The sequence below is a fragment of the Bos indicus x Bos taurus genome, unplaced genomic scaffold (genome assembly GCF_003369695.1).
Source record: "Bos indicus x Bos taurus breed Angus x Brahman F1 hybrid unplaced genomic scaffold, Bos_hybrid_MaternalHap_v2.0 tig00000782_arrow_arrow_obj, whole genome shotgun sequence".
Classification (NCBI taxonomy): domain Eukaryota; kingdom Metazoa; phylum Chordata; class Mammalia; order Artiodactyla; family Bovidae; genus Bos; species Bos indicus x Bos taurus.
Genome location: NW_020867283.1, coordinates 51 through 72,139, shown reverse-complemented (window position 1 = coordinate 72,139; position 72,089 = coordinate 51). Strand labels below are relative to the sequence as shown.

Here is a 72,089-nt window from a genome sequence, read left to right as displayed (position 1 = left end):
TCTGCTGCTGCTGCTAAGTCGCTTCAGTCATGTCCGACCCGTGCAACCCCATAGACGGCAGCCCACCAGGCTCCACAGTCCCTGGGATTCTCCAGGCAAGAACACTGGAGTGGGTTGCCAGTTTCCTTCTCCAATGCATGAAAGTGAAAGTCAAGTGAAGTCACTCAGTCGTTCCTGACGCTTAGCAACCCATGGACTGGAGCCTCCAGGCTCCTCCGTCCATGGGATTTTTCCAGGCAAGAGTACTGGAGTGGGGTGCCATGCTTGGATTAATCTGATATTGAATGATGGGGTCTTGAACAACAAGATCATTCTGTCATTTTTGAGTTTGCAACGCAAGTATTTCAGACTCTTTTGTTGACTGTGAGGGCTCCTAAAAGATGATGCTGTTAAAGTGCTGCACTCAATATGCCAGAAAATTTGGAAAACTCAGCAGTGGCCACAGGACTGGAAAAGGTCAGTTTTCATGCCAATCCCAAAGAAAGGCAATGCAAAGAATGTTTCAAACGAATGCACAATTGCACTCATCTCCATGCTAGCAAAGTAATGCTCAAAATTCTCCAAGCCAGGCTTCACAGTACATGAACCATGAACTTCTAGATGTTCAAGCTGGATTTATAAAAGGCAGAGAAAGCCAGAGATCAAATTGCCAACATTCACTGGATCATCAAAAAACCAAGAAAGTTCCAGAAAAACATATACTTCTTGCTTTATTGACTATGCCAAAGCCTTTGACTGGATGGATCACAACAACTGTGGAAAATTCTGAAAGAGATGGGAATTCCAGACCACCTTACCTGCCTCCTGAGAAATCTGTATGCAGGTCAAGAAATAATATTAGAACTGGACATGAAACAGACTGGTTCAAATCAGGAAAGGAGTATGTCAAGGCTGTATATTGTCACCCTGCTTATTTAACTTATACGCAGAGTACATCATGAGAACGCTGGTCTGGATGAAGCACAAGCTGGAATCAAGATTGCCAAGAGAATATCAATAACCTCAGATATGCAGATGGCACCACCCTTATGGCAGAAAAACGAAGAAGAACTAAAGGGCCTCTTGATGAAAATGAAAGAGGAGAGTAAAAACGTTGGCTTAAAATCCAACATTCCAGGAAACTAAGATCACGGCATCCACTCCAATCACTTCATAGTGGATAGATGGGGGAACAATGGAACCAGTGAGAGACTTTATTTTTATGAGCTCCAAAATCACTGCAGATGGTGACTGTAGCCATGAAATTAAAAGACGATTGCTCCTTGGAAGAAAAGCTATGATCAATCTAGATAGCATATTAAAAATCACAGAGATTACTTTGCCAACAAAGGTCTGTCTAGTCAAAGCTATGGTTTTTCCAGTAGTCATACGTGAATGTGAGAGTTGGACTATAAAGAAAACTGAACACCAAAAAACTGATGCTTTTGAACTGTGGTGTTGGAGAAAGACTCTTGAGAGTCCCTTGGACTGCAAGGAGATCCTTCAGTCCATCCTAAAGGAAATCAGTCCTGAATATTCATTGGAAGGACAGATGCTGCAGCTGAAGCTCCAATATTTTGCCCACCTGATGAGAAAAACTGAATCACTAGAAAAGACCCTATTGCTGGGAATGATTGAAGGTGGAAGGAGAAGTGGATGATGGAGGATGAGATGGTGGATGGCATCACCAACTCGATGGACATGAGTTTGGGTAAACTCCGGAGTTGGTGATGGACAGGGAAGCCTGGCATGCTGCAGTCCATGGGGTCACAAAGAGTTGGACACAACTGATGAGGGCTTCCTCCATTTCTTCTAGGGGATTCTTGCCCACAGCAGTGGATATAATAGTCATATGAATGAAATTTCCCATTCCCATCCATTTTAGTTCATTGATTCGTAAGGTGTCATTCAATCTTGCTATCTCTTGCTTGACCATATCCAATTACTTTGATTCATAGATCTAACATTCCAGATTCCTATGCAATATTTTTCTTTTGTGTGTGTGTGTGTGTAATAAAGTTTATTAAAGTATAAAGGAGATAGAGAAAGCTTCTGACATAGGCATCAGAAGGGGGCCAGAAAGAGTACCTGCTTGCTAGTGTAACAATGAGGTTATATAATCCAAAGAATGTCTGGAGGTTTGTAAAGACCTCCTCCGACCTACTCCCATAATTTACATTTTAAGATAACACTGTCCTCAGGCAAGATACATCCTTGTAAAGACCAGGTATACTCCCATAATTAACATTTTAAAATAACAGAAGGTTGAATCCAAAGACTGTCCTTAGGCAAGATACATTATTGGTATATAATGCTAAGGAATGTGGAGAAAGAAAAAAGTTGTCCTTTTTTCCTCCTTGAGAAGTCCAGACCCCTCTCTCCTTGGGGACCCCTAGACTCCCTATCAACCTGCCTAGGAAATGACTCTATCATTCCCCCCTTTTCTTTTAGGAGAATTATGTTGCCTAGGGAAAAGGGGCGTCGTTCTCATTCCATAACTACGTCCGAGCTGACAAGGGCGTTGTCCCTAAATTGGTGAGGCAACATATTCTCCTAATCCTCATATTGAGGATATCTGATCCAGGGGCCCCAAATAGTAGCTGGAGGAAGCTACAGCAGTAGCAGGAGTTTGAGCAACCATCTGTAACTTAAAAGCTTTCATGGGGCTAGAAACAAATCCAGTTATACAATTACAGATGTAGGGAGCAAACAGCAAGACAAAACAACCAGAATTATTGTAATTAAGATAGTTGTCCACCATGGGGAACTAGTTAACGTTTCCCAAAGTGAAGCAATTGAGGAATCAATTTCTTTAAACCATCAGACTTCACTCTCACCACCAGACAGATCCTCAACTGACCATCATTTCTGCTTTGGCCAAGCCACTTCACTCTCTTCTTACTGGAGCTCCATTCTTTCTGGAGCTATTAGTAATTGCTCTCCACTCTCTCTAGTAGCATATTGGACACCTTCTGACCTGGGAGGCTCATCTTCAGGTGTCATATCTTTTTGCTTTCTCATCCTGGGGGTCCTCCAAGTAAGAATACTGGAGTGGGTTGTCATTTCCTCCTCCAGTGGACTATGTTTTGTCAGAACTCTCCACTGTGACCTGTCCATCTTGGGTGGCCCTGCATGACATGGCTCATAGCTTCATTGAGTTATGCAAGCCCCTTCTCCACGACAAGGCTGTGATTCATTAAGGTGCCTGTGGTAGCCAGGTGAAAGATGTGTTTTAAATTTAAGATAAAATATTAGTAAAGTGAATTTAATTTTATTATTCCAGGAATAAAAGGATTTTATTGACTAATAAAAGCTCCACAATATAAAAGAATACATCAATACGTCCAAAAGAAACTCAATATATATCACATATATGCAGAATATAAAATATAACTGACAAAAAATCAAGGAGAAGGAGATATTTTCTGAACATAATGTAGAACACCTATCTTACATCAATTGTCCAAAACTATCCTTATGATGAAAACCAAGAGGCATTCTGAATAATATGAGAAAAAAGGGCCAGAGTATGTGCTTATTTTTCCTCTTGGTCAAGTTCCTACCAGGAGACAGATGACACACTCAGGCTGGATAACAGGTCTAGAGAAACACCAAAGGATTCTGCAGCATCCTAAATGAGCAGCAGCAGTGAGCCTGAGGCCACTGGCAAGGCTGAAGGGGCTAGTGGAGGGACGCTTTTTCAGACTGGGACAGGGTAACAATGTGGAGAGGACTCCTGGCAGGACCTGCTGCCTTTGGCAGGACATGAGTCAGACAGCAACTAAGCAGAGAGGGAGTGTGGGAATAAGTACCTTCTCACTTTCCTGCCACTCTCATTTCCTGCCAGTGCCCTCGCTGGCTGAATCTACCCGGAAGCCAGGAAGCAAGGGAGCCCTAGTCAGAGCAGGCTTCCCCTCTCCCTAGACATGGAGCAGGGTGCAGAGCTGGGAGAAGTCTCTGAGGGTCGGGAAGAGATTTAAGAGACATATTCAGCACACCAGCTTGCCAAGTTATATTCTAAGATGTGTGTTTAGACACAGATGAGAAATCTAGATACAGAACATGAGCTTTCAGTGACCACATTTACTGCTTCTCCCTAATCTCCAGACTGCCCTTTAGATGATCCAAGGCGAAAAAAGGATTCCAATTTCAGTGGCAGCAAAAATCATAAAATACTAAAGTAATGAAATTTAAAATATATAGAATAAATAAAAATCATTCCTTGAATAAAAGGGAAAGGATAGCATATTCCTCAATTGGAATACTGTGAGGATATCATTTTGACCCAAATCAGTTTTAGACTTGACCTAATCCCGATTAAGTTCATAAAATTTTTTAAATTAAAATTTATTTTTAAATTGTTTGAAAGAAAACTGGCAAAAAAAAAAAAAAAAGCCCTAGGATTTTTCTAAAGATTATTGAAGAATGTACTCACCCACTCAATTGGGATATTTGATAAAATAAAATAGTATTCTAACTATGAAATACACATTTTACTAAATAAATTAACAGGGTTTCCACCTCTCTCTGTTTTAAACATCTGGTGCAAAGTCAGCTGTAAAGAAAAGATCATTCTTATAGCTGCTGAAAGCGTAAATTTGTATAAACTTTGTGAGGTGTAATCTAGTAATATGGAATAGAACCTTAAATATGTCCATACCCTTTGACCCAGTAATTCAGTTTTTAGTATTTTATCCTCAGAAGGTAATTAGACCACATAGGGATCTATAGACAAATATTCATAGCATTAATAGCTTTGTAAAGTAAACAAAATAAATATTCAATAATATGGAATTCAGTAAATTATGGAACTATTATGTACTAAAATGCTACATAAACTCTAAAAGCATTTATTGAAAAATATTGGATAAAATAAATTTGCTTCAAAACATTGTCTCTTTTAACTAAGCATTCACAGGAAAATTGTGGGGCAAAGGCAGAGAGATGTATCAAAATATTAACATCCAGTTTTCCCTGGTGGTTAGTTTTGAATAATGTTACATTTTCTTCATTTTTGTCTTTGTGTTGCTTAGATTTTCTGTCTTCACAAATTGGTATATAATCAGGAGGGGTGTGTGTGTGTGTGTGTTGTGTGTGTGTATGACTTAGAAAACATTTAATTTTTACTGATTAAACTGCTAAAATTAAAACTCATTAAGGCTAAAGTATAGTGTTACTGTACACTGCTGATGTCCAATGCACATATTTTTATAAAAGTAGGGATAAAGTAGATCCTAAAGTGAAGAAAGAATTTAAATTAAAGGGAGAAAAATTATGCAGATGACAAAATTTCAGTAGTTTTAAAATAAGGTCAATTCTGTTAACTATCCCCTAGATAACAGCAGGACAGAATTATTTTACCTAACAAAATTTCACAAATATAGGAACACAATTTCCTTCAACTCTTTTTCATAGGAAAATAGGAAGTAATTAATAAGGGAGCTATTTAATAAGCAATACTACTCTCCTGGTGCAAGGTCACTGGCATAAATTATAAAAACCTATTTTCACAAAGCATACATTTAAAAATATCTGCAACTAGCATAAATTTTACAAATGGAATGATGTAAGAAAATGTATGTGTATAAGGGGATATTGCAAGCCAATCAGAAAATGCTAGATTATTAAGCAAATAATTACGGTTAACTTACTTTGAAAAAACACAATGTTATATGATCACCAAACTTGACTTCAGGTGCTTTAAATATCAAATAGATAAAATCAAAAACCAAGAGAAACTGTAAATATGTAAAAAAAAAATCTTTAGAAAATGGAAGTAGTTTCTTTCTTGTCATGAAAAAATGAGAAAAATCATCAAGGAAAATATATAGGAATTATAAAATTTAAGTTTGGCTTTTTAAAAGAACATAAGAAATCTCAAGTATAAAATTAAAAAAAGAAACCCATTTATTACAAATCTAATAGATAATGACTATTATCCTTTATGCATAAAGAATTCTTCAAAACTATAAGAACTCTAATAATCCAATTAAATATGGACACATATATGGTATAAAATGACAAATGTCAAACTTCATTAATAGACTAGAAACTTAAACAAACATAAGATACTTTTTCTCTTATCATAGAGTCAAAGTTAAAAAATATAGAATATAAAATGTATGTTGGCAGAAACTAATTTCAAGAGAAAGTATAAAAATGAATTATATTTCTGCAAAGAAAGTTGGCAACATACATAAAGTAAGATTCATTTCGATATTTGGAAAAACTAATACAATATTGTAAAGTTTAAAAACAAAATAAAATTTAAAAAAATAAATAAACCTGAACTCTCAAAAAACCAAACAAAACAAAAATCTAAAAAAAAAAAAAAAAAAAGAATATCCATTCTTTGAGTTCTATCTTGGGGAATTAACTATAGCAATTATCTAATATACCTTAAAACATGACCATTCACCTAGCTTTACCTATCAGCCTGAAAATTAGAATGTCCACACTATGCACAATAATAAAATAACTAAATATATTATGACATCTCAACATGATGGATAATTAAATAGACATGAAATTGAGATTCCAAGAAATGTTAATGAAAATAGCTATAGAAGATGCTAAATGAAAATTCAGGATTCAAAATATGTGTCCAGTAGATGTGATCCCATATTTTCACACATGCATGCATACGTGACTAAAAAAAGTAAAACTAATAGTTCTTGAGCACTTACAATATTCTAGTCATTGTTCTGTTTCTCAGTCTGCCAGTTATCAATATATTGCCTCTCGGCTCCAAATTTACCCTTTTTGTCTGCCCTGTGAAAAAGGGACTAGGCCCTTTAACATTTTTTCCTTTACCATCTGTCACAGTGTTAAGCTTTGGCAGTAGAGGGTGCTAGAGAGAGGTTGCTGGAGAAAAGGGTTTTACCTCCTGTTTCATAGGTTTCTCTAGCACCTAGGTCCTGCAATACCTTTGACCAGTGGCATCCCTTGGTACCTGCCCTTTCCCCAGTCAGTTTTGTAGCTAAGCTTCCTGTGAGACACTTTCCTATGAAAATCTTACATGATCACAGGGGACCCTAGAGGGCAGATTCCTGGCAACTTCTGCTAATGCTTCAATGTGTCACCACAGAGCATTCTCTTCCATTCAGTGAGCCACAACCTGGCCCTCTTTAATAAGGTTGGGCTAAGAGAAGGGTATGAACTTTCTCTTGAGAGCTCTAATGAGGATTATGTCATTTAATGCCTATACAATAAAAACTCTAGGTAATAATTATCTCTGCTGCTTCTGCTGCTAAGTCGCTTCAGTCGTGTCCGACTCTGTGCGACCCCATAGACTATTTTCTTAAAAATGAGACAACTGAGGCATCATATAAGATCATGCAGATAAAAAGCTAATGAGAATGTAAGCCAGAAAGAAAAACACCGATACAGTATACTAATGCATATATATGGAATTTAGAAAGATGGTAACAATAACCCTGTGTACGAGACTGCAAAAGAGACACCGATGTATAGATCAGTCTTATGGACTCTGTGGGAGAGGGAGAGGGTGGGGAGATTTGGGAGAATAGCACTGAAACATGTATAATATCATGTATGAAACGAGTCGCCAGTCCAGGTTCGATGCACGGTACTGGATGCTTGGGGCTGGTGCACTGGGACGACCCAGAGGGAGGGGAGGGGAGGGAGGAGGGAGGAGGGTTCAGGATGGGGAACGCAGGTATACCTGTGGTGGATTCATTTCGATATTTGGCAAAACTAATACAATATTGTAAAGTTTAAAAACAAAATAAAATTTAAAAAAGAAAAAAAAAAGAGAGAAAAAAAAAAAAAAAAGCTAATGAGACTAGAATGTAATCCAAGTACTTTGGCTCCACTATACTATACTAACTTCTTGTACCTGCAACCACTGTGCTATTCTAACTTCTGAAATAGTGAGAGTATTCACACAGACATATAAAAAGAGACATTGAAAGGAAAAGCAGATACATGTAAATGATAGCTATCCTGAGGTGGTAAATATTGCGTGTCTTATTTTACTCTTGGAAAATTTCCAAGTTTCTTTCATTATGAAAATACTAATTTTAGAATCAAAAGCATAGACATATTTAGGTTAAGAACAAAATTCTGAGCAATCGTCCCTGGGTAAAAAATATTTCAGTCTTTCTAAGAAGTCATGCTCGGAGAAGGCAATGCACCCCACTCCAGTACTCTTGCCTGGAAAATCCCAGGGACAGAGGAGCCTGGTAGGCTGCAGACCATGGGGTCGCTAAGAGTCAGAAATGACTGAGCGACCTCACTTTCACTTTTCACTTTCATGCATTGAGGAAGGAACTGGCAACCCACTCCAGTGTTCTTGCATAGAGAATCCCAGGGACATCGGAGCTTGGTGGGCTGCTGTCTATGGGGTTGCAGAGAGTCGGACACGACTGAAGCGGCTTAGCAACAGCAGCAGCAGCAAGAAGTCATGCTACCAATACATAAAAGTGCAGAGTCTGAAACTACTCTGATAACCAAAGTGAAAGTGAAAGTCGCTCAGTCATATCCAACTCTTTGTGACCCCATGGACTATTCAATCCAGGGAATTCTCCAGGCCAGAATACTGGAGTGGGTAGCCTTTCCCTTCTCCAGGAGATCTTCCCAACCCAGGAATCAAACTGGGGTCTCCTGCATTGCAGGCAGATTCTTTACCAACTGAGCTGTCTGACAACCAAAGCCACTCTTATTTCTACATTTTCATTTCAAGCCCTTTCCTGGTATACAGGTGCTATGCTGCTGCTGCTGCTGCTGTCACTTCAGTCGTGTCCGACTCTGTGCAACCCCATAGACGGCAGCCTACCAGGCTCCCATGTCCCTGGGATTCTCCAGGCAAGAACAATGGAGTGGGTTGCCATTTCCTTCTCCAATGCATGAAAGTGAAAAGTGAAAGTGAAGCTGCTCGGTCGTGCCAACTCTTAACAACCCCATGGACTGCAGCCTACCAGGCTCCTCCACCCATGGGATTTTCCAGGCAAGAGTACTGGAGTGGGTTGCCATTGCCTTCTCCCATACAGGTGCTATATACATAATTCCAATCTTCCCTAAGTTCTGTGCTTGTAGTCCATTAAACAACAAGGCAAGAGTAACTATACCTAAGTGTTAATTTGCATAATTATAATTCTATATAAATAAAAACCATTCATTTGGTTATTTCTAGCCTGCCTCCAGTATGTATCATCCCCTACCATACTATACAGCTAGTATTATTAGCAATACAGAGCAAATTTATCATAGTTCTCAGGAAGCTAAACTATGACCATTGTTTCCCAGTTCTAAGTTATGTAAAGTTATCCATCACTACCCAGGAAAGTTTCTTTTTTTAAAAAAATCCATTTGTCCTGATTTATAATCATGTTTGACAACTTGCTCTCTCCTTTTCCATTTACTGTATTACAAACTGTGACATTTCCCCTTTTTATTCCTGAAATACAGTTCCTTCCTGGGACACCTGCTAGTCTGAGAGACTCAATCTCCTAACATGTCTGATATTCTTACACCCCAGAACATTCAGGGTCAACACCAATATCATTTATATTTCATAAGAAAAAGAGCAATATGCACTTTTCCTATATACTTCAACACATATTCTGTCAACATCATTGGAATAACTGTCTCTCAGATATTAGCAAAATGCAAGCAAGTCTCTTGGTACAAGCCCTCTTGGGAGCCCTGGGTAGTCAGGTAAAATGCCTGACTATCCCGAGACCACCATTCTGGAGGTTCCATGTGTAGATGCTCGGGCAGCAGGGCCCGGGGAGCTCTGCCTTCCAGTCATCTCTGCCAAGGTGACAGACGTGCAAATGAAGCCACCTTAAACCCTGCAGACCATCCTACTCATTGAGGACTACTGAGTACTCAGTATTCATGAATGTGGAACAGAATAATCACAGGCCAGCTGGAGTTCCTAACCTACAAAATCATGAGATAGTAAAAAATGGTTAAGCCACTGTTTGGAGATAGTTTGTTATACAGCATTTGATAACCAGAACTTGCCTCTCTCACTGAAGAAGTTTGGTAGTTTTAATATTTAAGCACTTCATGAGCATTTTAATGTCTGCAACTCTAATATGGTAGGTCTCATGAAAATTCTACCTTCAACAGAGCAAATTGGGGTGCAGAGACATTGCTTCATCAGTTGAAGTAGAATTTTAAAAAGTCCAGCTTGCCATTTTATTAAGTGAATTTAGAGTCATTTCAACTGGAAAAATATCTCCTGACAGAAGAAATAGATTCTTCATAGAATGAAGGGTGAAAGTTCATAATAAAGTTCATAAATAAAGGGTGGACCTTTATTTATACAGAATAAAACATGAAGACATTTCTCCAGGGTGAAGGCAGGGGAGGTGAAAGAGTATTAGGAAAACAGAAAAGTTCAAAGAACATTAGGCAATTTATAAGTTTATCAGATAACAAAATTCCTAATTTCTTCAAGTTCTTTGTTTTTTGTGTTTTCCCCTAAGAAAGCAATGTGTTTCTTGCTACTGCCATCATCACTATTTCATACTTGAATATGTAAGATAAAATCTTACCTCTGAATTGAAGATAAGAAGAAATGTCAAGAGCTGTACTGGAACATGAGCTATCATTTCCATCTGAATTTGAAAGATGAGCTCACTAGAATCCTTATTTAAGAATACAGATCATTGCTAAGAGTATTGTTCTTCAGAGGGCTGATGCCCAAACAGGCTGTGCATCAGAATTGCCCGGAAAGTTTTTCAAAATACCTTTTCCCAAAAATTCTGATGTGGAATCTGAGAATATATATATATGTATTGAACAGGACTCTTTCAGTGTAAAAAATAAAACAGAAACAAAAAGCAAAGTTTAAACAACAACAACAAAAAAAGAAACTGCAACTCAAACTGACAAGAAAAAAAGAGGGAGATTTATTAATTTACGTAACTAAATAGTCTACTCTTTTAGATGTTTCTACTGGGCTATGCATTCAAATGGGTGTATCTTTCCTTTTCTCCTTTGCTTTTGGCTTCTCTTCTTTTCACAGCTATTTGTAAGGCCTCCTCAGACAGCCATTTTGCTTTTTTGCATTTCTTTTCCTTGGGGATGGTCTTGTTCCCTGTCTCCTGTACAATGTCACAAACCTCCATCCATAGTTCATCAGGCACTCTGTCTATCAGATCTAGACCCTTAAATCTATTTCTTCACTTCCACTGTATAATCATTGCTTCTGCCAAGTCACTTCAGTCGTGTCCGACTCTGTGCGATCCCATAGACGGCAGCCCACCAGGCTCCCCTGTCCCTGGGATTCTCCAGGCAAGAATACTGGAGTGGGTTGCCATTTCCTTCTCCAATGCAGGAAAGTGAAAAGTGAAAGTGAAGTCGCTCAGTCGTGTCCAACTCTTAGTGACCCCATGGACTGCAGCCCACCAGGCTCCTCCATCCGTGGGATTTTCCAGGCAAGAGTACTGGAGTGGGGTGTCATTGCCTTTTCCGTATAATCATTAGGGATTTGATTTAGGTCATACCTGAATGGTCTAGTAGTTTTCTAAAAGCAAAGAGAAAAGGAATGATATACCCATTTGAATGTAGAGTTCCAAAGAATAGCAAGGCGAGATAAGAAAGCCTTCCTTAGTGACCAATGCAAAGAAAAAGAGGAAAACAATGGGCAAGACTAGAGATCTCTTCAAGAAAATTAGAGATACCAACGGAACATTTCATGTAAAAATGGGCACAATAAAGGACAGAAATGGTATGGACCTAACAGAAGCAGAAGATATTAAGAAGAAGTGGCAATAATACACAGAAGAACTATCAAAAATATCTCCACAACCCAGATAATCACAATGGTGTGATCACTCACCTAGAGCCAGACATCCTGGAATGTGAAGTCAAATGGGCCTTAAGAAGCACCACTATGAACAAAGCTAGTGGAGGTGATGGAATTCCAATTGAGCTATTTCAAATCCTAAAAGATGATGCGGTGAAAGTGCTGCATTCAATATGCCAGCAAATTTGGAACACTCAGCAGTGGCCACAGAACTGGAAAAGGTCATTTTTCATTCCAATCCCAAAGAAAGGCAATGCCAAAGAATGTTCAAACTACCGCACAATTGCACTCATCTCACATGCTAGCAAAGTAATGCTCAAAATTCTCCAAGCCAGCCTTCAACAATATGTGAACGGTGAACTTCCAGATGTTCACCATTTTTAGAAAAAAGCTGGTTTTTAGAAAAGGCAGAGGAACCAGAGATCAAATTGCCAACATCTACTGAATCATCGAAAAAGCAAGAGAGTTCCAGAAAAACATCTATTTCTGCTTTATTGACTATGCCAAAGCCTTTGACTGTGTGGATCACAATAAACAGTGGAAAATTCTGAAAGAGATGGCCTGCCTCCTGAGAAACCTGTATGCAGGTCAGGAAGCCAGTTAGAACTGGACATGGAACAACAGACTGGTTCCAAATACAAAGAGGATTACGTCAAGGCTGTATATTGTCACCCTGCTTATTTAAATTATATGCAGAGTACATCATGAGAAATGCTGGGCTGGATGAAGCACAAGCTGAAATCAAGATTGCTGAGAGAGAAATCAATAACCTCATGACACCACCCTTATTTCAGAAAGTGAAGAACTAAAGAGCCTCTTATGAAAGTGAAAGAGGAGAGTGAAAAAATTGACTTATAGTTCAACATTCAGAAAACAAAGATTATGGCATCCATCACTTCATGGTCCCATCACTTCATGGTCCCATCACTCCATGGTCCCATCACTTCATGGCAAATAGATGGAGAAACAGTGGAAACACTGGCAGACTTTATTTATTTGGGCTCCAAAATCACTGCAGATAGTGACTGGAGCCATGAAATTAAAAGATGCTTACTCCTTGGAAGAAAAGTTATGATCAACATAGACAGCATATTAAAAAGCAGAGACATTACTTTGCCAACAAATGTCCCACTAGTCAAGTCTATGGTTTTTCCAGTAGTCATGTATGGATGTGAGAGTTGGACTATAAAGAAAGCTGAGTGCTGAAGAATTGATGCTTTTGAACTGTGGTGTTGGAGAAGACTCTTGAGAATCCCTTGGACTGCAAGGAGATCCAACCAGTCCACCCTAAAGGAGATCAGTCCTTAATGTTCATTGGAAGGACTGATGCTGAAGCTGAAACTCCATAACTGTGGCCACCTGATGCAAAGAGCTGACTCATTTGAAAAGACATGCTGCTGGGAAAGATTGGAGGTGGGAGGAGAAGGGGACGACAGAGGATGAGATGGTTGGATGGCATCACTGACTCAATGGACATGAGTTTGAGTAAACTCTGGTAGTTGGTGATGGTCAGGGAGGCCTGGCATGCTGCAGTCCATGGGGTCACAAGAGTCGAACACAACTGAATGACTGAACTGAACTGACTGGGCTACGCTTCCTACTTCTAAATAACACGAGTAGTTTTAATTCTTCATGTCTTGACTTATCTATTGACTTTCTACTGTGGAAGATGAGAACTTAGTTTATCACCAAATTCTTTCCCTTCCAGGCCTCCTTGAACTCCTCTGTCATGCTTCCTCTCTCATACTTTGCAGTATAGTTTAATATTCAAGGTTTCTGCAAGCTACGTAGCTGCCATTCAGACGTGAGCAATATAAGTACTCATTTTTAATTCACACACAAACTCTCTGAGAAGTCTTTATCTTCTCTGTTTGTTCAAATATATTGTCTTCAATGAGTCGTCTTTTTTTTTCCTTCTTCTGAATTGTTTGTCTTTGTTAAGTCAGACGTTATCTTGGATCTCCTTTTGCCTCTGAATCAGTCTTTTACTTTCTGGCTCCCATTTCTTTCTCTTTTCTGATTTATTCCCTTAAATATAAGATCAATGGAGGATAATATTTTGAGACACTGCACACATGAAAACTATTGTTAAATACCCTTCTAAACATTCCTTGGATCAGTTAGATAGCTAATTGAGTTTAGACTGGAAATCTCTTTCTCTTAGAATTTGAAGGCTAATCGCCTCTGTCTTCTCCCACACAGAATCACTAATGCATAAGTTCCGTGCCATTGTGATCCTTGATCTTTTATATGAAACATCTTTTCCTCTTTAGAACTTGTAGACTCTTATCTTCTAAATTTCTGAAATTACATAATGTGTGTTTTAGTTTAAGTCTGTTTTGATCCATTTTGCTGTCAGGGGACTTTAGAGTCTGAAAACTCATGAACTTTAGTTCTGGGAAATTTTCTTGGATTATTTATTTAGTGATTTTCCTCCCCCTATTTCTTTTGTTCGCTATCTTTGCATCTGTGATTACTGTAAATTTGGACTTCCCAGACTGATGCTCTTGTTTTCTTATCTTTTTCCAATTATTTTCCACTTTTTATATGTGCCTTATCTCCTGGCAGATATCTTAATAATCAAAATGTCTAATGCAATTTTTTAATTTCTACCATTGTTTTAAAATTCCAAAACCCTCTTTGCCTTCTCTTTTTTAAAAAATCATGTTATCTTTTTACGGATGAAATCTTTTTTTTTCTTTGAACTTTAAGTGGGTTTTTCTGTTTTTGTATTTACAATTTCCTCTTTCTATGTGGCTTCTTCCAAGCTGTTTTTCTCATTCAGTGTGTTTAGGTTTCTGTCTCATGTTTGAGGTTTCCTCAGACACTTGATTTCTGTATCTCTCTAGTGAAAAATATTATGATCAGTCACCAAGTAATTCTGTCTTCCTACCTGTTAAGAGTAAGTAGAATAAATGGCCTGCAATGGCAGCTGCCAGCAATTACTCTCATAGCTTTCCACATCTCCTCCCTCGAAAAAGATTGACCTACATCATGCAGCAGATGTGATGGCAATTTCATACGTAGGCCTTAAGACATCGAAGCAACCTGAGGTCCATCAACATGGATAAAGAAGATGTGAGATATATTCCTCACGCCAGGCCTCCCTGTCCATCACCAAGTCCCAGAGTTCACTGAGACTCATGTCCATGGAGTCAATGATGCCATCTAGCCATCTCATCCTCTGTCGTCCCCTTCTCCTCCTGCCCCCAATCCCTCCCAGCATCAGAGTCTTTTCCAATGAGTCAACTCTTCGCATGAGGTGGCCAAAATATATAAAAGATGTTATATATATATATATATTTAAGGTAGCCTTAGGCCTTCACATATATATAAAACATCATATATATGTGTATATATATATATATATATATACAACATCTTATATATATATTATATATGTATACAAAACATCTTCTTTATCCACTTGGTGGAACTCAGGTTGCTTAAATGTCTTGGTTATTGTAAAAAATGCTGCTGTGAACATTGGGTTGCATGTATCTTTTTTGAATTAGAATTTTCCTCTTTTCCAGATATATGCCTAAGAGTGAGATTACTGGAACATATGGTAGCTCTATTTATAGTTTTTTAAAGAAACTCCATACTTGTCTCTATAGGGTTGTACTAATTTGCATTTCCATCAACAGTGTAAGAGGGCTCTCTTTTCTCCATACCTTCTCCAGCATTTGTTATTTGTGGGCTTTTTGATGATAATCATTCTGACTGGTGTGAGGTGATACCTCACTGGAGTTTTGATTTGAATTTCTCTAACAGTTGGTGATGTTAAACATATACAATAGGTTGTCTTAATTTTTGTTATTAAAAATTTAGAGAGTACATAATATCAATATCTTTAGGAATTTACTTTGGATTGATTGGCATTCTCAATAAAGAATTTTCTAACATTGCACTTAAGAAATATTAGTACTCTAATAGGTCAGGCTATTAGCAATCTGGAAGCTGAATTGAGTGAGAAGACTGTTGTGTATTAACAGTTACTTTCTAAGCCTTCACTTTAATATCCCTATTTTCAGTACAGTGTCTTGTCTCTCAGCTCTACCCCACATTCCCCAGGCCAGAGCCCTTTGGTTCTACTCTCCACAAAGAATAAACTGCCTGTCTTCTGCCATGATGGGAAAGAGGCAACAATCCCAGCTTTGTGGAGTGGGGCAGATGATGGGAGCTTGCTTCTGCTGCAAGATACTTTGCTACTATTTTTATGCTGTTTTCCTCTCCACAATTCCCAGGTACCCGTTTGCAAGAAAAATAAAGCATTTTTATAGCTTGCCATCTCTTTTCAACTTACAGAATTTTGTTATTGTTGTCTTGTCTCCCAATTACCCGCAATATATTTACTTCCATTATATTAAAAGAAGTATTTATGACTACTTTTAATGTGGTCATATCTGTTTACTCCCACTTTTGTGTGGTTCAAAAATGGAGTGGAATATGCATGTTCTTATCAACTGTCTTAAATTAGAAATTCCATATATTTATCCTTTTGTATATTCATTAGCATAATCAACTTTGCTCTTAAAGATATGGAAATATTTATTAGAATCCATTTAAATTCTAAATTAATGTAAGGCACAGACATGATGTTGAGTCTTCTTATTTAACAACAAAGCATAACTCTCCATTTATTCAAGTCTTTTAATGTATATCAGTCAAGTAATATAGTGTTAAATATATATCCTATGTTTATAAAACCATATTCCTAGTTTTTTAATACTTTTGATTGATTTTATAAACAATATCTTCCATAATATTTACTAAGAGATTGAGTTTGGGATATTAATTTTGTATTTGATCATGTTATTTATGAAGCTTTGTTCAGTAACAGGAATGAGGCAGGAGAAACCCCCATCTTAGAGACAACATAGATGACATCTGAGAAATGGTAGACAAGTCATAGGGATCACATTATAAGTTTTCCTGTCTACCACACTTTATAATGCTAAGCCAAAGATAGTAGAATTCAGTCTCAGAATTCCACTGTGGTTTCTTGGTTCTTACTTGCTGGGGGGACTATGGCTTGTGTTTTCTTGGATCTTTCCAGGCATTTTACCATACCTCATGTGGAACCTTAAGAATATCTCTTATTTCCACAAGAGAATAATATGCTTCTTCTCCTAGCCCATCTGTGAGAGCCTTTTTATGTGCAGATATACACCAATTGGAGCAACAAAAGCTGAGGAAATTACAACAGTCCCTCTCATATCATGTCACATTATGCATGAATGAATACATGACTCTTCCCATAAAGAGGTGCAGTCTCTTTTCACTGTCTCCCTAGTGTCCAGGTCATACCAATTGTTAAACAGTTAGAATAGACCCCTTCTCAATCTACTGTTCATTCTCAATCAGTTGCTGATTCTGGATCATTCTGCTACATAATCTGCCTTTGGTGGAAGGAAATGGAGCCATTTTGAATGTTTCATGATAGCATATTTTCTGGTGGCCATCTAGATGACAAATGGTCTTATTGCTATTTTACTAGGCCAACTGTTAGAAACACCATTGTAATTTTTTGAAAAATGCTTACTATCCAGGAGACATCATGGTGCATTATTGAGACTAGCCAGTTTATTACGTAGCTGCTTCCCCCATCTCATTATTGCATATTAGATCTGAATTCAAAAGAAATAAATACATGACTATTTAAAAATAAAATAGAATAAAATCATATTCTACTCCAGAAGTTAGCACCTTAAAAAAAGCTTTTGTGCTTATTTAACATGCTATGTATTTTATCAGAAGTGTTGCTGTGTTTACTATGATAAATGCTGAAGCAGTTATTATAAGATTATTTTTGTGCAATAGTAAAACTATTTTAATGTGTTGTAATTGCAGAGTCCTCTTAGTTGTTAAAAATCTCAAAAATGATAGCATTATAATTCCTGGTCCTACATTAAGGGCCATAGTCTTCCCAAGATACTAATGAATAAAGTGGAATAGTACTTGAAAATGTGTACTCAGGGAAGAATATAACCTTTTAAAATTGCTTACAAATGGAAATCCATGCACTAGAATTGCCAAAACACATTTCGTTACAACTAAAACTAATTTTCTATTCTTGCAGACACAATTATAAAAATATCAAATAAAGTCCAGATAGCAAACTTAAGATAAATTTTCCTAATTTAAAGTTCACATAATAACATGAATGGTACTCCATAAACTATTTCTCTCACACAGTAGTTTTCAAACTTTCTTATAGAGGTGGACCCCTTCTTCAAATAAAAGTTTACCAAGAAGATCAGCTGATATAAAATAGAAGCCTACCCAAAAAACACTCTGACTCCAAAAATTTTACTAGTTGTTTTTTCAGAGGGGTCCATGAGGCATTTATAAGAAGTTGTTAATGCCCTTGAGACACTTAAATCCACTGCTCTCTCATTTATTAGATGTTTATAATTTTAAAAATATTTAATAATTCTGAGAGTAGAAGAGCCCTAAAGGACTAACAGAGACATACTCCTTTATTCTCTTACCAAAAATAGCCATCTAGAGACAGGGAAGTAGACTAACATAGGTATGAAGACTCCACAAAGGTCCACAGAGACCTGAGGCTCTTCCTTCTCCTTTGCCGTCATTGGCGTAGGCTACCATCCTCAAGACCACTGTGTGGTCCAGGATGGTTTCTGGGTCTCCCCCCATCTTACCTTTTTTCTAACAATAGAAAGAAAGAGGAGATAAAGCACAAAAAGCAAGTATACCCTAGACATCTATCTGCCTTTAAGCACTCTGCACAAATTTTTTTTTTACTTACCAGTCCTTGCCCTGAAAGTAGACACCTGGTCACACTAGCTGCGAACAACTTTTTCACAAGTCAGGTCTGTAAGTTTGATTTTTATAACTTAATAACCTACAACCTATTAAGTTATCCTGTTTCATGGTGGCTAAAAGAAGACAAGAAACTCTTGGGTTTTATTAATCATTGCACAGCATTTTCTTGTAGAATACCCTGGTCCTTAAGTCCCATGGGAATTATGCCATGGGCTTGGATGACTGAGCCATGGGTTGCATTATTACAGAAGAGCATGAGGTTTGGAAAAAAGGCAACATTTTATGGCACGCAGCAAGCCAGCCTGTTCTTGACCCCATTTGCTGCAAAAGCAGCCCTGAAAAATGGTCTAGGTCAAGAGCTATCAGGACCTTACATTCTTAGCATACCCAACAAGAATGTGCAGGGCTCGTGGTGGACTGCCTCTCCCAACAAACAATACCATCCTGAAAAAATTCAGGTTTCTGTCACCAATGGAGAAGGGAGGAATAAAGTTGGATACAAATAAGTAATGCCTATAGTACAACCTATTTCCTGAGATGGCTATTTTATATAGTAATATTTATTTTAACAAAGCTTTAAATAACCCAGTATATTCTAAAATATTATAATTATTTCATTATAATTTAGAATTCTGGCTAGATTTTAAATGGTACCTGGATACTTTGAATAAATATATGAACGATATCACTTCCCTAAAAGCCTTTTGATCCAGGAGGTATATAATTTGAGGTGAGATGTTTTTGTGCATATATTTTCCCTTTATTTTGTGGGAAGGGATTGTTTTGATGATGCCTTTGAGGTGAGCAGAGCAGAGAAATTGAGAAACTTAATAGAAATATTGAGAAACATCATAGAGAAATTGAGATGGCATCTCCTCAGGTACCCAGCCTCACTAACTGGTTTAGAGTCTCTATCCTTCAAGGTATTCCTACTTCCTGCCTACTGTTTATATTTATGCCATTTGTTTCCTGCTGGAACTATAACTGATACTACATAGGTCAAACATATTTCAGCACCAGGGTCTTTCTTTTGGATGACCTCTCAACTTGGATATCTGTAGTATTTGTTTTCTTACATTATTCAGGTCTCTACTCAATGTTATTTTAATCCAAAATGTCTCCTAGACCACACCATTGAAAGAGACCTCTTGCAACTCTACCCTTCCTCTCTTATATTTGGATTCATTTTTTGTCATCCCACTTATTACCACCTGACTTTTTAGATATCTATATTTTTTGTCTTATTTTTGATGGGATTCCTTGAGAACCCCATGAACAGTATGAAAATGCAAAATGATATGACACTGAAAGATGAACTCCCAAGGTCAGTAGGTGCCCAATATGCTACTGGAGAAGAGTGGAGAAATAGCTCCAGAAGGAATGAAGAAGTTGAGCCAAAGCAAAAACAATGCCCAGTCGTGGAAATGTCTTGTGGTGAAAGTAAAGTCTGATGCTGCAAAGAACAATATTGCATAGGATCCTGGAATTTTAGGTCCGTGAATCAAGGTAAATTGGAAGTGGTCAAACAGAAGATGGAAAGAGTGAACATTGACATTTTAGGAATCAGCGAACTTAAAGGGATGGGACTAGGCAAGTTTAATTCAGATGACCATTATATCTCCTACTGCGGGTAAGATTTCCTTAAAAGAAATGGAGTAGCCTTCATAGTCAACATAAGACTCCAAAAGGCAGCACTTGGGTGCAATCTTAAACATGACAGAATGATCTTGGTTCGATTCCAGGGCATAGTAATCCAAGTAAGTGGATTACTTGGATTACAGGACAGGAAAGCCTGGTGTGCCACTGTCCATGGTGTCACAAGAGTTGGGCATGACTGAGTGAATGAAAAACAACATCTGCTGATGTCCATGTGTAGAGTCGTCTCTTGTGTTGTTGGAATAGGGTGTTTAATATGACCAGTGCATTCTCTTGGCAAAACTCTGTTAGCCTTTGCCTTGCTTCATTATGTACTCCAAGGCCAAACTTGCCTGTTATTCCAGGTATCTCTTGACTTCCTACTTTTGCATTCCAGTCCCCTATGTTGAAAAGGACATCTTTTTTTTTGGTGTTAGTTCTAGAAGGTCTTGTAAGAGAAGGCAATGGCACCCCACTCCAGTACTCTTGCCTGGAAACTCCCATGGACGGAGGAGCCTGGTAGGCTGTAGTCCATGGGGTCATGAAGAGTCGGACACTACTGAGCGACTTCACTTTCACTTTTCACTTTCATGCATTGGAGAAGGAAATGGCAACCCACTCCAGTGTTCTTGCCTGGAGAATCCCAGGGACAGGGGAGCCTGGTAGGCTGCCGTCTATGGGGTCGCACAGAGTCAGACACGATTGAAGTGACTTAGCAGCAGCAGCAGCAGCTAGAAGGTCTTGTAGGTCTTATAGAACCATTCACTTCAGCTTCTTTGGCATTAGTGGTTGGGGCACAGAGTTGGATTACTATGATATTGGATCACTTGGATTACTTGGATTACAATGTTAGGAACCTCCATTCATACTTCTTTAGGCACTCTATCTATCAGATCTAATCTCTTGAATCTGTTTGTCACTTCCACTGTATAATCTTAAGGGATTTGACTTAGGTCATACCTGAATGGTCTAGTGGTTTTCCCTACTTTCTTCAATTTAAGTGTGAATTTTGCAATAAGGAGTTCATGATCTGAGCCACAGTCAGCTCCTAGTCTTATTTTTGCTGATTCTATAGAGCTTCTCCATCATTAGCTGCAATGAATATAATCAATCTGATTTTGGTATTGACCATCTCATTACACATCTAGCAAAGTGATGCTCAAAATTCTCCAAGCTAGGCTTCACCTAGCATAACTTGATGCTGTGGTTTGGAGAAGACTCTTGAGAGTAACTTGGACAACAAGGAGATCCAACCAGTCCATCCTAAAGGAAATCAGTCCTGAATATTCATTGGAAGGACTGATGTTGGAGTTGAAACTCCAACACTTTGGCCACCTGATGTGAAGAAGTGACTCATTTGAAAAGACCCTCATGCTGGGAAAGATTGAAGGTAGGAGGAGAAGGGGACAACAGAGGATGAGATGGTTGGATGGCATCACTGACTCGATGGATGTGAGATTGAGTGAACTCTGGGAGTTGGTGATGGACAGGGAGGCCTGGAATGCTGCAGTCCACGGGGTCTCAAAGAGTTGGACACGACTGAGAGGCTGAACAACAACAATATATTTCTTAACTATCTCCCCACACAAAGGTGACCATCTTGCCCCAATTACCTAGAATTTTCCCCATTTTAGTACTGAAAGTTCTGTATCAAAAACAAAAACAAAAACAAAAATACCTCAGTACTGAAAGAATGGCTCACCTGATGTTCATGGTCATAAATTATCTGTGTGACTGTTCTCCAGCATGAGTGTAGGTGCAGAGTAGGTGAATCACAGCCACAGTTAAAGCATTTTGTGGTGCAATTATGATAGTGGGGTTTTGGTTATCAAAGGTATATGCAGAAGTGATTATAGTCTCTGAACTTTGATCTTATTTGTAGACACTATAAATGTAGTATTTTCAATTTTTAAATGACCAATAAGGTACTATAAAACATTACAAACATGATGGCATAAATAATTAATGAAGGAAATAATTGGGGGCTGAACTGAAAGTCATTGATATGTTCCTCATATTTCCCCATTACTATCGCATCCCATCCCTTTCTTATTTCTACCAGTTCATTTAATAAATTTTAAAGGAAATGTACTCATTAGATTTTAGATAACTTAGGCTCTATATGTATTTACACATTAGATGATTCCACCAATGAGTTCATGAGGGCAGGAATTTTTAAAATCTAATTTTTGATTGGAGGATAATTGCTTTACAATGTTGTATTGGTTTTTACCATACAAAAGTGCAAATCAGCCATTGTAGTTTAGTCGCTTAAGTCGTGTTTAATTCTTTTGTGACTCCATGGACTTGTAGCCTGCCAGGCTACTCTGTCCATGGGATTTTCCAGACAAGAATATTGTTCCATTTCCTTCTCCAGGGGATCTTCCCGACCCAGGGATTGAACCCACATCTCCTGCATTGTCGATTGATTCTTTTAGTGCTGAGCCACCGAAGAAGCCCTTATATTTTGATGGCTGTGGAATATTCTCTTGCATGGACAAAACATTTACTTCATCACCTCCTTACCTTTGGATGTTTTGTTAGGTTCTAATTCTTTTCCTATTTGTAGTAAGGGTGCACTGATCATGTGACTTCATATTTCATCAATGTCTTATTTTCTGAGAACAGATTTCATATGTGATATTAGAATATATAGATTTCAGTATTTTTTTAAATGTCTTAAACTGGGTCCTTTACAAAACTGATAATTAAAATGCATGTGTGAAATTTTCAGAGATACCTGTAATGGGCAACCATTTATTAATGTATTTTATTATGATGATTAAGGATATGAGTTAGATTAGTCATATGTTTTAGGAGATTTCACATGGGATCTTATCAGTGTAAAATTTATGAAATGTATAAGTGTATACTTAACAATTTGTATAAAATACAGTACAAAAAACTGTATACTTAAAGTTGAAAAATAAATAAATAAAACCTCAGTACTAATCAAACTGTAACACTTGTTTATCCTCCCCCACGATAGGATGCATGCTCTTTGAGAGCAAGATTTTGCTTTCACTGTTGTTTGCTTCCTCAGGAACTAGAATAGGGCCTCACATTTGATAGTCGAAAGATCAGTATTTGTTAAATGAATGCATGAACAGGTGTACTACATTGCTGGGAAAGGGTTGGTTGGCAGTAATCTCCAAAAAAGCTGAAATGACCTTAGAAGTCAATGCAATCCTCATTTTGCACAAGGGAACAGAAAAAATTAGGTCTATCAAGGTTCAGGAAGGAAACAGAACTTATGCCAGCTGGTTTAATAAAAAGACTTTTGCATGAGATATGAGTTACAAGTATATTGGAAAAGCAGACAAACCAAGGTGGGGATGGTGAGACCTCTAAAACCTAAAACAGTAAGTCTCTACTGTGCCTAAGGGTAAAGAGAAAGAAGGATAAGGCAGTGTTTACCAGAACTCAAGAGTATGATGAATGGCAACCTCTGTATCCATCCAGAAGGATCAGGAATCTACAGGGAAAAAAGGCACTGCCTGAGCTGCCCAAAGCAAAGAGAAAGAGGGTAAAAACCTGGTTTCTCCCATTTTTTCTTTCCTTCCATTCTAGAATTGAGCTGGTATACAGTTGACCAAGGAACCTAAAAAATATTGTTTGCAGAGATGGGTAAGAAATGTATCTTTTGCAGTTGCATACAAAGTTTAGGATTATGTGTTCTATTTATGTAAAAATGCCATTGGAATTTTGATAGAGATTGCATTGAATATGTAGTAAGAGATTGCTTTGAGTGGTTTGGACATTTTAATGATATTGTTTCAATCCATTAGCATGAAGTATCCTTATATTTATTTGTGTCTTCTTTAGTTTCTTTCAGCAGAGTCTTAGAGTTTTCAGTAATAGTCTTTTACCTCTTTGGTTAAATGTTTTCCTAGGCATTTTATTCTTCTTGATGCAATTATAAATGAGACTGTTTTCTGAATTTCTCTTTCTGATAGTTCATTATTAGTGTATAGTAATACAATTGATTTTTGTATATTTATTTTGTATCCTACAACTTTACTGAATTCATTTATTAATGCTAATAGCTTTCTGGTAGAGTTTTTATAGTTTTATTTACATAATATTGCATCATATGCAAATAGTGACAGTTTTACTCCTTTTATGATTTGGGTAACATTTATTTGTCTAATTACTCTGGTTATGGCTTCCAATACTATGTTAAATAGTAGTGGTGAGAGTGGGCATCCTTGTCTTATTTCTGATCTTGGAGGAAAAGCTTTCAATTTTTCACTGTTGAGTATTGTGTTAGCTGTGAGATTGTCATATATGGCCTTTATTGCACCCAGGTGGGTTTCTTCTATACTCACTTGTCGAAAGGTTTTATCAAAATCAGATGTTGAATTTTATCAAATGCTTTGTCTGCGTTTATTGGGATGATCATATCATTTTATCCTTCATTTGGGTTGATATGGTATATCACGTTGATTAATTTGCAGATGTAGAACCATCCTTACATCCCTAGAATAAGTCCCACTTGATCATGGTGTGTGATCCTTTTAATGTACTGTTAAATTTGATTTGCTAATACTTTGTTGAGAATTTCTGCATCTACATCCATCAGGAATATTGGCCTGTAAATTTCTTGTTGAGTCCTTGTCTGGTTTTGGTATCAAGAAAATGCTGGCCTTGTTTGGAAGTATTCCCTCATTTTGTATTTTCTGGAAGAATTTGAAAAGGATTGTTATTAGTTTTTCTTTTAATGTTTGGTAGAATTCACCAGTGAAGCCATTGGGTCCTAGGTTTTTTATTTAATTCTTGATTTAATCTCCTCACTAGTAATAGAGCTGTTTAGGTTTTTTATTTCTTCATAACTCAGTCCTGGTCCATTTCTCTTGAAATAAACCCAAATATTAAAATCCCTCCTTTCTGTGTCTTTTTTAAGCCATGCTAACAACTCCATTTCTCCACATAATGAGGACTGACTGACCATTAAAAGCAAACTATGGTAACTGGGTGCTGTTTGTAGCAACTGCTTTGTTTCTGACCTATTCTTGCTCTGTTCCAATTTCTTCCCTGCTCCAGTTTCTATCCTGTTCCTGATACCCAATTGTTTCCTGCTTGTTACCCTGCTTCTGCCTCTGGATTTCACATTATACTTGCTTTCTCGGGCTTGAGTCAGTCATGGTATTGGTATTTGTCTCCTTCCACCTGAGGATACTTTGATGAGCTGATTGCACTCTAATCTTGCTGTACTCAGCATTGCATTTTTTGTACTATACTTTTGTGTCTAGAGAGAAGAGCAATTGGGCAGACCCTACGAAATATAATTTTTTTTGGAGAACAAATACAGAATTAGGAAAATATCTGAAAAACATTAACAAACAAAAGCAAAGTCCACAAAGATACAGGCAAGGATGATGATGTTGAAACAGTCTTTGGGAATACTGCTAATAAGTTACGCAATTTCCATAAACTTATAAAAGACCAGACCCCTTTCTTCAAGGTGGGACTACTCTACAGGGCCATTTTACTTTCAGAGCAGCCTGTAGAATCTACTGAGGGTTTAATTCTACAACATTCACCACCTCCCTTTGCCCAGTCGTACTTCTGTCACAACCCCCTCATCCAGATGTTGATCCCAAGGGCATTCCCCAACAAAATTTATGCTCTCCAGGGTATTTGAATGGTAGCAAAATGTATACATTTACATTCTACTTTGGTGGTTAGGATGATGTTGGTGTTGATTATAAGGGCGCATGGTAGTGGAGATGATTGTGGAAACTGTAGTGGTTGTGGTATTGGTAATAGCAGAGGTGGTATGGGAAAGAGTTGACAGTACAGTCCTTGCTGTAAGTAGTAGGTATAGTATGTGTAGGTATTGGGACATCATTGGTGGGGACCCTGAGAAGTCCAGATATCTGAGATAATAGATCACTGGTTGTAGAGATGACTTTCAGTTAGGAGCTGGGACAATTCTTATAAGCAACAGATAGATACTGGGCACATGATAGGCGGAAGCCAGATTTTTGCTGAAAACTGTTATGAACATAGGCATGTGCTTGTGCATAGTCATTCAGTCATGTTTGACTCTTTGTGACCACATGGACTGTAGCCTGCCAGGCTCTTCTGTCCATGGGGATTCTCCAGGCAAAAACACTGGAGTGGGTCGCCATGCCCTCCTCCAGGGGATTGTGCCAATCCAGGGATCAAACCCAGATCTCCTGCATTGCAGGCAGATTCTTTACTATCTGAGCCTTCAGGGAAACCCAAGAATACTGGAGTGGGTAGCCAATCCCTTCTCCCGGGGAACTTCCTGACCCAGGAATAGAACCAGGGTCTCCTGCATTGCAGGTAGATTCTTTACCAAGTGAGATACCTGGGAAGCCCTGACATGGCTGTAGAAAGGGACTAATATTCCTGTACTTCTTTGATGTACATATCACCCTATATGTACATGATGTACGTATCATGTATGCAATCGGCTCTCTCTGGCAGGTGCATTCCTTCCCCTCCTTGCCTCAGAACCCTAAGTCTGGGTCTGTCCAAAGACTTCAAAAAAAAAAAAAAAGCCTCAAAACAAAGTGCAGAAAAAGCCTTTTGCACTTGACCTCAAAAAGAAGAGACAGAAGGTATTTTCCTGAAAAGATAATTTCCCTCTACTTTTTTGGTCTCTGAGATTTACCAAGTTGATAATGTTCTTCTCCATCTTAAAGCCCGTCTGCTGCTGCTGCTAAGTCGCTTCAGTCGTGTCCGACTCTGTGCGACCCCAGAGACGACAGCCCACCAGCCTCCCCCATCCCTGGGATTCTCTAGGCAGGAACACTGGAGTCAGTTGCCATTTCCTTCTCCAATGCATGAAAGTGAAAAAGTGAAAGTGAAGTCGCTCAGTCGTGTCTGACTTTTAGCAACCCCATGGACTGCAGCCCACCAGGCTCCTCCGTCTATGGGATTTTCCAGGCAAGAGTACTGGAGTGGGGTGCCATTGCCTTCTCCGTCTAATGCCATTGCTGCTAAGTCGCTTCAGTCGTGTCCGACTCTGCGCGATCCCATAGACAGCAGCCCACCAGGCTCCCCCGTCCCTGGGATTCTCCAGGCAAGAACACTGGAGTGGGTTGCGATTTCCTTCTCCAATGCATGAAAGTGAAAAGTAAAAGTGAAGTCGCTCAGTCGTGTCCGACTCCTAGGGACCCCATGGACTGCAGCCCACCAGGCTCCTCTGTCCATGGGATTTTCCAGGCAAGAGTACTGGAGTGAGGTGCCATTGACTTCTCTGTCTAATGCCATTACAGAAATGCTAATGAGGCCTTGTCTGCATGGACAATATAGCCACATTGCTGTCATCCTACCTGCCTTCCCCTTTGCAATATGAGTGTCTTGGGAGTAGGACCTACATAGTCTCTGTTCCTGTAAGGAACTCGGAGTGGGGCTCTTACCAGGTACTTAATTATCATTTACTAAATAATGAATGGCAGTCACCCCCTTATCACCTGGATATTCATACTTAATTAAAGTGAAACAATAGAGCAAAGGATATAAATCTACTTTAAATAAAATGAGGCATTTTGTCCAGTGACCCAGTACCAAATTTCTCTGAGCTCTATCTCCTATTTGTCTTTCAAGTGAACACAGAACAGTTCTTAATCTAGTTCCTCTTTCTCTTCCAAGTTTACCTGATATGTCTAAGCCAAAAAACCCTTTAAAATATTTCAGTGAACTTGCCTGCTACACACATATAATTATCATATAATACACATTCCTACATATATGCCAATTAATCTTTTAAAATTTTCTTATTCTAAAAATGTTAAATAATATACTAAATGTACTGAATGAATATTGTTCATGTGAGCTTTGCCTTCACATGTTGCCAATCATATTATATGTAATATAATTGCAACATAAGGTAAAGGAGAAAACCCTCAAACTTATAATTGATATCAAATATAAGTAAACCTGTACTTACTGATTAGCTTAGACCAAATTTTCTTCAATCATTGAACTATTTCATAAGGACTATGGCATGTATCACAGAGATAAAGAGCCAAAATTCAGAGAATATTATGAAGAGGTAAAGCCCTGCAAAATTTGAAATATCTCAACTATTTCTTTGAGATAATGTTACTGATGGGTTAGTTTGCTCTTGTCAAATTTTTCACCTTGCCCCTTTCAATTTTACAATCTTATTACTGAACCAAGATTGCTAAGAATGTTGCATGTTCATTCATTTTATAAACCTTTTTAGAAAATATAATCTCTGTGTTCATTAAATGCATCATTCCTGAAAACAAAGATAAGACCTTTCATAGGTGAATTATTTAGTCTACAGATAATTTAAATCCTTTGCTTTATCCATGGATAAATATTTTTTCATTTCAGTTATCATTACCACGCTGAGAAGATTAAGAACTAATAGTGGGAAGCAAAGACTTTAAAAGGTATGGATGATAATATAGATCCAGCATATAGTTTAAAAGTGTTTCACTTTTCTATTCTCCTTTTCATCACTGTTCTTCAATTTCCAATTTCCCCTAGGTAAGCATGTATTTTTAAACTATAAATGACAAAGCAGATCTCATAACTCACTTAATATCTGTATAATGAATTAACTTGGTAGTTGACCTCTGGCTGACATTACATTTTTAAAGGGAATTTGGGGGATGGGTGGAGAACTACATCTCAAAGCCACTACTGCTTTTTGTATTTGCCTCTAAAATATAGATTTCATAAAATCTGCTTATGTTGTTACTTTTAAAAGAGATGCAAATAACTTTAGACTCTATTAAAAGAAAAAAACAAAGTACAAATTGCATTTGGATTTTCTAATATTCTTGATTTCCATAAGTTAACGTATATATTTTAAAAATTCTATCAGGTGATTAAATTTATGAGAATTTTGAGGAAAAAAAACAGTAGCGGAGGGTACTAGTTATTAAAATACAATATAAAGCTATATCAGTTAAAATAAATTGATATTGATGCATGAAATGAGACAAATGGGACATGATAAAGCAACATATATTGTAAGATGTGATCCTTAATATGGGATAACAGGATCTGTATCAGTGTCAACTGGGATATTTTTGTTGTCTTGAAACTTTGATGAAATCCCAATCTCAGGACCCCAGGGATATCTGTTTCACATATTCTAAACAGAAGAACTAGACACATTCCCCATGGCACTTACTAAGAAATCAACACAAATCCTGATAAGGAATTCATAGGGGTTTTTCAGAGTGAGGCTTTCTTTGGAGACAATTGTACCCTTGGTAGAAAATACTACACATTTCTCTTCTTTGCTCATACTGGGCAAAGTCATGCTTTTTCAACATCTACCACCAAAGTGAATGGAACTTCAAGAGAATTATTCACCAATTCTGATTTGTGTGAACAAAAATCAGTTCAGTTGCTCAGTCACGTCTGACTCTTTGTCACCCCATGGACTGCAGCATATCAGGCTTCCCTGTCCTTCACCAACTCCCAGAGCTTGCTCAAACTCACGTCCATCGAGTCAGTGATGCCATCCAACTACACCATCCCTTCTCCTTCTGTCGTCCCCTTCTCCTCCTGCCTTCAATCTTTCCCAGCATCAGGGTCTTTTGCGAGGAGTCAGTTCTTCACATCAGGTGGCCAAAGAATTGGAGTTTCAGCTTCAGCATCAGTCCTTTAAATGAATATTCAGAACTGATTTCCTTTTGGATTGGCTGGTTTGTTTCCTTGCAATCCAAGGGGCTCTCAAGAATCTTTTCCAATACCACAATTCAAAAGCATCAATTCTTCAGCACTCAACTTACTTTATGGTCCAACTCTCACATCCAAAATGACTACTGGAAAAACCATAGCTTTGACTAGAGAGACCTTTGTTGGCAAAGTAATGTCTCTGCTTTTTAATGTGCTGTCTAGGCTTGTAATAGCTTTTCTTCCAAGGAGCAAGTGTCTTTTAATTTTATGATTACAGTCACCATCAGCAATGATATTGGAGCCCAAGAAAAGAAAGTCTGTGGAGGGGAGGCATTTCCTCACACAGACTGGATGTTTCTGAGCTCTGAAAACTTAGGTCTGATCTGGTGCTGCTATTAAAACGGAGTGTGGTGTGAAAATCTTTTAGGGAACTTAATCGAGGTTCTCTAGAGTGTGAGAAGTGTACCATAGAGATGAGAGCCTGATTCTCCCATAGCAAAGTTTGAATGTGACAGGCTGTCTTGAATTGCCTGAGATGGCAGGTCAAAAACCAATCTATAGATTTGAATGGATTGGGGGTTTGTTTGTCATAAAGACACCTTGGAAAGTAATGCTTCTAGACTAGTCCCATTTTGAAAGGCTTTCTCCAAAGAACTTCCTGCCTGGAGGAACAGACTTTAGGAGGAAGAGGCTGTAGAGGGTGTACTAGGAAAGCAGGAGCTGACTGGGAGTCTTAGGAGGTCAGCAGGAGTGTACATCATCTCTAAACTGGGCAGAGGTCCAGGGAGCCAGAGAGGAAGAGGTCTTCAGATCACTAAATCACCCCTTAAGAGATGGAGTTAGCCTTTGGCTACCTGCCATGGAAGAGAGTTTTCAACATCTGGCCAAGTAAAAAAAAATACGTTTGTGCTCTTTTTTGTCTGATTCCCAGCTTCTCTTATCCTTAACTTAGAAGGGCCAGAAATAGCAGTGAGTGAATGGAAAGGAAGTAATGAATAAAACCAAAACCAACCAACTGCACCTTGGAGCAAAGAGAAGATACTTTAAATTGAATGTAAGGTACACATTTTAAAAATTCATTTGGTTGGGAAATTTTAGTACTTGAAAATAAGGTCTATTTATTAATACCTCAAATTGGCCATAAAAGCCACCAGGCTCCATGACAGTTTTAAAATATGTCTTCAAATTCTTTGACATTCTTCCTATCAAGAGATAGAGTATCTGCCCCTTCTCCTTGTACCTGGTGAGTCTTTGTGACTGTCATTATGAATGAAACACAGCAAAAGTAGCTCTGGGTGACTTCTGAGCCTAAATCAAATAGGGAATGCCCCTGGCCTTCTGGCTTCTCTTGGACACTTACACTGTGAGCCTTCAGCTACAGTGGAAGAAGTTTGGCCATTCATGCAGGTCGCATACAGAAACCATATTGAGACAGAGATAGCAAGACAGAGATAGAGGTTCATTGAACACTGGGTTGCAACCAAAGAGGTGAGTGAAGTGCGTATGGCATTTGCCTTGGCACAAAATTTAAGGGAGGGGTACCAAAAAAACCTAATGATCAAAATAAATCATATTTTAATGCAATGTTAAAAAATAAATTTGAGGAAAATAATGAATGAAACATCAGCATTTTAAATAAGGACAGGATCAGTATTCCTGATTATTCCTTTTTCCTCCCACTTCAGTATGGCTCACTCAGCAAGGCTGGTACTCATCTGATTAACTACAAAGGACCCAAGGCAACTTTCTGGGGTGATGAAAATATCTGACATCTTGATTTGTTGGTGTCTATATAATTATCAAAATGGACTGAAATGCACATTTGAGATGTGTACATTTTATTGTTTGTAATTATACCACTCTCTATTTGTGTATAAGTATTTGAGTTGTGAATAGGCATGGAATCTAATTCAGTCTAAGGAGTGTTGAAGGAATGCTGCAGGAGGTGTGAGGGACAGAGTTTCATTGGTTTTTAAAAGCAAGTGAGCACACTGGATGGTCTGTGAGCAGCATTCTGTGTGTATGTGACACTTGGGACTGCCCTGTTTACCTAGCTGCCAGCCTGAATATGAAGCTGACACATGGAGATGGGTGGGGTCAAAAGAGTCAGAGCCAAAAGGGCCAGAGCCCTAACTGATCTATGCCTGATTACTGGGTTTCCTCTGGACATGAACCAGCATCCATTTTATTTAAAAGTCAGTTTATGTTGGATTTTCTATTACAAATTCAGAGAGACACACAATGAAAGCAATAAACAGAAACAGGAGGCAAGAGGAGCCAGTGGTGGGCAGAAGTCATGAGTCAACAGAAGTAATACACCTAGCGTTGTGAACAGAACCTACCATTTTCCAGGCACTGTGCTCCCACAGGTTGAAAGACAGGACATGAGACAGACAAGATCTCTGCTCTCATGGGGTTTAGAGGCTAGCTGGGGTTGGGAGACAGGATAAAGGACAAGCAACCATTCTGGACAAATGGTGACTGCAGCCCTGAAATTAAAGATGCTTACTGCTTGGAAGGAAAGTTATGACCAACCTAGATAGCATATTCAAAAGCAGAGACATTACTTTGCCAACAAAGGTCCATCTAGTCAAGGCTATGGTTTTTCTAGTGGTCATGTATGGATGTGAAAGTTGGACTATGAAGAAAGCTGAGCACGCAAGAATTGATACTTTTGAACTGTGGTATTGGAGAAGACTCTTGAGAGTCCCTTGGACTGCAAGGAGATCCAACCAGTCCATCCTAAAGGAGACCAATCCTGGGTGTTCATTGGAGGGACTGATGCTGAAGCTGAAACTCCAATACTTTGGCCACCTTATGTGAAGAGTTGACTTATTGGAAAAGACTCTGATGCTGGGACGGATTGGGGGCAGGAGGAGAAGGGGACGACAGAGGATGAGATGGCTGGATGGCACCACTGACTCGATGGACTTGAGTTTGAGTGAACTCCGGGAGTTGGTGATGGACGGGGAGGCCTGGCATGCTGTGATTCATGGGGCCACAGAGAGTCGGACATGACTGAGCGACTGATCTGAACTGAACTGACTGAAACACTTAAAAGAAAGTAATACAGGGTAATGTGGCCTGAGAGAGACTACTGCTTCTGTTGGAGCAGGAGAGAAGCCTTCTTCACAGAGGTGATATTTGACCTGTGACCTCAATGAGGAGGAGATGTGAGCTGTATGAAGCTCTGAAGAAAAATCTTTTCAGGTAAAGATATAGCAGCACATTCCCAGAAGACAAGAAAGAGATGAAAGAGTGGAAACTCCTTAAGAACTTTAATGTGCACTTGGAGGTCTGGTTAAACTGAAGATGCAAAGTCAGAATTTTGGTATGATGACTGAGATTCTGCATTTCTGACAAGCTCCCAAGCAATGCAAATATTTCTGGTTTATGGACCATATGTGGAGTAGCAAGGCCCTACAGAGTTGCTCCCCAAAGTGTGGTCTACAGCTTGGTCCACATTGACATTTCAAGTTACTTTGAATATCTTTATATTAATTTAACATTGATGCAACATCCATGCATGTAATCACTTTTTTAGTAATCTATTTTAAGCACAATGGGCAGTGATACACTGGGAGTTTAAAGTGCAAAATATGACTCTGCATAGATAGTTTGAGAAACACTACCTGAGAGCCTACAGTGCTACAGCTGGAGAGACTGAATTATCTTCTATAACTGCTAAGAAGCTGGAAACTGTGAAGAAGCTACAAAAACTGCAAAGAAGCTACAAAAACTGCAAAGAAGTTGGAAACAAGGTATGATGGAGACTAGAAATAAAATGTCAGGTGCAAAAAATGGGGATTAGGACAATCAACATTACCATTATCACCACACACATGCATAAAGACAGACAGACAGATAGCTAGACACACACACACACACACACACACACACACACACACACACACAAAGCTTCCATACAGAACTCGTGGCAGCCAGGCATCTATCATCTATTTCTCCGATAAACACCCAGAAATATCCTTTGTAAACATTTCAATGACTATAAGCCAAGACTTCCTCCTTCTGGAAATTAGAGTCTCCTAAGTGCTATTTCCTCAAAAGTGAAACACATGGGTCAAGAAGGCATCCCAAGGATAGAGACTAGAACTGTTTATTGCCTCTTTATTAAATAGATCAGAACACTAAGGATCACCAGACTTCCAAGGAACCAATTTAAACAAATATTTTCAGAGGAAGATGGAAAACAAGTGAAATAGGGTAAGGACTATGTGACACATAGTGTCATAATTTGACACAGTGAGTCAAAATTATGGTAGAAATGCAGAGACTCAAAGAAAACCTGGTCTGTAGTGCTACATCCTTTGAAATAAGCTTACAGTTTTCTCTGCACATTTGTAGTATAACCAGAAATATATCACATTTCTCAGTGAGTTTCACCTATGGAAACTCTTGTCTTTCCCGCATTCCTAGCTATTCTTTAACAACTCCTACTAGATGACAGAACCCCGTGTGTTCCTAGGAAGTTGAAAGTACTGTTTAGATCACTGTGAATGGCTTAATATGTATGTTTTATCAGTTTGAAAGCTTTTAGTTGCAAATTACAGAAGACACAATTCACACTAGTTTAAGAACGAAAGGATATTTTTTGTCTCATGTAAATGAAAATAGAAAAGAGGGCACGGACTTCAGGTAAAGTGTGATCTAGTCACCCAGTGGCACTCTCAAAAACACAATTTCTTTTCTCTATTCTTTCTGTCATCACAAAGGAGGTGTATTACCTAAAAATTATGATATGACTTAAGCAAGTTCTCATTATGAGTATTGCTTATTTATTTTGACTTTTTTTTTGGATGACTGATTTATACTCTAATAGTATACATGATGCAGAAGAAATACTTTACAGGAGAGAGATTCCAAATGTCATTCTAGCTGGTATAAACTCAAGTCAGATTATTTGGATGTGTTCCACCCCCAAAACAAGCTCTTCCTAAAGCTTTCTCTTAGCTTTTCCTCACTGCACCATAATTCTGTGGGACCATGAGTAAAGAGAGTCAAGGTCAGATGGTCATGACCTCCCAATGCCCTTTCTTTCTTCCTCTGATAAGACCCAGTCTCACACACAGTATGCAGTGCCTGTCTTCTTCATCTTTTTTTTTTTTCCCCTTCTCTTCTTCTATAAACAGTTTGTTATATGAAGAGAGACAGATTACTCTACATGTTCTCAAAAGAGATATAATTTTTACATTTTTCACATGCCTGGCATTCTCTCTCAGCCATACTTTCCTCCTAATGGATTTCTTGTAGACATATATTTATTATCCTAACATTCTTCTTTTTTCAATCTTGTCTGTTTTCAATTATCAAAAAAAGTTAAAGATTGTTTAAAATAGCCTATTTTTTTCTAACATTGAACAAACAGAAGAAAAAAAAAAAGTATCCAAACTCCTTTCTTTTAGTTGAGAAACTGCTGCTGCTGCTAAGTCGCGTCAGTCGTGTCCGACTCTGTGCGACCCCATAGACGCAGCCCACCAGGCTCCTCTGTCCCTGGGATTCTCCAGGCAAGAATACTGGAGTGAGTTGCCATTTCCTTCTCCAACCAGAGGCCAGTTAAAATCATAAAGTTATCCAGCCAACACTGAATATAAAAACCTTTCTACAAACTATGCTGCTGCTGCTGCTAAGTTGCTTCAGTCGTGTTCGACTTTGTGCGACCCCATAGATGGCAACCCACCAGGCCCCGCCGTCCCTGGGATTCTCCAGGCAAGAACACTGGAGTGGGTTGCCATTTCCTCCTCCAATGCAGGAAAGTGAAAAGTGAAAGTGAAGTCGCTCAGTCCTGTCCGACTCTTAGCGACCCCATGGACTGCAGCCTACCAGGCTCCTCCATCCATGGGATTTTCCAGGCAAGAGTACTGGAGTGGGGTGCCACTGCCTTCTCCTCTACAAACTATAATAAATAAAAAATGAATATTTGTTATATATTCCTGCTAATCCTTAGGCAGGAAGAAATGTAAATACATCAACTAGTTTGCATTTAAATGGAGCATTATTAGTTAATAACAGACACAGCAGTTTAAAGATATGGAAATCAACCATTGGCCTACAATTAGAATTCCTCCAAAGTCATTTAGTCCTGGGAAAAGGATCTGGTTCATACACAATACTGACCTGGGGGCCCTGTAGTAACATCTACCAAGTGAGGGAGGGACTGGATCGCTGTCAGGAAAGCAGAACAAAGACTCTTTTGCCTGGGAGGCAACTTTCTATCTTGATGGATCATACATGGAATTTCCAGGATTTCTTTCTGGCAGACACTAAGGGTTTTGAGTAGACAAATTGGACCTTTCGCCAGTATCCGAGTTTTATATACTTAATTGATATTTGTATCAATACTTGTTAAATTATTAAAAAATCTAGCTAATACTGGAAGTCCACAGAATTTTTCCCGTACAAAATTGGTCTGAACATTATTCAGATTTGATAGAAACAAATTAGTGTGCAGAATGCTTCCCTGGGAAAACAACTGGGATGTAGACAATGTGCCTAATTCCCTCATCATCAGATCTGAAGACTGTGCTTGACATGAAATAGAAAGAATAGAAAGAATCATTAATCTATACTTTATCTGCTTTATACTTGGGCTTTTTCTGTAAGATTTTATTTTAATTAAAAAAACATTTTTTAAACCAGTGCAATAAACCACACTGTCTTGTTTCTACCAGAAAGCGTGTGTCTGGGTTAGAACAAGCATAAGAGAAAACAGCAGTAATAATACGGGTTTACTTCGAAAGGAGATGATCTTGAGTGGAATCATCCCAGTGCTGGATAGTTTTATGGAAGAAGCAATGGAAACAAAATGCTTTTTTGACCACTGATGTATTACCATTTAAGCTGGGCATGTACAATTTGCTTTGCTAAATGAGACCAGAACAACAGTATCTTTTAAACCAATTCATTATTTTAATCTCATGTATAGACTTGCGACAAACCAAAATATTAAATTTGTGTATGCTTAAAATGCCATTTTGCCTTTCAAGACTCTCAGAATACCTTTAGTCGCTAGGTATGGCATCATTTTCCTTTTGTACTTCTACAAACTAGTATTTTATGCACTTCCTTTACATCTGAGAATTACCAGATTTGGAAAAGGACGAATGGAAGGGCTTTGCTCTTCAAAGAGGAGGAATCATCTGGAATTTTTAAGCAATAAGAGAATTCTTTCCAAATGGGATACCTGGAGATGTCTTTACGACAAGAAAATGAAAGTTATATAGATAAATCATTCATTTCTGCATTCATGTATTTAGCCCATGTCAACTGAACACTAATTAGATATGAAACATTTTTCTGTGCTCTGAGGATAAAATGTGATGTGGGCACTTCTCTCAAGTAGTTTATGGTCTCAGAGAGAATGGAAAGATTGCATATATAACTAAATGCATAAACTAAATGTATAATTATAGAGTAGGATGAATACTATGGAACAAGTGTATAGATGAGAATGTATCTCAATGGGTTTATCCTAATTATGGGAAACATGGAATAAAGTCCATGGCAGTGCTATTCACTGAAATACTGAACTGTGAAAGATGGCCTGAGCAGAAATATCATGGCTTCATTTTGAGTAATCTAGGTTTGAGACAGATATATAGAGGAAAGTCAAATAAACACTCAGATGAAGACGTCTGGATTGAAGATAACAGTTTAGGAATCCTTAACCAATAAATGATAAACCAGAGGTGAGAATGAACTGACTTAGAGATAGAGTTAAAAAGAAATCAGGGCCTATCATTGAGTCTTGAGGAATTCCATTTAAAGATTAAAGAGTGATTAGTTGGCAAAGAATATCGAAGAGTGGTCTGACAGAGGCAGAGCAGCTTTGCAGCTAATAAAGGTGATGATTCTGGGTCCTTCTTTTGCCTGGGAAAAGCCCTAGCAACAGGTTTACATGGTACCGTAGTTTTGTAAAATGTTCACAGGAAGGATATCTTTGTTTTTCTTTTCTTAAAGCAGAGTCTCAAATTGTATGAGCTTCAGGACTCACACATCTGCCCCTAAGAGGAAGGCGTAAAATCAAGAGAAGGTGATTGCATGGAAAGACAAGGGGAGGGAAACAGTTCAGGGAGAGAATGTGAACACTTACGGATGCACCTGAGAAGACAGGAATAGGAGGCGAGAGACATATCTATTGGATTTAGTGGATGGAAGACCACTGTGTCCCTAGTAAAGTCCCTTCAGTGCCCTGATGGGCCAGGAAGCCAGGTTCGGTTAGTTGGTTTCAACAAACTTAACTGTGAAGGAAAAGGGGAAAGTGTGGTAGCTGATGAGAAAGGAGCTGCTCAGGAAGGTTATTTTCTTTTTTCCTTTGTCCCTCCATCCTTCCCTTTCTTTTTTCCTTGCTTCCTTCCTTCCTCCCTCCTTCCCTCTCTCCTCTCTTCCTCCTCTTCTGTCTGTCTTTCAGAATGGTGAAACCTGAGAGTGCTGATTGAAAGGTTACACAACACAGAGGTGTGCTGAGGAGACAAGGGGAAACCTTAAGCTGAGCTGAGCTTTCCGCTTATTATATCAACTTTTATTTTCAAAAGACTCAGAGGAAATGAATATCCATATACTATGAAGAAATCTAGTCAGTATTTTTGTTTCACTGGTGGGAAAAACTAGACGAATTCATAATGTTTATAAAAGCACAAGGGTCCTTGGGCTGAGGATACTCCATCCAGGGCACTGAGGTCACTTTACTCAATTCCTAGTCATTTGCAGGCAAATGTTTTATTTTGTAGCTTTCTGAAAATATCCATTTAAAAACTCAAACCAATTTCCCCCTGAAGTCTTGTCTATTTTATAACCTATTTCCCCTCAAATAGTTGGTAAATATTGTAGAAATATATACAAATCGCTTTTTAAAGACAAATCAAAAATTACAATTCTGCCAAGGAAAAATAGATTTTTAATTCAGGATATTAAATACATTCTTTAAACATTCTAATTGGGCTTTTGCGTATCCTTTAATGTATGCCCTAATGTTATACTTATGTATTGAAAAGGGAGCAATTTTCTTTCCCAGGCAAGATTCCTGGGACTCATGAATCGAGGATTTCAGAAAGATAATCTTAATCGGCACAAGATAGAAATAAATATGCTTTTTCTGGCACCTTGTAATTCTGAAGCCTTCTTACATTTTTTTTGTGTCTTTTAGTTCGATTATTGTCAAAAAATGGACACTGATGAGCTAAAAGTTACTTTTTTACAAAGTGAGATTAGCGCCCAGGCATCCTCACTAAAGTGCTTCTCATCACTTTAACAAGCAAAGAGACAGACAGACTGTGAGAGAGTGTGAGGGAGAGAGAGACAGTGTGTGTGTGTGTTAGTCGCTCAGTCGTGTCCACCTCTTTGTGACCCCATGGACTGTATGTAGTCAGTCCATGGAATTCTCCAAGCAAGAATACTGGAGTGGGTGGCCCTTTCCGTTGGGATTAAAAAGAAAAAAAAGAGGTTCTCAGATTTAGTAATAGGGCCTACCAGTTTCCAAAGGTTGCCAGATTCAACAAATAAAATCAAGGCTGCTCAGTTAAATCCGAAATTCAGATAAACAATTTTTTAGTGTATAGAAAGTGAAAGTGAAGTTGCTCAGTCGTGTCCGACTCTTTGCGATCCCATGGACTATAGCCTACTAGGGTCCTCCGTCCACGGGATTTTCCAGTAAAGAATACTGGAGTGGGTTGCCATTTCTTTCTCCAGGAGATCTTCCCGACCTAGGGATTGAACCCAGGTCTCTCGCATTGTAGGCAGATGCTTTACCGTCTGAGCCACCAGGGAAGTGTAAGAATTTAGTGTAGAAGAATATTCCAAATATTGCATGGGGCAGGCTTGTCCAAATGAACGCTTCTTTTTTTAAAAAATTTGACATTGGAATTAAACGGGGCTTCTCCCCAGCAACCTCGCAGAGCCCACTCCCCACATCCCAGCCGAGCGCCCGCCGAGCTGGTTTAAACCCCGGGCCGGCCGGCTGGGCCGCGCCCCCTGATTGGCCGAGGCGCGCCCGCCGCCCCGCCGGCCGCAGGCGTCACGCAGCCCGGGCGGCCCGAGCCTCGCCGCCGCCAACGCCGCCGCCTCCGCGGCAGCCCCGGTTGGCGCAAGTGCGGCGCGCGCAGGGGGAGGGGGCGACGGAGGCTGAAGCTGGCGTCGGGCCGCTGGTGGCCGGGCGGGATTAAGTTTCTCGGTCGCACGGGAGCGTCTGTGCGCGTTCATCCCGAAGCTCCTCCCCGGGCCGTTACTTCGGGACAGAAGAGAGCAAGCGTGGGCGAGGCGAGGCTCCCCGCGTCCCCACCCTCCGCCCCTTTAGCGTTCCCGCCGGGGGCGGCCGTCGCGAGCCGGGTAAGCCGCGCCGGGGCCCGGGCCGGGAGGCCGGAGCGCGCCCCCGCGGCCTGCGCGCACCCCGGCTGGGAAGGTGCGCGGGTGCCGGGGGCTGGGCGCTCAGGGCGGGCGGCGGGAGGGGTGCGCTTGCCCCACCCCGCGCTACCGAGAAGACGCTGCTTTGGCTCTTGAAATAAGGGGAGTCTGGAAGTTTCCTTTGCGACTCGCCGGGTTCCCGAGCGGTTGTCCTGGTTCTTTCAGCCACTTCCCTCCTCTTCTGCTCTTGTTGACTCTAAGAGGCTGAAAAGTTTCATCTTTTCGTTCGCCTGGAAGGGCATACTAAGGGTGCCAGCGAGAGGAGTCCCGGGCCTGGCACGGGCGCCTGTTGCTGTTCGCTGCACTGGCCGCGCCCCAGGCCGGACGCCCACTCCATCGCTCCGCGAGGGTGGGCAGGGGATGGGGATGCGCCCCTAGACTGGCGATCCTCGCCTCGGCTGCAGCGGGGCACCCAGAACCGGCGGCTCACTGGTACCCGCCCCCACTCTTCACCCGTTCCCCTAGCGCCCGTGCCCTTAACATCTCGTGTCCGCGTTGATGGGCGCATTTTGCTCTCTCCTCCTTCCACTCTGCCCCGCCACCCCCAGCCCGCGCCAGTGGGGCGCCTTTGTCTGCAATTTCGCAGCCTCCGGATGCCGGATGTTTCTAGGGAAGCGCTGCTCTGAATACGCTGTGCGTGTATGTTTGTTTCACCGGTGGTGATGGTGTAAATTCTTGCTTGCGTTCTTATGGAGGCACAAAGGCTAGGCTATTCTTTCCTGTAGATCGCGTGGAAATTCAAGCTGGGACTGCGGAGAGGAGGAGGGGCCGTGCGAAGGCCGAGGGTGGCCGACTCTGCTCAGTGTCCGGGGGCGAGTCGAGGGAGGCGGGATGTCTCCCTCCATCTCCGCGGCTGGGGTTGCTGAGGTCGCTCTGCTAGGGCAGAACCTGGGTATGGGCGCTATGTGCTGTGGGCGGAATGGGAGCGGGTGGCAGCTAGTGTTTCAGAGATACCAGATGAGAGGTCCTTACTTTCCCCGGCCTAGAAGGAAACCTCTCCCAAGTTCTTTTGATGTCGAGAGGGGAATAATCTGAAAAGTGGCCAAACTTGTCATCCAGCTTTGTTGGACAGCTGTGGCGTAAACATCCCTTTTTGTGTTTCTCTGAACATTTCTCATTTAGGTTGCCTTTTAAGAATAAATAATATCTAGTCTGAAAAACTTACAAGGTGATGGCAGTGGGATTTCAGGATTACATGTACATTTGGGTATAGGTGACTAAAGTGAACTTTATGTAAGAATTGCATCATCTAAATTTTCTTAATACTTGCTTTAGCCCTTGGTAGAATTTAGGCAGTTGAATTAAAAAACCCCACAAAACTTGAAGTTCCTTGGCTAGAGTTCTAATGCAATGCCAAGCTCAAGATGAATGCACCTGCCCTCTTGCCTGAGGGAGGGGCTGGAAGCTTTGGAGGGTGGTGGAGATAATTTTGTCTGGGGTGCCCAGATTTCCTGCTTGCTAATGGGCTAGTTTACACATGGGCGACATTTATCTAGACTGGGCTGTACTGCACACTCTGCTCCTCACAGTTGACAGGAAAATCCTTAAAAGCAGAGATTTGTAAACTTAAGGGCCATGGGCCAAATCTTTCTGCCGCAGCCTGTTTTTTTTCCCCTAAAGTTTAAGAGCTTTGGATGGTTTGTACACTTTTAAATGGTCGAAAAACACAATCAAAAGAATAACATTTCATGACGTGAAAATTACATGAAAATCACATTTCAGTGCCCATAAAGTTTAATTGGAGCACAGCCACATTCATTCCTTTTGTCTGTGATGCATTCTTACTGTTGGTATCTGCTTTCACAGAAGCAGTGACATAGTTGACTGGTTGCATAGTTGAGATAGAGATGGATAGCCTTCAGAGTCTGAAAAGTTTACTGTCTTACTTTACAGAAAAAGTTGCCAATCAAGATCAGGCTTCAGAAGTATCGCTTACATACTCCCTCTTGTGATGAGTGTATTGTTTAATTTCATTGCCTTTTAAGTACTGTTTCTGGTATCCTAGGAAATGGCAGACTGTTCCCCAGTAGTTGGACAAGTTAATGTGTTGGATTTTCTCATTTCCATGTTTCACTCTCAAAAAGTTTTCTTAACCTTTTGGCATCTTTCTTTTTTATTATTTTTTTTTTTTGTGACTTTATTTATTTATTTATTTTTATTCTTCCAATTTTATTTTATTTTTAAACTTTACATAATTGTATTAGTTTTGCCAAACATCAAAATGAATCCGCCACAGGTATACATGTGTTCCCCATCCCGAACCCTCCTCCCTCCTCCCTCCCCATACCATCCCTCTGGGCCGTCCCAGTGCACCAGCCCCAAGCATCCAGCATCATGCATCGAACCTGGACTGGCAACTCATTTCACACATGATATTTTACATGTTTCATTGCCATTCTCCCAAATCTTCCCACCCTCTCCCTCTCCCACAGAGTCCATAAGACTGTTCTATACATCACTGTCTCTTTTGCTGTCTCGTACACCGGGTTATTGTTACCATCTTTCTAAATTCCATATATATGCGTTAGAATACTGTATTTATGTTTTTCCTTCTGGCTTACTTCACTCTGTATAATAGGCTCCAGTTTCATCCACCTCATTAGAACTGATTCAAATGTATTCTTTTTAATGGCTGAGTAATACTCCATTGTGTATATGTACCACAGCTTTCTTATCCATTCATCTGCTGATGGACATCTAGGTTGCTTCCATGTCTTGGCTATTATAAACAGTGCTGCGATGAACATTGGGGTACACGTGTCTCTTTCCCTTCTGGTTTCCTCAGTGTGTATGCCCAGCAGTGGGGTTGCTGGATCATAAGGCAGTTCTATTTCCAGTTTTTTAAGGAATCTCCACACTGTTCTCCATAGTGGCTGTACTAGTTTGCATTCCCACCAACAGTGTAAGAGGGTTCCCTTTTCTCCACACCCTCTCCAGCATTTATTATTTGTAGACTTTTGGATCGCAGCCATTCTGACTGGTGTGAAATGGTACCTCATAGTGGTTTTGATTTGCATTTCTCTGATAATGAGTGATGTTGAGCATCTAGAATCTAAATGTTGAGCATTTAGAATCTAGCCTAAAGTAGGGTTTCTGATAAACAGAAACTATATATTTAGTTATTTTAAGTTTAATATAGATAGCTATATCTCAGGGTGTTCTGCAGTGAGTTCTGGTGACTTCTAGTTACTCTGCTACCTGAGCAGTTTTGATAACTATATCTTTATTTATGTAGAGAGAAGCAGAGGTTGGGGGGTGTCATAAATTCCTTTCCACAAGTGAGTTGTCACTTACACAAAGGTATTTTAGGGGGCTCCTTGACTCATCATTGCTCGTCTTGCCTACCTTATTTGTAAAACAAACAAAAAATCGATGAAGTTTATCTCAACGTATTACTACTAGATTGCTCACATGTGATACCTTCCCTCCCGTTTCCTTGGCTCTTTTCAGTATTTCTTTTCCCTTCACTTGTTTCTGGTTTCCTTTCTTCCTTTAACACACTTCACTGTATTGCCTGAGCGCAGTGGTGGTTGTTGCTGGGGAAGGGAGAGGTGGAAGTCAGGTTTTGTTGTGTTCCAAATTTCTGGCATGTAGGCAGTGCCCTGTGTGGTCCCTGCAGTCCTCTTTGTGTGTTAGGTAACTTTTGAATGCATAAATACGGTGTCAGAGTAGAGGCTGTCCCCAGAGTTGACTACATGTCTGCAAGGCTTGGTGCTCTGAGATATTTATGGAAGGCCTTGAAATGTAATTTGGAGAAGACAATGGCACCCCACTCCAGCACTCTTGCCTGGAAAATCCCATGGACGGAGGAGCCTGGAAGGTTGCAGTCCATGGGGTCGCTGAGGGTCGGACACGACTGAGCGACTTCACTTCACTCACTTTGAAACGTAATTTCACATTGATTCAGGTCTTCAGCTGCTGTGGTGGAGGGGCTCTGCTTTCCAAAGAAATGCACCCATTGTCTAGGGTTTAGATTAAGGGATTTGAAGCTGGAGAGTAGCAATGAATTGCCTGGAAGATACTGTCCTGCGTTAAGAGCAGATGATTTTCTCCAGATTACATCTGAAGTCTGATGTCATAGACTTGATTCAGGTTGAGTTGCTCCATTTTGTATATTTACAATATGCACAAAGCCCTCTGTGCTTTTCACAAAAGATCTTTGGGCAGAGATAACATATTGGATTGGAAATGTCCCTATATGTTATTAGAGCAAGATACACGTCTATCAGCCAAAGATTCTGTAATTGAGTGAAGAAGTAAACACCTTCCTGTACAATTCAGGACAGCTTGATGGTGCATGTGAATGATGATATAGCACCAGTTGTATTTTCTAAACAGTCACATGTGCTCTTAAAACACATTTGGCCTAAAGTAGCAGTTCATTTGATATTGTTATTAATACATTGTTACATAACATTATCAACCCCATCTTTAAAACAAGAATGGAATTATTTTGTCTTGTAAATTAGTTTCCTGCGTAAAAGAGCATCAGTATAAATACAATTGGAAATGACATGTAGTATGGTGAAGTTGATATACTGTGCTTAAATAATTATAGTGGATTCCACATGGGTGGGGCTTCCCTAGTGGCCCAGACAGTAAAGAGAATGCCTGCAGTGCAGGAGACCGGGGTTCGATCCCTGGGTCGGGAAGATCCCCTGGAAAAGGAAATGGCCACCCACTGTAGATTCCTTGCCTGGAAAATTCCATGGATGAGGAGCCTGGTAGTCCATGGAGTCACAAAGAGTGGGACACGACTGAGCGACTTCACTTTCATTTTCCACATGGGCAGCTAAGAATAAGGAGATGAACTGTTTCTAGATAGAGAAAACTGATATCCTTGATTTCCTGTGAGATACTTCCCAAGAAGGTCTAAGATAGTCATTCATTGAGTAGATAGTAATAGATTAGGAGATATGAGAAACTGAATTAGGCACTGGAGAGAGCACAAAATAAACACAACGTTCCAGAAGATTACTGTCACATTCTTAAGTACTGGAGGTTAGAACTTCAGCATATAAATTTGGGGGGGACCCACAATTCATGATAGATTCTTACAGACACCGTAAGGCTCTCTCAGACTGTAGGTTGTAAACTCGTGAGACCTTGAAACACTGGACTGTTTCGGAGTCAGGGAGGGAAGTCCTGTAGGAGGCTGCTGTGGTGGTGTAACTAAGCATTACTGTGGTAATTTGATGTTTGGAAAGAAAGGAAAACTGTTATGTGAGGAAAAGGGTATATTATCTTTGGTCTGAGGCCACTCATTTTGTCTCTTCTGATGTTCACTGGGAAATTGGCCTTTTCTTTTTGTAGACAGAATTCGTTTTAAGTGTTTCATAAAAGCATCAGTTTTCTTAAAATATTTTTTCTCTCACAAAATGAGTAAAACATTAAATTTGGCAAAGATGAACTATTAGCATTGTCAGCATCTCGTGATGCTTTTGGAGTGTGATTAAAACAGTATAATTTGTTATTTAGATTATATTGGCCTGACAATTGTGTGTATATCCTGTGCACATTTTTGTGGGCAAATATTTGGCATAGTCTTTTTTCCCCCCAGAAATTTATTCTCCATTTTGAAAAAATATAATTTAAAAAGTAATTTATATCCTATATCATAAAATAAAAAAACTTTTTTGAAGTGATGAAATTGTATTTGTTAGAGAAATGTTAAAGCAGTTCTTGGAGAGCTGAGTTTTTTTTTTAAAAAGGTAAAACAATACTTAAATTCCTGCTTTTTTTCTTCTTGACTGTGGTGGTTAAATTTGTTTGGTCTAGGGAATTGTTATCTATATCTTCCTTTTAGTTTTATTTACATCTGCAAAATCAGCATTCATTATTATGCTGTTGTAAACCAGTCTACCTCCATATCTGAGGTGCTATAAATAAATAAATGCAGGAGGGGAAAGTGAAAAGTAAAACACTTATAAGAAAGGAAATAAAACAGAAACATCAGTTACTAGACAACAAAAAAACAAAACAAAAACTTAAGGAAAAACCTATTTCGCTTGTGCTGATGATTTAATGTTGACAGTAAGAATACATTTAGGAATGCTTTCCATTTACTTTATTACTTATGTTTTAAAACATAAGATAGTTTTTTCTTTTAGTGACTTACTTTGATGATTAAGAAAGCACATTGAAAAATATGGATGACATAGACAGGTGTAAAGAAACTGAAAACTTAGCTATAGTTCTCTCACCTAGGTGCTGCTGCTGCTGCTGCTAAGTGGCTTCAGTCGTGTCTGACTCTGTGCGACCCCATAGACGGCAGCCCACCAGGTTCCCCTATCCCTGGGATTCTCCAGGCAAGAGTACTGGAGTGGGGTGCCATTGCCTTCTCCACATCTAGGTGCTATCCCTCCCTAAAGAAAACAAGTATTTTGTGAAATGAGGACGCCCAGCTTGTTTTGATATACAAGTGAACAAGTACAACTGTTGATCAGTAGTTTTCACTAATTGTCATTCTTCTCAGTGAGGATAATTTGAGATTATTAAACATCCATACATTTGAATTGACATTAACAGCATCCGTTAGAAGCAGTGTCTCTTGACTCTTTAAAGAGGTATAATATGGCTGAGCATCATGTGGTACACAGGATGCCAGTGGAGAAGGCGTGTTTAAATCTTGATCTGGGCTTAAAAGTAAATGTTTTTATAGACCTATATAGTTAATTTTGGATTAACTTTACAATATGTAATTAGGTGGGCCCTAGAATGCCTTCGGAGAAGGCAATGGCACCCCACTCCAGTACTCTTGCCTGGAAAATCCCATGGACGGAGGAGCCTGGTAGGCTGCAGTCCATGGGGTCGCTAAAAGTCGGACATGACTGAGAGACTTCACTTTCACTTTTCACTTTCGTGCATTGGAGAAGGAAATGGCAACCCACTCCAGTGTTCTTGCCTGGAGAATCCCAGGGATGGTGGAGCCTGGTGGGCTGCCGTCAGTGGGGTTGCACAGAGTTGGACATGAGTGAAGCAACTTAGCAGCAGTAGCAGCAGTAGTATGCCTTGCTTCAGGGACCTAGCTGAAAAAAATGATAATGGGAATCTGTTATCCATTGCTCATAAGACATCACTAAACTGACAAAACTGTGACAATAGAAGCATAAATACTAAAGATTATTCTACAGTTGAAAAGGTCCTCTCTGATCTATACAAGGAATGGCTAGCTTCTCTTGTATGTTGCTAGTTCTCCTCTTCACCAACAGGTCCAGTTTGTCTGAGGCTTTACTGGATAATGTTGAAAAGGTTTAAGTCAAGTATCCCGTCTTTCTCCCCCCATCCACCCCAGGCTTTTGAAGGTAATTTGTTTTAGTAAGTCAAACATGAAGTCTGCCTCTGGGCAACATTTATTTCCTACTTTAGCACTGGAGGAGCCTCATCTATAGGAGTCAGTGAAGTTTTGACTGACATTGACCCCCTGCTTGGCTACTTCATTCATGATTTATCTGGGAGTGGTGAATGTATTCATGCTATTCCCTTTTAGAAAAAGTGCAGTGCTGGAATGCCTCTTTATACTGATTAAATCTGCAGAATATACATATATTTGTGTGTATTTATCTCTCTTATCAATTAGTTCAGTTGCTCAGTCCTGTCTGACTCTTTGTGACCCCATGGACTGCGGCAAGCCAGGCTTCCCTGTCCATTACCAACTCCTGGAGCCTACTCAAATTCATGTCCATTGCGTCAGTGATACCATTCAACCATCTCATCCTCTGTTGTCCCCTTTTCCTCCTGCCTTCAGTCATTTCCAGCATCAGGGTCTTTTATTTATTTATTTTTTTCATTTCATACGTGATATTTTACATGTTTCAATGCCATTCTCCCAAATCTTCCCACCCTCACCCTCTCCCACAGAGTCCATAAGACTGTTCTATACATCAGTGTCTCTTTTACTGTCTCGTACACAGGGTTATTGTTACCATCATATATATAGAATTTAGAAAGATGGTAACATCAGGGTCTTTTACAGTGGTGGCCAAAGTATTGGAGCTTCAGCTTCAACGTCAGTCCTTCAAATGAATATTCAGGACTAATTTCCTTTAGGATGGACTGGTTGGATCTCCTTGCAGTCCAAGGGACTCTCAAGAGTATTCTCCAACACCACAGTTCAAAAGCATCAATTCTTCATCAGTCAGCTTTCTTTATAGTCCAGCTCTCACATCCATACATGACTACTGGAAAAACCATAGCTTTGACTAGATGGACCTTTGTTGGCAGAGTAATGTCTCTGATTTTTAATATGCAGTTTAGGTTCATCATAGCTTTTCTTCCAAGGAGCAAGCGTCTTTTAATTTCATGGCTGTAGTCACCCTCTGCAGTGGTTTTGGAGCCCATAAAAATAATCTCTCTCATTGTTTCTATTGTTTCCCCATCTATTTGGCCTAAAGTGATTGGACTGGATGCCATGATCTTAGTTTTCTGAATGTTGAGCTTTAAGCCAACTTTTTCACTGTTCTCTTTCACTTTCATCAAGAGACTCATTAGTTCTTCTTTGCTTTCTGCCATAAGGGTGGTGTCATCTGCGTATCTGAGGTATTGATATTTCTCCCGGCAATCTCAATTCCAGCTTGTGCTTCATCCAACCCAGCATTTTGCATGAATACTGTGAATAGAAATTAAATAAGCAGGGTGACAATACACAGCCTTGACGTACTCCTTTCTGATTTGGAACCAGTCTGTTGTTCCATGTCCAGTTCTAACTGTTACTTCTTGAACTGCATACGGTTTCTCAGGAGGCAGGTCAGGTGGTCTGGTATTCCCATCTCTTTAAGAATTTCCCACAGTTTGTTGTGATCCACACAGTCAAAGGCTTTAGCGTAGCAATAAAGGAAAAGTAGATGTTTTTCTGGAACTCTGTTGCTTTTTTGATGATCCAGCGGATGTTGGCAATTTGATCTCTGGTTCCTCTGCCTTTTCTAAATCCAGCTTGAACATCTGGAAGTTCATGGTTCACGTACTGTTGAAGCCTGGCTTGGATAATTTTGAGCATTGCTTTGCTAGCATGTGAGATGAGTGCAATTGTGTGGTAGTTTGAACAGTCTTTGGCATTGCCTTTCTTTGGGATTGGAATGAAAATTGACCTTTCCCAGTCCTGTAGCCACTGCTAAGTTTGCCAGATTTGCAGGCATATTGAGTGCAGCACTTTCACAGCGTCATCTTTTAGAATGTGAAATAGCTCAACTGGAATTCCATCATCTCCGCTAACTTTGTTCGTAGTGATGCTTCCTAAGGCCCACTTGACTTTGCATTCCAGGATGTGTGGCTCTAGGTGAGTGATCACACCATCATGATTGTCTGGGCCATGAACTTTTTTGTATGGTTCTTCTGTGTATTCTTGCCACCTCTTCTTAATATCTTCTGCTTCTGTTTGTTCTATACCATTTCTGTCCTTTTTTGTGCTCATCTTTGCATGAAATGTTCCCTTGGTATCTCTGATTTTCTTGAAGAGATCTCTAGTCTTTTCCATTCTATTGTTTTCCTCTATTTCTTTGCACTGATCATTGAGGAAGTCTTTCTTATCTCTCCTTGCTTTTCTTTGGAACTCTGCATTCAAATGCGTGTCTCTTTCCTTTTCTCCTTTGCCTTTAGCTTCTTTTCTTTTCTCAGCTGTTTGTCTATAGCCATAGCCATATATCTATCAATATCTTTGTCTGTGTAAACAGTCCCCCTTGGCCTGAATTTTTCTCCCTAGGCTGCTCTGTTAAATTCAATGAGTATCTGTTGGGTACTAAACTCAGGATGTTTAGACTCTCCCGTTTTCTCAAGGAGTGAGGAGGGCTTGTTTAAGTATTTTACTGAGGTATTAATATAATCAAAATTCACATATGATAAACTTCATGTATTGAAATTGTATAGCTTGTTGGGTTTTGGCCCTTGTGAAACATCCTGGCAGTCAAGACCGAGCATGTCCATCCCTGGCAGATTTTTTTTCATGCCCCTTGGTAATCCTTTCCTGCCTTGCCTACTTCCCCATCTCCAAGTAACCACTGATCTGCTTTCTGTCACTGTAGATTAGTTTGCATTCTCTAGAGCTTTAAATAGATGGAGTCATACAGTGTGTTCTTTGTGTCTGACTGTTTTGACTCTATTTTGGGTTCATCCGTGTTGCCTTTACTTGTGTTTTTTTACTGTTTATTGCTGAGTATTAGTTCATTGTATGAATATACCATTCAGAGTTTTTTTTTTTTTAATAATTCAGGATTTTCTTATACTTCGTTGTCTTGTAGTGTGCTTGTTTGGTTTCAACTGTGTTGAGTCAGACTTTTGTATTTGATAGTTTTACTCTATCTTCTTAAATTCCTGTCCCTTTTTGATCAACATAAAATTTGAATACCCTTATTTAATGTTAGTTGAAGTTTCAAAATATGTAAGTTATGTTTTGTTTAAAAAAAAAGCCTAGTAAATTGTAAAATAAGGAGGTTTAAATTTTTCTAATTTTTGAAGATGTCCGCTAATTAAAAAAAAAAGTTGCATGAGTATTGAGGCTTTCCACAAGCTTTTGTATATGACATTATGAAGTCACTCTTAGTATTGAGCCCCGAGCTTTATTCCAGAGTACTTGCCTAGTTCTCCTGACCGTTGTACATATTTTTGGTAGCTCTTACAATTTTTGAAAGTTTTATTGGTTACTTCTTTTGACAACTTTATGTAACAATCATATAGTGAATTGGATAACAAAGGAGTAATTTGGTGCCTGAATTATCCAAATAATTGCCCCCCAGTGTATGTTACACCTAAGATCATTGGACACACCAGGAATTGGAGAAGGGATAGTCATTATTTTATGAAAACATGTTATTCTTACTGGGGTCATTCAGATTTCTCAGGCCATTTTTTAACATGTATATGTTTGTTGCTACTTTCTCATCACTTGATTGAAATTTTGTGTAACAACAAAAACTACAAACCCCAGAACACCACCATTAAAGCAGGTGCACTCTCTGGATTATTACAAAAGTAAAAGTTGGTTTATAATCTTACTTTTAACAGCCCTTTGAGTGCCATAGTAAAATACAGTTAATGTATGTGATTAAATAGTAGATGGGTTAATTAAGAAGCAAATAGTCATGTTTATTGAAAGAGTAAGATCTTTTAAATTGTTTTTAGAGAGAAAATACCAGGTTGTTAGGATGGCCTTAGTGAGTCCTATGGAATTACATAAGGTAACTAAATAGTGTAGCCTGTTATAATTATTTCTGAATTAGTAGTGAGGGGATTGAATTGGTCCACACTTACTTATCTTATATGGCTAAGGTTTGTGTTTGAGTAGGTTCATATTACTTTTGACTTCTTTGTATAATTTTCCCTTAGCTGAGCCACTTGGAATCTGGCCAGCATGATGGAAATTATCAACTGATTTTCCTCAGTGTGTCTTCAGCAGTGTAGACTACCACTGCCTAAGGAGCATATCAGCTGGTTTAGAGAGTGGCATCTCTTTGCTGTCAGAGGAATACTGCATTCTCTCTAGAAAGCTTTTAGTACAGGTTATGAAAAACATTGGTTTCAGTTACTATGGACAGACTTTATTTTTGAGTGTTTGCCTGTTCAGTTAATGGACAATCTAGAGGTGAATTTGTTTTGGTTTAGTATGGAGGTCAGAGAAGGCACTGGCCCTCCACTCCAGTGTTCTTGCCTGGAAAATCTCATGGACGGAAGAGTCTAGTAGGCTGTGGTCCATGGGGTCACTAAGAGTTGGACACGACTGAGCAACTTCACTTTGACTTTTCACTTTCATGCATTGGAGAAGGAAATGGCAACCCACTCCAGTGTTCTTGCCTGGAGAATCCCAGGGACGGGGCAGCCTAGTGGCTGCCGTCTATGGAGTCACACAGAGTTGGACACGGCTGAAACGACTTAGCAGCAGCAGCAGCATGGAGGTAAATAAGAGAGCCTGATCACTGATTTTTTAGATTTTTTTTTTCCCCATGTTTTGCGTGCTTGTGTGCTCAGTTGTGTCCAACACTTTGCGACCCTGTAGACTGTAGCCCACCAGGCTTCTCTGTCTGTAGGATTTCCCAGGCAAGAGTACTAGAGTGGGTTGCCATTTCCTACTCGACGGGATTTTCCCTCAGGGATTGAACCTGTGTCTCTTGTGTTTCTTGCTTTGGTAGGCAAATTCTTTACCACTGAGCTCCCTGGAAAGCCCAGATTTTCCATGTATGTAGATACTATTTCATCTTGGATCTGGCTGGAATATTTTGATTCCACTAGGATTTTGAATTTTTCTTACAAATAATTGTTTGATGTCTAAGATATTTTGATTTTCTGTATTTAATTTGACTTGATTAAGGTTATTTTCCATAAGTCAGGGACTTGCCTTGTGTCTCAGCTGGTAGAGAATCTGCCTGCAATGCCAGAGGCCTGGGTTCGATCCCTGGGTTGGGAAGATCCCCTGGAGAAGGGAACAGCTACCTACTCCTGTATTCTGGCCTGGAGAATTCCATAGACTGTATAGTCTATGGGGTTGCAAAGAGTTGGACTTAACTGAGCGCCTTTCACTTTCCATAAGTCATTTGTTATCACATTGGTATAGGAACCAAAGTGATGTCAAATGTGATGTCAATGATGATCCTTATTTAGGGTCAGCTAAATAAACAGTAACCTGGCCTAGAGTGTTGGCCCTGGTGGGAGTTTTTAAGTACCTGTTGAGAGTGATAAAGCATGAAGAGCCCTTACTTCTAATGGATTTTTACTCCTAAAGTAATTCTTATGTTCTATTTTTAAATGTCTGTGTTTCCCAGAGTTCCAGTCTGTTCTCTCCTTAATCTCTATTTTCTCCCTGATTAATCTTCTTTATCTTCAGCAACATCTTTAGGCCAGGGATTCCCTGATTTATACTTCCAAATTTTTTTTCTCCTTAGATTCACTTATGTAATTGATTCATTCTTTCAGCAAATATTTATTGAGTGCCCACTTGGGGCCAGCCACTGTTTCTGGGGCTGGTGATATAGTCCAGTGAGAAAAAGAAATCAACAACATTTAAAAATACAAATAAAAGTTCCTACCCTCATGGAGCCTAAATTCTATTGTTTCCTGTTTTCTAGACATTTCAAGCTCAATATGCCCAAAAGGAATGCATTTCTACCCCCTTTCTCTAAGTGACATTTCTTTTTCTGCTCTTTAAGCTAATGATGCTCTGGTATTTTTAGTTTCCCAGATTAGAAATGCTAAGAGTTGACCTCTGCTGCTGTCATTCAAACATTACACCTGTCCCACACACACAACTAGTGGTCATTGGTCCTTTTAATACTCTCTAATGTGTGTGTCTGTATCACTTCTCTTGTTTCTTGTCATTAATCTTGCTCACATTTCTGCATTCCCACCCCCCTCCACCCCCCACCCTACCCCAGGTCTGGGCTGTTTTTAACAACCTAACGTCTGTTTGTTCTATTATTAGTTCTTTTCTATTTTTTAAAACGTATTTATTTATTTCTTTTGCTGTGCCAGGTCACAATTTGGTTGAGAATTGTGGGATTTTTTCTTAGTTATGCCGTAAGGAATCTTCAGTTGAGGCTCATGAACCCTCGGTTTGCAGGATGGAACCTGGGCCCCTTATGTTGGAAGCTCTGAGACTTAACCACTGGACCTCCAGGGAAATCCCTAGTTCTTTTCTATTTTTGATGAACTATGTAGCCTATTGCCAGATTTTTTTTCCCCCAGAAAACAAATTTTAGTAACTCCCCCTCTTCCCTGCCACCCCTGCCCCATGTATCTAAAATTCACTGCTCTCCCCCTGTAGGGCAAAGTCCCACGAAGGCCATGAAAACATGGCTTTCCTCTCCTGTCTAGCATGGCAGCCTTGTGCTACAGAACCATTGTCATTAAATTATGTGGCTTTGTTGTCTTAGCAGGTGTCTTTCCATTTATAAGAGATGCCATTCCCTCTCCTGGCTGTCCCTCATATCCCAAGTTGCAGGTCTTTCAGGACGATTCACATGTCAAGTTCTCAGTTTTTTCTTCTGACTCATTCTGATAGCATTGGTTCCTTTTACTCTCCCAAAATTTAGCACATCTTGTTGCAGTATAATTATGTACTGTTTTCTACAAAATTGAGAGCTCGGAAGCAAGGTACCTGTCTTTATTTTTCTTTGCCATATGGTTTAGTGATAGAGGCAGATAGTACGGTTTGTTTTTTTTGAGGGGGGGCTTAAAGTTTATAGAATTTAGGATGGCTTTCTTAAAAAAAACAAAAACACAATTATGAATGCAAAATTAGATGTGAAAGTGTGTATTTATTTGTATGAGAATGGAAGTATCTGGTGCAAGTATCTGCCTGCTGAATCTACCTGTGCCTTATGCTTTGGAAAATGTAAGTGCTTATTTAAAACTTGCTAAAATAGTGCTGTGTATATATAATTTTTTATCGTTATTGATTTTCTGAAGTTAGGGATAGGAAACAACAGCATCAGTCAGCCATTCTGATACCAATACCGTTGATATTAATAATAATGCCTAATGCTTCTGCTAAGTCGCTTCAGTCGTGTCCGACTCTGTGCGACCCCATAGATGGCAGCCCACCAGGCTCCCCTGTCCCTGGGATTCTCCAGGCAAGAACACTGGAGTGGGTTGCCATTTCCTTCTCCAATGCATGAAAGTGAAAAGTGAAAGTGAAGTTGCTCAGTCAGGTCCGACTCTTAGCGACCCCATGGACTGCAGCCTACCAGGCTCCTCTGTCCATGGGATTTTCCAGGCAAGAGTATTGGAGTGGGGTGCCATTGCTTCTATAACTTCCCATTTTCTAAACTTTTTCACATACTTTATCTCAGGAGATTCTGATAACTGACTCAAAAGATAGTGACTCAAATGTAATGAGTTTTACTGTGTTTGGATACAGGAAGATTGAGTTGCAGTTCTTCCTTTGAGATCAGATTTTACATTGGCAGGGAGATGATTCAGTTCTTCTGGGCATCTGTGACCTTAGTCAGCACGCCCTCCACCTCCTGTTAGCCTGGCCAATGCTAAGGACTTCTCAGGGCTTTCTAACTTGCTTTGCTGTCCTTCAGCTTTCTATTTCTTCCCCCTTTCAGTTTCTTCACCTCAATATTTCTTCTTCCTTTCTTCCTGTTCGTTTATCTCTGTCTTGTCAGACACCCCATCTATTCCCTCTCCGTCTGTCTCCTCTGGTTGGTAACTTAACACTTTTTAAAGTGTCAGTTATTTGACTAAGCTGAATTTTGGACTACACTTTCTTTGGGTTCATTTCTACTTCTTTGAAGTATTTTAGAGCGAGTGATTTGTGGGATCTTCAGTAGTACAAAAAGTACGTGTATTTTTCAGCAATGGGAAAGCTGTCCTAAAGCTAAATGCTTTATTTACTACATAGGTAAGACATAGTGTAACTTACAAGACCAAGGTCAGAAATGATCAAATTTTCACTCCTGTTAAAGAGTTACGTTCAAATTGGAAACAGCAGATACTCAGTTCAGTTAAGTCGCTCAGTCCTGTCTGACTCTGCGACCCCATGGACTGTAGCACGCCAGGCTTCCCTGTCCATCACCAACTCCCGGAGTTTACCCAAGCTCATGTCCATTGAGTTGGTGCAGACACTAGAAGACGAAATAATGATAGCAGCGGCTTTTGTATGCCTGTTTCTTCTAGGCATTTTGCATATGTTACTGTTAATGCTTACTTTACAACAGCAGCTCCAAGAAGTTAACTTGCCCAGAATCTCAACTAGTGAAATGGTAAGAATGTTTTTTCAAGAGAGCCTTATAGTAGCAGTTTGGGACCTCTGAAAGCATGGCTGTTTGAGGCTACTTATCTGAAGGTAAGTAGCTATTTTCTTTCTTGTAGTATTATTATTAGAGCACAGAGCTATGATTTGGTGGAAAGCACTTGACTTTCATGTCAGTCAAACTCAGATTGGCTTTTAATGTTAGCTCTGTTGCTTACATACTTCATGAGTATAGGAGAAAATACTTCAATCTTTCAGCCTCAGTTTTCTTACTTGAAAGTGGGTATATCTAATATTCAGCTATTGGTAGGTTTAAACATATGCATGTTTGTGAAGCACATATTCTGTGTTTAAGAAGATAGGGATATATGACAGCTATTTCATAAATGGTTTCATTTCAAAGAGTAACAATAAATGCCAGTTCATTGTCTAAAAAACTCACTTATGGAAGAGTTATTATACTAGATGCAACAGAAGCCAATTCTTATATACAGTTTTATTATCAGTTGTTATTGAAGAGCATATTTTAACAGTCTTAAATGACACATTATTGGCTTAGTTGTGGATTACAACACACCTGCATTTTAAATATTCCAGTGGTGACTATATATGAGGAAACCTTTGGCTCTTTAAGAGAATATTTGGTGGTTAATTTGTACCTGAGCAATAAAGTTGCTTTAAAAAAAAAATCCACAAAATGACATGGAAAATGAAACAGTTCATTGTTTAGGGAATTTAATAGACACCCAATCTAACGGAGTAAGATTTTTAAGCTTATTATTTCTCCATTTTTCTTCTGCCCCCGTATCCTCTTGTAGATGAATTAAGACTACCTTTGGTTGAAACTTTCAGATAGTTATTGATGTTTTATTATGTAAACTTTGCAGTGCCCCTGCATAATAATGGCTGTAGAAATAGGATTGTTTAATAAAAGGTCTGAGTTATGTAATCTTGGGAAAGTTAGTAATCTCTTTGACCTTTTACTCCTTATCAACAAAATAAGGTGTTAACAAATTGTTTTGGTAAAAGGTCACAAACTTTTCTGATGTCTTTAAATAAGATATTTGAAATTATTAAGCATTAATAATTGCAAAAATGCATTAGTTTCTTCTGCCAGCTAAACTTAAGGGTTCTAAATGCTCCATGACAAATATGGCAAAGAATGGACTTAGAGCAAGAGAGCATTATCTTTCGTGAGCCCTTCTCAGCACATGCCTGGTACTTTTCAGCACATGCCTGGTATTTCTCAGCATAGCAAAGGGTTGTAACTGAGTCAACATGGGTGCAGATCTCTAGTCACCACAAGCATAGTCCAGGAAAGAAAAACAGCTACGTTAAGTCACATTTCAGTATGCCGTTTTCTTCCCAGAGGGTTTCCTGTTGGAAATTTGAGGCTGCCCTTTTCTGATTAAAGTTTGTAAACGTTGTCTGTGTTTCCATCCAGATTCAGCAAAGGGAAATCATGAAAGCCACAGACGGAATTTAGGAAGCACTGATTGATGGGGAAAAATAAAAATATCTAACTACGTTTAGTACTTACAGCTAAATGATAGCTAAGTGGCGATATTATAGACAACGCTTCATAATTTTTGTAGAAAAGATTCCAGAACAGGAAAAACTGTTTGGGAATGGTGGATGTAGAGTTATTTTTTAAATCATGGGGCAAAGCCCTTGGATGACCTTTGATGAATAGCATGAACTAGTTGGATGGGGAGGTAAGTTGAAGCAGTATGGTTGTGATATTCTGACCTTCCATCTCCTAGTTCCACAGTGTATCTGTGTTGAAAAGTATGTCTCTCTTTACTGTTCTTTAGGGCTTTCCCCTAAGGAATCATTGAGTCACAACTGACGAAGCCATCAATTGTTTTGTTATATGCCAGTATTGTCACTGAGATCTCACAAATTCATCTCTGAGAGGGCAGCCAGGAACGACAGAGCTTCGTCTATCACCTCCTCTTGCAGTAGGTCAGTCTTAACACAGAACTGACTGGCAGCTGCCGGGCCGTGTTACAGGGTCCTGTGGGGACGCTTTGTGTATTCGTGCTTTTTCTAAGCACCAGGGACACCATTGGCCCTGCCCACTGGAGAATTGCTTCGTTCCAGGCAGGCAAAGGGCAGGAGGCAGGCGCCTGCAGTACTTTTTCTGGTGGATTTTGCCAGCTAGAGGAATGACACCTGAGGATCCTGTGGCAGAGTTAATCCCCCTGTCCATTTTTGGTTTCCCTCAGTTCAGTTATACGGCTGGAGTGAGTGCTGTATGAACAGCTGGCTGCCTCTGGAGTCTGATGTGGACCCAGTGTTGTTTGCCTGCAGGGGCAGCCCTTGGAGGGATTCCCCTGCCTGGTTCTGTCCAAGAAGTGCGCCCAGCCTGTTGCTGCTTGGCTCTCAACACTGACAGTGTGGTGGCAAACAGGAGCAAACTGCCCACCAACCTAAATTCCTGCGTTTAGCTAGGGGATGAGAGAACAGAAGAGGCTAAATCTTTATTCTCAGAAGCATCTAAATCTTTTTACGGAGTCACCATATTTGGTGTGAGTTGATTTGGGCAGAGGGTCCCTTTCCTGTAGGGGTGATTGCTTTAAGAGAGAACAAAATGGATGGAAAATACATAAAAATGGTTGCCCAAGAGAAGGGATTGGAATCTCCAATTCTCTAGCAGTGTGTATGTGTGTGTCTCCTTGGTTGTTCTTTAAAAAAAAATAGATGGATGATGGAGGAGGAAGGAAATGAATATAGTACAACGGACTATAAACTTAATTGGTTTGTAGTATATTTAAAAAAAGTCTGGCCTTTCAAAAAGTCAATTGAGTAATAAAGCAGCCTGGGGTTCTAATCCCAGACACACTGCTGATTCTTATTGTTTAAATTGTTATAGTTATTTTTTAAATTATAGTTCACCAGACCTTCACAAACTTGCATTTGTCTGTGCCCTATGTGTTTTTTAAGGCTGCTTTCAATCATAAAATTGACTTTATCTTTGAGTGTGAGCAATAAATAAGGAGCTTGACTCAAAATCATCACAAAATATAATTTATGTGTGTGTTTCTAGAAGTGGATATGAATCTGGCAAAATGTATGTATAAAATTAGTATCTTTGTGCTTTTAGGAAATCCGCAGTTAAGGACAGAACATGTTATACCTTTTGAAAGGACAATGAACCTTTCACTTCAGGCCAACAGTTTTAAAAATAAAAGGAAGTAGCTTTCAAAACCAAAATAAAGTTAATGAACATTAAATAAAGTTAATGTTTGTTAGTATAAACACATTGTTGTGTAAGTGTGTCTGTAAGTTACTAAATAGCCTAATATCTATATGTATTTTCAGTAAGTTCTTTTCTCCATATTAGAAAATTCCTAGGAAAAGGAATGAGATGATTATTATCACCAAATTTGTTTAGAGTATGTAGATTCCTGATCAGAGTAATGATTATAATTTATGTATTTCCAAATGTGGATTAATATGCCATTTGCCCATATTATAATTTTAGCTTAAATATATTGTGTGACTTTTCATAATATTGAATCATCATTTACATATACATGAAAGATAAGTTTTCTTTCAACTGAAACAAATTTATATTTATGTACTCTCTTGGGTTGACCCGTCATTTCCAGTGGTGGGGTTTTAGTTTGCTGTGTGTGTGTTTGGAAGTAGAACAGTAATAGTCATTTATCACTTCCTGCCCTGCTGCTCAGTCTCACTTGGAATTAGCTAATCCGGGGCCATAGATCTGCTTCGGAGGCTCTTATCTCACAGGGCTTGGTAAAACTAGAAGCAGTACTTCTAGCCATCAGAAAATCAGAATAAATTTGCTTTTAATGGTACAAATACAGATTCCTTATGAAAACTTTATAATGTACATTTTATGATGTGTATATTATAGTGAATCCTCATGTATCCATTATTCACTTTTAATAGCCACTGTTTCATGTCCAGTCATATTTCTTCTGTCCTCTTCCATTTTTTGGAAGAAAATACCATGCATTTCACCACTTTATCCATAAATACTTCAACTCAATTAATTTTAATACATTTTAAACATTTTAGACATTTTAAAACATTCTAAAATTATAGTTTCCTTAAAAAAGTAGAGAAAGCTAAAGTCACCTTTTGACCTCTCTCTAATCAAAAGCTACCACTTCCATCTGTCCACTCCTAAAAGTAACTATAACTGTAATTGATTTTAGAATGTGTCCTTTTATCAATAACTCATTGTTGTAATGATGAAATCACATAAATACCTTTTTATGTGTAGCATATATTATTATTCTATATATTAAAAATTATAGGTTGACATCAGACTGTTTACAACTCTCATTTTCATTTTTGAGATACAGATTGTGAGCCTGTTCTTCAGTGAGTCTAACCTGTTTATATTTATTGTGAATATGGATATCTGAATTTATTTCATTTCTCTTTTTTTAATGATGCTTTTTCCTTTTTCTTTATTTTCTATATTCCCAAACTCTTTTAGATTGCTTGAGTATGGTTTGTTCCATCTTTTTTCCTCCTGGTTTATAAATTGTAAATTCTATTTTTTTTTTTTTTTTAGTGTTTTAATTTTAACCTACATGTTTGGCTTATTTTTCTAGTGGAGTTTGAAGTGAAAGTATTTCTATTCTCCTTTGACTAGAATATTTTAGCCAGGAATATTTTCATTACTTGTGAATGTTTTCCTCAGTTACTGTGGTTTCATTTATAGAATGAAACCTTATTAGTCAGATCTCCCATTCCTTTATCAACAGTAGATTTATGATTTCTTTGATTTAAGCCTGATGACTTTTCTCAGGCTCTGATCAAAACTGAATCCTTTACAGTATTTTATTCACCTGCTGTAGTAGAAGTTCCCCATGCTCTGTTTTTTTGAAGTAACTATCTCTCTTGTAAAATTCTTAATTGTCTCAGTTTTCATATTAAAGTTGTATTTGCTTGTAAGTCCCCTCAAATCTTTATTGGAAGTAGAGTATCCACATGAATTAAAGGAGGAAGGGTTCATCTTAAGAAAGATACTGGTTTATTTGGGATGTGATAGTATGATGCTGTACCGAAGCAGAGTATGATAGGTGTGTTTGATTGGAACAGAGAGCCTCATACAGATTACCTTTGGCAAAGTGGAGTGCACGGTAAAAATGGATGTCAGTGGCTGTTTCTTGGGGGCCAGTTTTACTTAGTTTTCCTCTCATTCACTGTGTTGGGTCTCCCAGGCTATACTTGCCTCTCTCCTAATGTCAGCTGTGTTCTTCTGTCTCTGTCCACTGATTTGTTTCTGTCTCTCATAACTCAAGCCTATGTGTGCTCCACCTTAGCTTCTTCATTCTTACTCATGCTTCTATCTTTTCAACTCTAGCTCTACTACTAATTGGTTAATTCTTTCAAATTCTCAAGAGAGAGACTCTAGCCCAGTTTTACCTCTTAGGTCAGCACTTAGGTTGTCTTCCATTGAGAGAGGGGCCCACCCTTTGCTTCCTTGGTTATGGTTGGAGGAGGGGGGCATAGCATAGTATGCAATGGCATATTCCTTGGAGCAGGGGCTGTGGGAAGGTTGCAGTCTGCAGTAATTAGTTCAGGCTGCTGTAAATAATGCCATAGACTGGGTGGCTGAAACAGTAGAAATTTATTTCCCCACTGCTGTAAAAGGCTGGGAAGTTCACCCTCAAGGTCTAGCAGGGTTTGGTTTCGGGTGAGAGCTCTCTTCCTGGTTTTGTGGATGGCCACTTTCTCACTGTGTACTTCCAAAGAAAAAGCATGGCTTTTCTTTCTTGCTTGCATGTGATAAGAGGGGGAAAAGGAAGGAGGGAGAGGAACATAGATACCTCTTTGTCTTCTTATAAGGTTTTCAGTCCTCTTGGTTTAGGACCCCACCCTTATAACCTCATTTAAACTTGATTATTTCCTAAAAACCCTATCTCCAAATATAATCTCATTGAGGGTTACAGCTTCAACAAATGAAGTTTGGGGGCCTAGCAGTCTTATAAGGCACTGTAACACTCACTCAGCCTTTTAAACTCTTGATCAGGACAGAGCTTTATGTCTAGAACATCATATCACTTACTATTTTTTTTTTGAATATTCTCAATCTTGATGGTGTTAATATTACCATCCGATCAGTAACTCAAGCAGGAAAGCTGAGATTCTTCCTAGACTCATCTGCCTTATCTTCACATCACCAGGTCCTGTTGCTTACAGCTCTTAATCCTCAGATCTGTCTCCCATTTTCATTTACTTTTCACTTTCATCTCTTTGAAAATGCTTCTTAACTGGTCTTCTTGCTTCCAGTTTTTATTTCTTTTATAGATACTCCACACCATCACCAGAATGATCTTTCTAAACCAAAGATTGGCTGTATCACTCACTCTACCAAAAGAAGCTTCAGTTTTAAATAAACTCTTCACAGATGGCACCCAGGGCCCTCAGTGATTTACCCTGTAGCCACATCTGTTCCTCGCCACCTCTCTTTTCCTTGTCCTTCAGGCCCAGTCCAGGCCTAAGTAAGGGCTTGCAGTGCTCAGAAGGTACTGTGTGCTCTTGCCCCTGTGTGGGCAGCCTTCCATCACCCCTTCTGTCCTACCTCCCAACTGTTTTTTAAAATTCCATGCACGGGTCGCTGCCTCCAGGAAGCTTTCCCTTTTCTCTTCAGTTTGGGTTTGATGGCATCTCTCTTTTGTATTCTTATTATTTCCAATGTCTGTTTGCTTTTTTTTTTCTTCTTCCATTCACTTGGCCCATGAGTTCTCAGACTGTGTCCTCATTCCTCTAATTCTCCCACCCAGAAACATGCTCATCATGTAGGCACTCTGTGAGTTGCTGAATCAATAAATAAGAGAATTTGAGTTCTTTTGTAAGCTTGTGACCCATCTCAGCATATTCATTTTGGACAGGTAATTTATCTTTTCATTTTATAAAAGAAGGATGAGACCATCAATCAGTATGTGACTTACATTAAGGCAAGGTTCCTGGATACTAGATTTTCTTTGATTTGAAAGAGCAAAAAGAATGAATAAATTCTATTATTATTGAAGGAGTTTGGAGAGATTCATAAATGTCAACTTCAAAAGAAAGATTTTGTTCACAAATGCTTTTCTGATCAAGCCTGTAAAAATGAGGGAGAAGTCCTACAGAACAGATGCTAAAAAGAGCTGACTATTTTCTGTTGGATGATTGCATGATGCTGGTGGGTAGCTGGACAGTTTTGTGCTCTTGGAACAGTAGTTCAGTAACCCTAGAATATGAATTATGACTGCCAGTGTCAGTTTTTCTGTCATGGCCAATTGACTTTACGACAAATTGCCTACAAATGACTACAGCCTTGCATTTGTCTACTAACTTCAGGTAGTGCTGAGGCAGCTAAGAATGAGATGAATGCTAAATTTAAATGCATTAACGGATGCTGAGCAACTTTGACAAGCCGTGAACCATTGCAGCAAGCTCTTTTAGTGGTGTACTTCTTTTACAGTCAAAATAGTTAAGATATCTAGAAAATTGTATGCATTTGGGGCAGTTTCTGTTAGTAGAATTATTTTTAGCATAAGACATTTTCACTTGTTAGTTGCCATATAATCTGTGTTGGGCAAGAATGATTTGTTTTATGTTTCAAGTAATGATTCTCAACTACACAAAAGCTGTGCCTGCACATTACCAGTACAACTTGTTGAAAAGTAAAATGATTCCTAATTAATCAGTTTCTGTTTCTAAAAGAAATGAAAGAAGCTGTTTGATTTTTATCCTCGATTGGAACCAGTGTTATCAACCACTTGATGGAGAATCGAAAGGTCACGGCTAAAATCATAAAGAGGATTTTTAAAGGATTTGTCATTAAAGTTCTTCAGGAATCATAGAGTCCTTAGATTAAAAATGGTTTTTAAAATTTGCATTTTTCCTAAGCTAATATATACAAAGTAGGCTTGCCAGATACAATAATGGATCCCTGGTTAAATTTGAATTTCAGATAATCAAGTTAGTGTTTAGTGTGATTATATCCCAAGTATTTTGTGGGATATGCCTGTACTAGAATTTATTCATTTATCTGAATTTCAGATTAAACTGGGTATCCTTTATTATTATTTGCTAAATCTGGCCACCGTATACTGACACAAAATATTAAAATCCAGAAGAAATGCAGCTCAAAATGTTCTGTTCTCCACCTCTTGACATCCAACCACTAGTGTCTTTGGAAAGCTTGCAGGAATAGTCTAGGCTTTTATATATATAAACATTTATGATAAGGGTTTCTCTGAAAGAATAAGCAATTCTACTTCCACGTAACTGACTTTAGGTGAACTTTTGGATGCCAGGGTGTTTCACAATTGAGAACTACTTACTCTGTGCTTTCTCTGCAGACTCCTCATGAATCAGTGGGCCTCTGAATCCATAGGCCAACCTCCATCCCCCACCAAGCCATGACTACTATTTATCTTTTGAAGTTAATTTTTCATAGAGGAAAGAGCATAGAACTAAATTTTATTGTGCATACCAAGTACTCATGTAAGTAATTGTATTCTTTCAAAACTTTATGAATACCATTCACTTGTAATTATAGATTCCAAGCTCAGAAAAGACAGATGAGTGACATAACAAGGGTGTAGAGCTAGTAAATGGTCAGGCTGAAATTTTAACTCAGGTCATCAGACTCTCTCGTCAATGCCCTTTCATTACTGTCACGCTTCCTCTGGGGCAGTTGCATTAACTACATGTTTGTAGTCCTGGACTTCCTGCTGTTGGGGTATCTTTCCATTTGTTTGTTTGTCAGAAGTTAATAATTTTTTGAGAGAGGACCTAATAATACTCTTTTATGAAGGATTCTTATATTGTCCTTTAAGATCTTCCTATATTTTTCCCTGTGAAACCATGCAAGGCTTGGCCTTGGAATGCTCATCTACATGTGATCAACATTAATCATAAAAACAGAGAGGTAGGTGTTTTGCAGTGAGCTGAAAATTTGTATGTTTATCTCACTTCTCATAACAAACCCAAAGAGTAAGTGTATTTTCTAGGAAACTGAGGTTCATATGATAGGCCCCTTGTTCAAGGCTGTATCACTCTTAATTTCACATTAGAGTCAATGCTCTTTTTTCTTAACTTTTTATCTTTCTGAGTTAAGTTTTCATAGGGGAAAGAGCATAGAATTAAATTTTATTGTGCATACCAAGCACTCATGTATATAATTTTACTTTTTCAAAACTTTATGAGATTTTCTAATACAAGTGTCAGTACTTGAGCTGTTTGACTATTTGAAATGGAGTCATTTTAAATTGTCGGGCTTAAGAAAGGTCAATAGGTATTATTCTCAGAGTTTACACAGAGCTAACCATCAATGGTCTGTGCATCTGCTCCTGCATACCAGATTCTTCTTTTTCTCCCAAAGGCATTCTTTCTCAAACAGGGGGTCAGCTTGTTCCTTCTCAGAGAAGTCCCCTGTCTCATCTTTTAGATGAAAAGTGAGGATCTCTGGTTCTGAATTCCTCTTCTCCATTGAAGGAATGACCCACTGACTTCTGATGACTGTGGGTTTTCTTCAAGGGGAAGGATCAGTACAACTTGGAGTCAGTTGTACAAAACTGTTGGACAGCAGAGATTCAGGATGAGCTAGTGATGTGGGTATTGTCAGCGGAGACCTGCATCCCGTACTTGAAAGAGTTTAGATGAGTATAATCAGAGAAAGATAAGATCTGTGTGGGTTGAAGGAGTTTTTTTGAGTAGGGAAAAAGATTATTGACAGGAGGGTATTTTAAAAATGTAAAATATCTTTGGAATGTTGTGCTCTCCTTTATTCAGTTTTTCATCCATGGTTTAATATATCTTGCACTCACTCGCTGATTGAGCATCACAGTTCATTTCTTAATTGGTGTGTCTGAATTGTCTTCCCAGTTAAGACTAGGAGCATTCAACAGCAGGGTCATATCTTCTACTTTTTATCTTAAAAATATTTTTTGCCTACAGAATTTCTTATTCAGAGCCTAGTAAGCTCCTTCCACTTTGGGTAAGGATCTGTAAGTGAATCCAGAGTTATAGTGGTCTCTGTTGAGGAGCTTTTAAGGAAATATTTTGGATACTTCCACCAACTTACTTGGGGCTTCCCATGTGGCTCAGTGGTAAAGAATCCGCCTGCCAATGCAAAAGATATGAGTTTGATCCCTGGTTTGGGAATATTCTCTGGAGGAGGAAATGGCAACCCTCCCCCAAATATTCTTGCCTGGAGAATTCCATGGACAGAGAAGCCTGGTGGGCTACAGTCCATTGGGTCCCAAAGAGTCAGACATGACTGAGCAACTGAGCACCAACTTATTTAAAATAGATTTTATGCCTTTTACCTTATTATACAAATGCAATCTGTATACATTTATGCAAATCTTATTCAAATATAAGATAATTTTGAATAAATCCTAAAATGAATACTTTTTTTTTTAACCTATACAGAAAACTATCTTATCTCCACAATATCTTAATGGTCAGAGGAATCATAGTAGTATCAAGTGGTTTTTAAAATATTTAGTTTTAGAACATAACTTTAAAGTTGTAAAACATAACCATTTCATTTTCTTTTCTCCCTAGAGTTCCATTGTAGTCGTTGGTTTATAATCATTCTAAAGAAGAACACTGAAATTTGGAAAAAAATGTTAGAAACTATAGGTAAGACCTATTTCTTCCTGTTTTGATAATGATTTAAAATTCTTCCATTGGGATCTTTGAAATATGTTCTACATATTAAAATTCTGTCTATAATAATTTGGTTATTTTTTTATCCACTATCATTGTACTAGGGCAATGTGTTTCGATATTTAGATGGTTTCATACGAAGTGTTATCAAATCACATCATTTATAAGCAAAAGTTAAAAGCATATGAAGTGTTCTACCAAATTTGGGTTTTAAGAAAGCTTAATGTAAACCCAGTTCCAATTTATGAACTCAGTTCTGGTTAAAGTTTGTTTCTGGATAGCACCAGAAGTATAACAGTATTTTTAATACTGAAGGTCATTGCCTGTGTCTTACTTTTACTTTACTCTTGGCAGGTTAAATAGTACTGAGCTTTTAAGTTGGTAAAACTGTTATAACAGTACCGAATAGGTTGACAAACTTGAGTGACAATTTATGGTAGTTTAATTTCTGCAGTAGATAATTTAGGTTGAAATATCCAACAAATTTTCTAGACTTCTGTGTTGATCTTTTTTTCCCCCACACTGTACTGCTCTTTAGTTTTAGAGAAGCTAGTTTATAGAACTGGTTTCAGATATGTCAGGTATGGAACATCCAGTCTGTCATGGTCCCTTATCTGACACTGCAGTCTTCACCTTTTCCTGGGAACGCTTTGGGTGTGATTATTGGAAGGTATTGGAAGGTATCTGTGATGCCTTGATGATCATGGCTGATACCTTGACACCTGCAGGTTTTGAGGAGTAGTGGGAAGTGGGTGGCAGGAAAGGAGGAACTGTTTTTGTGATCATGAGGATCATTACTGTTGACTTTTGTTCCTGGTACTATGACCATAATAAGAATGCATGGGTGCACATTTCCTATCACCTATTTTATACTAAAGTCACACAGAGTAAAGACTAATAGTTTACATAGGAAAGTTCCTCATAAGAAAGTGGACAGCAAAGGGGAAATACAGAATTATTTAAGCCATTACCTATAATCTTCATTTTGTAAGTTATTACTGAGTTGTACACCTTTCAAGAATTGATGTGAGAATTCATACTAGATTTATTTTTTGAGATACCATGGGAAATATGACCTAAAATCAGTTCTTAGGCATACCTTTATTACTGTTTGCTTTTAAAATTCTGCATATGAGTGTTTAACTTTGTGCATGAACTCATGGTCAGCATTAGTTAATATTTTAGTTTCTCCATTCCTGCATAATCATATTTTTGCTATCAAAAATGTCTCTAGTGATAGTTCGCACTCTTTTATTACTATGATATGGCAAATATATTTTAATAGATATCGTCGAGAATATGTTAGGGCATATATCTTAGCAGTCTCCAGTATTTTTTAAAAATTGTAGCTTCACTTACATGGAAGGGAGAGAGGGAGTGAGAGTGGGATTTTGAGAGATGTTTTTAACTGTTATTTATGGTAGCATTGAACTGTCTAGAGTCTTGCATGTTGGATGTTAGGATTATTAAGGATGCCCTTATGGAAAATACTAACTTTGGCACCTTGGTACCTTACACAGGTGATTAATAAATAAATTGTATTCAGTTTTATGCTTATGTACGTATGCTATTTAACTTGGAGGTGAGACATTTCAAGCACTAAAAAATTGTGTTTTTGAAGGAATATGTGTTATTGTAATGTATTTTCAAGTAAATGCAAAAATATATAATGCATTGCCTCTTACTTAATACATGAAATTGTTATATTTTAACTGTTATACTTCATCAGTGACATTATTTACCTCTACTTATTAGTTATATTTCTAATTTTTCTTATATATACATTTTTAATAAAAAAGAAATAGCATTTATAAGATCACAGAATGTTTGGTTTTAATTAATTTTTATAAAAGTTGAAACAGCTGGTATTAGAAGCATGTCAGATATGCATCATCTGAATTTGTTTCCATACTTAGTTAGTTGCATGTACCGTACACTATAACCAGTTGGCTGCTTTTAAACAAACTTTCTTATTAGAGGCTTCAAGGTTTGAAGAATGTATTTAGAGTGACATGTTTTAGTCCCTTCTTTTTTCCAAGTCAATTTTCATGTCTCCCAAGAAATAGTTTTAGAATTTCTATAAGCATGGTTTGATGCCTGTCTTTTGAATCCTGTTACTGACTAACACTGCTCTTTGGTTTAGACAAAAATCGGGCCCTGCAGGCAGCAGAGCGCTTGCAGGCCAAGCTGCGGGAACGTGGGGATGCAGCAAATGAAGACAAACTGAACCTTCTCAAGTCAGTGCTGCAGAGCCCGCTCTTCAGCCAGATTCTGAATTTTCAGACTTCCATACAGCAGCTGAAAGACCAGGTAAGACATGGTGTGTATCCACAGGAGGCCTGCAGAGCATGGCATAGAGCTTGTAAAGTCTCCTGTTTTTTTCTGAAAGGCTGATTGTTGTATGTGTGAATTAATTGTTAATGAGGTCATTTAAACCTCCAAGTGAGACTTCATGTTCACTGTGGCTCCCCACTTGGCTGTGCCCTCAGTTATTTTCTTAATGGTCATGGCTGTATATTGTAAATGATATGACATTGTGTTGAAAGCTGTGGGAAAATGGAAGAATGAGTTCCTGCAGGAGAGGAAGATGATAAAAATATGTTTAGGGTGGATGGCTGTAGCTTGGTTTCCATCATCACTGTGACTCATGGTTCATGTGATTGTGCTTATTCAAATTCAGACATTCATCACACTTAGAAGATTTCAGATGAGCCTAGATTTGCATGTGTAATCATGTATGTGAAGAAAGGAAATCACCTCTATGTTGACAATAGAAGGAATAATTACATTGTCATCACTTAGAGGCATTGCAATTCTCACTTCTAAAAAGAGTGTAAGTAGCAATTGCTACCATGACAGCATCAGATGGGTGATAAACATTAGGACTTCTAAATGTAACACAGTGTTTATTTCTGTAAAAATTATGAGCACTAAAAAGTCCTAGCGTTTATATTAAAATTGAAACATAATGCAATGACAGAATGAAAACTGAAGTCATATGGTCACTGAACTTACTTAATGTAATCACCATTTCTCAGGTTTTTTAAAAATAGTTTTTAAATGGTAGTTATCCTCACAAGGTTTGAAGTTTATCTAATTATGTCTTCAGTCCAAGTTAATTCTCATTCTGATGTTTTAGCATTAATCTAATGGTTATGGCTAGCCAATATTCTGCCTTAAAAGTTTAACATGAAACCTGAAGATTAGTTTCATAATTCAGTTGAAGAACAGCTTCAATTAACAACAACAAAACCCCAAAATCTGCCAAATGGAAAAAGAACAGTAGTAGCAATAGAGAAGGAATTTGTTAAATGTCATATAACTTCTTAATCTAGCTATTTTAATGACCCCCCCCAAATTAAGTACATAGATCAAGAAGAATCTTTAAAATATTTCTCTCAAGTGAATTTGTACACACTAATTTTAAAAGTGATGATCATGAATTAAGAAAAAGAGGTGGATTCATTATATATAATTGTGTTTTTTTCCTTTGTAAATTATTGAAAAAATTGGTTTCAGGTACTCATTTTCAGAATGGATTGGCATTCTTTTGGAGAAACCAGTATTATGGATATTAGTATAATTATGGTATAGAAAATTACCTGGTTTTTAAACAATGTGAAGATGTTTACAGATATCTTCTCCCCTTATTGTATTATGTGGAAATATGACTTGAATGAGAGGGAAAGCTGAAAGAAAAATTACTAGTGATTATGTTAGGAAATGCTGTTAGTCTAGTGAAGCAGCTGTCAAAATGTCCCTGCTATCTAGTCTTATGTAAGGGGAATAGCTTTTGTACTTGACAGGTCTGCTGAAAGGAGGGAAGAAAAAGGACTGCTTGTTGTTGAGCTTGTTTTACCCTTTCCGAATGGAACTAGGATATGGGATCTGAAACTATTTGGGGCCCGTGTAATTCAACCTAAAACTTCTTTGGAAATTACTGAGGATAATATCATGGAGCCTCGTAGTCTAGGACTATGGACAGTATGATCTCATTTTATTAATGACAATGCTGTTATACAGTTGACCCTTGAATAACCTGGGTTTGAACTGTACAAACTTGTATTTTCTCTTCCTTATGATGTTTTTGATAATGTTTTCTTTTCTCTAGTTTGCTTTATTATAAGAATATGGTATATAATATATATAACATACAAATATGTGTTAATTGACTATGTTATAGGTGAGACTTTAGTCAGTAGTAGGCTATTAGTAGTTAACTTTTGGAGGAGTCAAAGCTATAATACTTGGATTTTTGACTGCATCGTAATTGATGTCTCACCCCACTCCTCGCCCCTGTGTTGTGCAGGGGTCAACTGTATTTCAAGGCTGTGATGTTCGTGAATTATGTAGGTGTGTTTGACATGACTTTCCTGTTTTCGGCTCATTGGTCACCTCTTCAAATAGTGAAAGGGACCGTGGAAACTATCTGTTCATCCCCCTGCTGATTATAACAGATTAGTTTACAGAGTAGAGCCAGAGGTGGAACTTGGACTTCTTGGCTCCCAAGGCGCAGTCCTTTCCCACGTTTGACCCTGAAGCTTGTCTTACATCTCCCCCAGACCAAGGTTAACAGTGCCTGGATGCCATGAGAGTTTAGTGTCTGTTGAAACCATAGATAACGTCCCACAGTTTTTGTACTCTTCACTTTACTCTCCATTCTTTACCAGTTCAAAATCATTTATTTTTTTCTTGCCTGACTAGAGAAAATTTTTCAAAAACTTGTAATATTTTCTGTTTTAAAGTTAAACGTATATATTCTAAGTGTTATCATGTTAGATTTAAATTTTCTATATCATTTACCAACTGCTAATTTATTATTATTTGTAATTTAATATTTAAGTAGTGCATCTAAGGAGTGAGTAGCTATACAAATCTGATGAATGGCCAACTTTTATTTATTATCTTTCACCTAAATTACATTTTCAAGTATTTAATTTTATATGCATGATAGGAGCAAGTTACTATCTCTGTCTCTTTTAGTATTACTGTAAAGTTTGACCCCTTTAATTTTCTCTTGCCATCATTCTGCCTTTTAGAAGCAAAGGGAGTGAATAATTGAAAAGCCCAAGGTATATTCACCATATGGGGAACATGATCATATTGTTGTATAATGACAGATGTTAACATGCCTTGTTGAATTAAACCTACTATTTTTTTCCCCTTTTCATTACTTCTTTTCAGTAATGTTTGATTTTTCCAATTTGCTTCTTCAGTATTAAGACAGCCCTTAGAAATCAAACTGTTTCCCTTGGCAAATTAAAACACTTGACAGGTGTGTAACTGAGAGGGCAAAAAAGCCATGCCCTGAAGGGATGTGCTATTTAAATATTGTCAAAAATATTAACAGGTCTGAGAGTATAATTGATGCCTCTGGTTAACTCTGCCACATTGTGTATTGTTCTAACCACCAGCTAAAAGGATGTGTGCTGTTAAACCTAAAATAATCTCTAATAGCTCCAGTTCATTTCCTATTGCATGATCCTGTTTTAAGTGAAGGGGGGTGGATAACTGTGA

At 38.7% G+C, this 72,089-nt stretch overlaps 1 long non-coding RNA gene across 1 annotated transcript; it reads left to right on the top strand.

Moving 5' to 3' along the window:
• Positions 1-39,890: 39,890 nt before the first annotated feature.
• Positions 39,891-69,358, top strand: LOC113888665. The gene is made up of 3 exons (XR_003510031.1): positions 39,891-40,165; positions 66,468-66,545; positions 68,716-69,358. It is a non-coding gene; the product is annotated as an uncharacterized LOC113888665 (long non-coding RNA).
• Positions 69,359-72,089: the final 2,731 nt, after the last annotated feature.